The sequence below is a fragment of the Nelumbo nucifera genome, chromosome 5 (assembly GCF_055504915.1).
Source record: "Nelumbo nucifera cultivar China Antique chromosome 5, China Antique-T2T, whole genome shotgun sequence".
NCBI classification, from domain to species: domain Eukaryota; kingdom Viridiplantae; phylum Streptophyta; class Magnoliopsida; order Proteales; family Nelumbonaceae; genus Nelumbo; species Nelumbo nucifera.
In genome coordinates, this window is record NC_142653.1 from 51,187,446 (window position 1) to 51,259,534 (window position 72,089).

A 72,089-nucleotide genomic window follows, 5' to 3' on the forward strand; every position below is an offset into this window, starting at 1 on the left:
AGAAAGAATTTTCTCATAACAAATAGCTTCTTTGTCGGTGAGACGGTGAAAGTATTTCTCAATAACAAGTGATGAAGGCATAGGCATCATTTTGGTAATGCTGAAGGATACTTTTCCCAAAGTGAAAATTCACAAGAACCAGTTTTTACGGCAAATGAAAATTCAGGGGTATAATTGTCACTGACACCATATTACAGGGATCCCTCTAATATAAACTTGTTGACATTATGAATGAGGGTAACATGTCCTACCTACTATGTATTTTTCAATCTACAAGCATGATGTTGACAAAACATGATGGAAGGAGTCCTGGAGGGGATAGGAACAGAATACTGCTGTATCATCAGATATACATATATTCAAGTGATGATCCAAGCGGTCATGGTTTAATTAGCAAGAGTGAATCAAGTTAATGATTAATGACTTCTTCAACATTACCACCATTTCAGAAGTGAATGAAATATCCATGTCTTTCCATGCCACAAATGTCAAGCTCATATTAATAATTGCAACCTCTCCCGAAGTTTTTTATTGTTGTTTAAATTTTTTATAAAGTTTAATAATTGCAATCAATTCTTATGAACTTTTGACATAGTTGCAAATAGGTCGTTTGTGGTAAAATCTTTTAAAAAAGCATGAAAATGTCTAAAATATCTATGTAGTTACTTTTAATAAAAATGTTTATTTTCTAAATCTTTTAATTATATGAACTATTATTCTAAATCCTTTCAGTCTCTTTTCTGAAATTGATTTTCTTTTTAAATTTTCCCTTCCTATCAATCACTTGAAGGTAAAGATACAACTTTAAATTCTCCTTGCTTTTATTATTCATAAGGTTTGTACTGTTTTACCCACATAAACCAGCCTCGATAGTACTTACATGGGTATTTTAGACATTTTTATGCCTTTTTGAAACATTTTACCTGAGGGGGCCTACTTGCAACTATATCAAAAAGTTTATAGGAATTGACTACAATTACTAAACTTCAGATGGGTTTCAGCAACAGTGAGAAACTCTAAAGGAGGTTTCAACTTTCAACAATTTATCTTAATCAAAATGGTAAGGCATCATCCCCACTAATACACATTTGGCAGGATATTAATTGTCTGTCCCATCCTAGTGCATTCAACTTTTGTGGAAAGATTCCTTTGAAAATTCCACCTCTCTCATTCGACCATATTTTCAATTCACTTTCACTAGTTTCCAAACTTGTAGAATGGGATAGAAGACTTTCGCTATACTCCAAACTTGTAGAGTGGGATAGAACATCTTACAATGTCAAGGTATATATATCCATGTCAATATATATATATATATATACACCACAATCCTTGATTCCTAAAATCTATCCCCCAATCTATATCCACTCCCTCTCATTTAAAATATCCATATTAATTAATAAATAGTTAAATATTATTAATAATTAATCCAACTCATATTCAATGCATATCAAATAGTGTTATTACCAAAGGTTAATAGATACAATTGGTAAATTACCAAAAATTAATAAATATTATTATTAAGTAACTCATCATGACATTTTAAACTATTTTGGGTAAATACTGTTATACTCATGTTAATTAACAACATTTTATAGAAATTGAAAACTCTTTAACTAATTCCTATAAAATTGATAATTATATTTAACAATTATCAAAAAGTATACAAGTTTAATTATTTCTTTTATTATAATTAATAACCGAATGCAGCCGGGGGAATAAAATATTATCATGTTGGAAAATAAAATTATTAATTAATTTGTATTGGGGAAAAAGATAAATTAGTGTAACTTTGTTAGTAAACTACCTAATGTGCACTTAAAGATAGGACGAGGTGGTACTATGATGATCAATTTTATCTTTGTAGATGCTTTATTATTTCCTTCCTAAGGTTCTTCTCTTAACAGTTTATTTTCTTTTTGCATTTCACTCATTTGTGCACTTAAAGAGTCCACCTCCAGTTGTAGATTATTGATCTTTGCTTTTAAGTCCACTACATGATTTTAATTATTTGTTAGAAAATAGAAATTAATACACATTGTCACGCCATCATATTGCTCAATGCATAATTTGTGGTTGATATTCAATCCTTGTACTTCTAATTTGTTTAAACATTAGGCTTGGAATGAAGTAGGTAAATTTATATTGCGTAGTTAATAATTAGATTTTCATACATGATTTTATATCTCTAAAATTATGATTTCTAACTTATTTTCTATTATTTTTTATAGGTTAAACATTGATGTATTAAAACACCTTGAGATGAAATTCATTTTTCCATTATAAAATCCTTTATTGGAATTTTGCATTCAAGCTTCATCTTTTATTATGAATGGAATACGTTGTGTTTGTATTTGATATAGGAAAACAATGCCATCAACCATATATCACTAATTTTAGCTATGAATAGTTAAAGGCCATAGCTATGATTCATGTTTCTTTTTGCTGCATACTGTTTTGACCATATCTATAGGTTCTTATTTTAGCTACAGACAAACTAAGTCCGTAGTTATAGTTTTTCAAGTTTAGCTATAGATCTAAATGTTATAACTTCGGCACTTTGAAATCGTACCTATAGAGCAACATTTAGCTATGATTGTAAAAGAAATCATAGCTATAGGTCTACTTTCTTGTAATGCAATATCACTCAGACCATCATGCTCCAAACAAATTAAGCTACAACACTGGATCAACTATTGGTGTAGAGACAATGTGGCCAATCCAAAGTGACTAATTCTTAGTTTCTTACCCCAATTTATCTTAGTTACCTTTTTCTTTCAAGTTTCGAGTGAGGGTAGGATTACATTGGGTGACTCTGAAAATAACTAGCTAGTTAGAAAGGAAAGTCTTGTCAAATTCCTTTAGCTGCTTTCAGTTCCTTGTAAGTGACATGAGTTAGGGGAAAGTATTGCTTTAAAATTGTTTTTGATTTTTTTCTGAAGGTAAAAAACTATTTTTGTATATTCCTTATAGAATAAGCTTGAAAGCAAAAGTTATTTAAGTATTTTCCTAAAGCCATTTGGATATTTTCGGACAATGATGGCAGAAGTTGCTAGTGTATCTTTGAAGCTGCCTAGATGATCAAAAGATTATTATTAAGAGAGCGGTGGTGGAAGGCGATTGTTTGCACCAGGTAAACTTTTAAAGAACCTGTGACCAAGAAATCTTGTTTTGGCAGAAGGATATTAAAGATTTATACTTTGGTCAATGGACTAAACTCATTGCACCGGGATAAGTCTTTAGGATAATCACTCTATCTAGGGTCCTATCTTATCCTGATAATTACTCTTGCTTTCATTATATTGTACTATCATAATTGTAATCCTATCTTATCCTATCTCTCTAATTATTCTTGTCTCTATTCTTCTTTCTATATCTCAACTTGGTATCAGAGCCAATGGTCACCGATCAAGAAGCAAGTAATGTCGCCTCCAATATTGGAAGCATTGGAGTCATATTACACGGAAGCTCTTTAGTCCCTTCAATTCAGAATGTTCTGCATTATCTCTCAATCAAACTAGGGAGTGATAACTACATACTCTGACGAGCGCAGTTTCTTCCCATTCTCAAACATCATCATCTAATGGAGATGGTACAAGGTAAGAAGAAACCTCCTCCCCTAGAGATCGAAAAGCCAAATGGTACCAAAACCATATCAAATCCAGAATTCAAACAATGGTATGATCTTGATCAGCTTGTGCTAAGCTGGTTAATTTTGTCTCTTACTGAAGTTGTGATGGCACAAGTAGTTGGTCTTTCCGCTTTAGTAGAAGTTTGGCGAACACTTGCAAAGAGCTATTCAACCTACTCTGGGTCAAGGATTTTACAATTAAGAAGACAATTTCAAAATTAAAAGAAGGGATCTCTATCTATCTCCACCTACATTCAGTGTGCAAAATCAAACGCAGATAGTCTTTCTACTATTTCAAAGCTGGTAACCAAATTTGATGTAGTTCTTTTTATTCTTGCAGGTCTTGGTAGTGAATTTGAATCTATTGTTATTGCTCTTACAAATCGTCTTGATGCTGATAGTCTTGGTATTCAAGACATTATGGGATCATTACTCAACAATAAAAATTGGCTTGAGGAACAATCTCGTTCTTTGAATGATGGATCTGTTAATGCTAATTTTGCCAATACAAAAGATAAAAATTCTTCACAACAAGGAAAACCTAATCAATAGTTTCAAAACTTCTCTAATTCCAATAATGGCCATAATAAGGGTACGGGTCGAGGACCCTTCCCATCCAATCTTTAGTAGTTTTATCAGAACAATCAATAGCAATAGTTCTTTCCTTAGTTTTCCAATGGAAGTCACAGTAATAAAAATTTCGTTATTGTATGTCAAATATGCAACAAAGTTGGTCATAGTGCACTACAATGCTGCAAAGCCAAGTATGCATTTAGTTTTCAAAATGATAATTCAGCTAGTGATCCTTTTGCATTCTATGGAGGGTTACAAACTCCTCTCCATCAATCCAATGAAAATTCAATGTCCAACCCAACTTGGTATCCAAATTCAGGTGCTACTCATCATATGACTCCCAAAACTTGACAATTTATAGAATCGATCAGAGTACATGGGTTCTGATCAAGCTAAAGTCGGTAATAGGCAAGGTTCGCACATTCTTCATACTGGGGATTCTTTTCTCCAATTCAATCAGTTTGCTTTCAGATGAAGTGATATTTGTCATGTTCCTGCTATTGGAAAAAATCTATTATATGTTAGTAATTTCACCAGAGATAATGATGTGTCTTTTGAGTTTCACCTTGATGTTGTTCTGTAAATGATTATATGTGGACAATTCTTCTTCAAGGGATCAAAAGAGATAATCTATATTGTTTTCTGTCATCTACTATCATTTTGTCATCTGGACCATAGACTTTCATTGGAGATCGAACATAAATTCAAGGTTGGCACCTACGATTGGAACATGCAACTCTTCAAATCGTACGATAGGCTATCTCTCTCAATTTGGTCTTCCTTACTGTCTGGACAAGTCTTTTAGTTCAGTATGTGAGTCATGTCAAATGGGTAAAAATCTTAGGTTACCATTAAAGTCTTTTCTTTTTAGTCTAAGAGTCCTTTAAAGTTGAGTTTTTTCAGATCTATGGGGACCAGCCCCAATTAAATCAACTAATGTGCATTATTATTATGTTTTATCTTTTTATGATTACTCGAAATTTCTTTATTTCTCACATGAGTCGAAAGTCAGAAGTATTTGACGTTTTTCTAAAATTTAAGAGACATGTGGAAGTATTGTTTAATGCACTGATTTGATCCTTTCAATCTAACTGGGTGGAAAGTATCAAAAATTACCTAAGTACTTGGACTTGCATGGTATATCAACTATTGTGTCACTTGTCCTCACACTCATGAACAAAATGGAATGGTTGTCCTCTCTATTGGCCTCTTCAAAGCTCCCATTCTCCTTCTAGATAGATGAGCCAAAACTATAGTTTATTTCATTAACAAGCTTCCCTTTATACCTATTCGTGGATGATCTCCTTATGAGGTACATTTTCAACGACCACTAGATTATTCTATGCTTAAAAGTTTTGGATGTGCTTGCTACTCCTTTCTCTAACCATATAACAATCACAAATTTATGTTTTGATCACATCAATGCATTTTTCTTGGTTACAGTCATACTCACAAAGGGTACCGTTGCCTTCAACCTACCTCTAGTAAATAATTTATTGCAAGGCATGTTGTTTTTGATGAGTCTTTATTTCTAGGTTTTTCACCATCACCATCAGCTCTGGAGGTTCCCTCCAATGGGATGATTATTTTAGATCCTTTAAGAATGTCTCATTCTATAGAGATTTCTTCTCCTTCAACAGATGTCGATCTCCCAAGTCTTAAACCCATTACATCTTCTACTTCGCCCACATCTCAGCAATCTGCAACATTTGCTTCTCCTCCAATTCTCTATCGCAATATTTAAGAGATTTTGGATACTATGCCAATTGTTCCCACTCCAGCTTGCACACATACTATGGTCATGTGCTATGGATGGTACATTACCAGTGCATTCTAACCAAGTATCGAGATATCCTCTCTCCAACTCCATTATTTCTCTTCTCACCTCTCAAGAGAGAGAACCTCGATCTCATACTAAAGCCATGTAGTCACCACATTGGCATGATGCCATGCAAAAAGAGTACAATGCTCTCATTAATAATGGGGTGTGGGAAATTGGTCTCATACACTTCAAGCATAAAAGTTATAGGCACTAAGTGGGTGTTTAAAATGAAACAAAATTCAGATAGCACTTTCAACTGCTATAAAGCTCGGCTTGTAGCATAAGGATTCAATCAAATCCTAGGTCTTGACTATTTTGATACATTTAGTCTAGTCATCAAACCTATGGCTATTCGCACCATACTAGCTCTTGTTGTGTCTCACAAATGGCCTGTTCATCAACTATACATCAATAGTGCCTTCCTACATGAACTTTTGGATGAAAACATCTATGTCCGATGGCCTAAAGTGTTTGAAGACCCTTCTCACCCAACTCATGTCTGCAAACTTCACCAGGCTTTATGGTCTCAAACAGGCTCCAAGGGCATGGTATTCATGAATGAGTCACACTCTTTTGCATATGGGTTTTCGGAACTCTAATGTCGATCCTTCTTTATTTATTTTTTATCATGGTGGCAGTAAATTATTTATTCTCATTAATGTGGATGATATTCTTCCTACTGCAAACTCCACTACTACAATTAATGATTTCTTGCATTCTCTCTCCAACATCTTTCCACTCAAAGACTTGGGTACCTTGCACTATTTTCTTGGCATAGAAGCTCAATATATACAACTCTTCCAAATTGCATTTGTCTCAACAAAAGTATATTGCTGAATTGCTTCAATGAATACATCTAGATGGCGTTAAACCCATCTCCACTCCTATGGTAACATCAATGAAGTTATCCAAGTCTTTTGTTACACACCTATCGGATCCTACAAAATATCACAATGTCGTTGGAGCTTAGCAATATGTCACATTGGCAAGAGTGGATATTTCCTTTGCTATAAACAAGGTATGCCAGCTCTTACATTGCCTAACTGATGAACACTAGAGTGTGGTTAAATAGATACTTCAGTATCTGAAAGGTTCGATTGACTACGGTATCCAAGTTTGGTCATCCTCTGATAATGTTCTCACCAGTTATTCTGATGCCGACTGGGCAGGCTGCCCTAATGATCAGCGCTCTACCGGTGGATACTCAATTTACCTTGGAAATAATCTTATTTCATGGAGTTCCAAGAAGCAAGCCACTATTTTTCATCCCAGCATTGAATCTGAATTTCATGCTCTGGCCAATTCCATTATTGAAGTCCTATGGATCCAGTCTCTTCTTACTGATTTGGGGTACTCTGTACCAGTTCTTGTCGCTTGGTGTGACAACATTGGAGCTACTCACCTAATTGCCAACCTGATCTTTCATGTTCAAACCAAACATGTAAAAGTTGACTATCATTTTCTGCGGGATCTAGTAGAAAAGAAGCAACTTCCCATTCAATACATCTCTACTTCTAATCAGATTGCTGACATCTTCACAAAACCCTTGGCATCTGGTTGGTTTGATGTACTTCGGTCCAAGCTTCATGTTGCCCCGTTCATCTTGAGGGGGCATGTTAACAGTAGTAGATCAGGATTAGGATAGATCCTAGATTATTCTCAATGTAATTCTACTACTATCATAATTTCTACTACTATCTCTATAAATAGATACTAAGATTAGTCGACATTCGTTGAAACCTATAAATTCCTCTCTAATTATTCTTGTCTCTATTCTTCTTTCTATATCTCAACTAAAGTTAATCGAGTAGCTTACAAGGCTGGCCAGGGAAAGGTTATCCAATTGCGCCCGGTCTTTATGTCGATGAGATTCCTCTATGGTTTTCCAAATTATTGGCGTTTGGTAGGGAGAGATTCTTTCTTTTGTTAGTAGTCTTCTTTGCAGTCTCCTGTACGTCGCTGTTGTTTGGATCGTCAGTGGTTTTCTTTGCAGTCTTCTGTACGTCGATGTTGTTTGGATTGTTAGTTGTGGTATTTTGGTGGTTTTTAATTAAAAAAAAAAAAGTAGAAAAACAAGATTTCCACACACCTCTGAAACTAGTATTTCTGAGATATTAGAAAAGTAGGATTTCCCCACAGTGGTTATATATACCGTTTTCAAGTTCAGCGCTCCTAGCCAAATACACATACATGGAGACAGGATTCAGTCCTGCCTTCTCATGTATCCTATTGTTATTTTTTCAGTAAAAGTTGCTAGTTGGATATTTTGGTGACAATAATAGTAAAAAAAAAAATAGATAATTATCAAAGTTCTGACGTGCATCTAGATGTATGTTCTTCAGAATTGTTTGTCCCCGTTCAATAATTTGGGTTTCTTGTACGGTTAAGAGACAAATTTGCCAGGATACAATAGGACCCAATAATAGATGATAAAATTGAAGTCTCTCCAATTATTAATGTATTGCAAGAAATTAGTGATCTGACCTGAAACAAAAAAGTAAGGCTCAGTTTGCAAGGAGTACAAATAAAAATATATAGAGTACAAAATTTTGTATTTTGTTTTATTTTCTATGTATTTGTACTGTACATATTTGTATTTGTATTTCTTCCAATCTGAGCCTAAAGTGTGAAAGAATTTTTTTTTAATATAAGAAATAGAAAGAGATTTTTTTTTTTGGGGTAAATTGCTGAAATCTCCCTAAATGAAATCTCTTGTGAAGTTGGGTAATTGCAATCACCTCTTCTGAATTTTCTGATACAAATGCTATCGATCACCTCCTCCAAATACCCATGCGGTTAATATAGAAACCAGTTTCAGAAAAAAAAAAAAAAAAGCCAATATGAACTTTATGAACAACAAAAAGAAAAGAGAAGTTAAAGTTACAATTTTATCTTTGAGCAATTGATAGAAAGGCAAATCTAAAAATAAGTCAATTTCCAAAAAGATATTGGAAGGATTTGTGATAGCAATTGACAAATTGGCATGAAGAGAAAATTAAAAAAAAAAAACAACACTTTCATCAAAAGTAGCTGCATGGGTATTTTGGATTATATGATCTTAAGATCTACTTGCAATTGTGTTGAAAACTTCAAAGGAAGTGATTGTAATTACCAAACTTCAGGAAAGATTTCAGCAAGGACCAAAAACTTTTTAACAATAATTAACCCACAACTCTTTAATGAATTTAACCTCAACACTGCCGCTGGTCATTTTCTTTTTTCTGTTTAATAAAATAACTTTCTAAAATTGGATAAAATATATGTTACATGTAATATCTATTTTTCAATATTTAGATGCTTGATATTGAATGCCAAAACATGACATGATGGATGGAAGGATGAATACGTCCTGAAGGGAAATTAAATGAAGAACATATATAATACTGCTGTACCTGGAAGCATCATGAACCATGCCAATATACCTTTAGGTATTGATCAAGTTTCAATGACTTTCTTTCTATTACCTTCAATTCAGAAGTGAATGAAATATCCATATTTTTTCAAGTCACTAACGTCGAGCTCACGGTGTGGAATATTAATCATAATCCTGTTCTCAGGCTTTGAATCCCACTTACAACTATACGAGTGGCAGGAATTCTAACGTCATAGTCTGTCTCATCATGGTGCATTCAACCTTTTATTGCAGATACAGAGAGATTCCTTTGAAAAATTTTCCTTTCAATAAGTGGTCATTCTCATTCATTGATGGAAAATTTATTGGGGATTTGGCGTAGCTCATAAAACTTCACACGTCTCTCTCGTTCGACCATCTTCTGAATTCACTTTCCTCGCTAGCTTCCAAACTTGTAGAATGGGATTCAATTTCTTACAACGTGAAGATTACACTCGAGAGATACAATTAAATTCTATTTGCCATAGCAGAGTTAGAGATATTCTCTCACTCATGATCTTGCATATGGTGATTAGACATGAACAACCCTGATATATACGTGTGCAAAAGTAGAGAAAATACTTGATTCCCACCCAGTTGGAGGACATGTGTCTAATCAAAGTCGTTTTCCATACTAATTTTAGGGTTTAGGGCAACTACGATTTAGGGATTAATTTATGAAATACTTTATTCCTACCGAGAAGGGCATATCAAGCATTATTGCCTTGCTTCGAGGCAAAAAACAGTAAATTCCTTAGAAGGCACATTGCAAAAACACCACTTGTCCATGAAGTTTGGTTAACTAAATTATTCTCTTATTTTTCAAACTGAACCTGTACTACCGGTTTTTTACGAAGACGGTAACCAAAATTGATCCAAAGTCAATCGGTTTGATTAACTATCGATTTCATTCTCTGATTTTTCAATTTTGGATAATAAATAATATGTTATATGTATTATATATAATCATTTATAATATATAGATAATTTAAAATATATAAAAATATATATACAATATATCATATATATATTATACTGACCGATTCAGTTAACTACCGGCATTTTATATTGGTTAACTGAAACTGAACTAATTTGTTTAGTTGACCAAAATTTTTGATTTGGTTCAGCTTTTTGGTTTTTCAGTTTTTGATGATCATCTCTAATAAAGATAGCCACTCTAACCCGAGGGTGCAACTTAGGTGGGCTCAAGTATAACTTTTGTTAAAGTTTAAATGGGCATAGTCCAAAAGTGTTGAACTGACACAGTGTTAATTTATCAATTGGGTGACAAACTTGCACTCCTAACCCAATCCGAGTTAAGGGTTAGGTCGGGTTGAGGTCAACCTTGACCAAATCCAAGTTGTTCAATCCTAACACTAAAACTTTGGGTTGGGTTCAAGTTTGGCTTGAGCCCAACTTTTCTATTTCTTTTTTGCAAATATACTTAATTCCTAAACTTTCAAGGTTAATTCCTTTTGCCATTTTATAATCGGGAGGAGGGGGGAATTTAGACCTCAAACTTAAAAGAAAAGGGCGTATCGTAGGCAAAATTAGACAATGTTTGTAAAGTAATTGCCTCCACCATTTAAGATTGAATAAAATAATGAAAAATAGTGAGTTGGCATGCCCATATACTATCTGATATCTCTAGTGGGGCCCACTCTCAAACATTTATGAGTACACCACACTCCATTCAAACAGGTATCGTTTTTAAAGGAAAATATGGACACCCCTTCATCTTCTCCATCTTTGACGATGACCGAGATACAGATCGAGCACTAGGCTGTTCATAAGAAGGCCCAACCCGACCAAACCGATTAATCCAGACCAACCCAATCTAAGTCAGCTGGGTTTTTATCAGCATGGGTCGGTTTTGAGTTGTGCAAATTCCCAAACCGATGATTCGGGTCAGTTTTGGTTTTTACACAAGAAAATTGAAATCAACCCAAATCGAACTTAGTTCTTAGTTCAAACATGAAGTTCCAAAGCCCATTAGGCCACCTAGTTTTTAAATGGTTGCAAGAAACTTTGGATTATTGAATAATGATTAATGAACAACTTTTGTAATTAACTTTTCATTTAAATAAACTTTAGATTAGTGAATAGTGATTAATGAACAGCTTTTGTAATTAACTTTTCATTTAAATTTTATCATAGGAGATGGCTGAAATGATATTCAATTTATAACTGTTTTTAAAATTAGCAAGATTTTATCATAGAGATGAACTTAGAACCAAAACCGACCCAAACCGACCCAACCCGACTCAAACCAACTAGGTTGGTTTTGCTTAACACTGGGTCGGTTTCGGTTTCTATGTCAGGTAACCCGACTAAGTCGGGCCGGTTGAAAAAACTGCAACAAACCGATCCAACCCAACCCGTGAACAGCCCTATCGAGCACTCTCACTATAGCTCAGGTCTCTAAAGCCTTTTTGTCCCCTGGCTCTAGTTGTTCTCTAAAGACCCTTACAATCATTTGCTTCTACCTCCAACTAGGAGTTCGAGTACTTGTTCAACCTTGCCCTCTTCTTCATCACTATTAAACGCCATTGTTGTAGAAATGGAAGGGCCATCATCATCAAACCCAAGTCGCCGGTCTCGAAGCTTTGACTATGAAGGGCAACTTGTAGTTTGCCATTGTGGCCTAAAAGCTCCTAGATTGGTAGCTTGAATAGAGGTTCTATAGTTGTCTAAAATACAAGGTAATGTGTAAATAAGGTTTCTTTTTTTAATTTTGTTGACTTTTATTCTAAAGAAGTATTTTCTTTGTAGGAAAATGGGTGTGATTTCTTTAGGTGGCACAACACAGAAAAGTTATCAAAAAGGGCAATTGAGGTGATTAGGGAACTTCTTGGAAGGGAAAGGCCGTTGATGATGCAAGTTAAAGAACTGAAGAGAAAATGTTCATGTAAAGGTCTGGAGAGTAGTCATGCTAGACAAGTGCAAGATGATTGTATTATTAAAGAGCTAAGAGGAGTTAAGGGGGGAACTGATGGCTATGAAGGAAGTTGGTGTGCAAGATTAGTTGTTTTTCCATTAGAAGATGGATATGATAGGTTTCATGTATATGATATATGTTTTTGCCTTTTAATAATGAATGAATTGTAATAATCAATGGCATATGGTTGATGCATGGTAATGAAAGATTTTTTTGCCTCATATACATAGTGTGCAATATTAAAGAATACATCTGATTTCAAATGAGAATGCAATGACAGGAAACCTAATGCTTATACAAAACTAGACACCTAAACACTACTCAAAATATATTATTCCAGAGAGTAAGACAAAATAAAGTTAAATTAAGTCTAGTGAGTACTACAAAATACATTGTTCTAGTGTGCAATATTTCATTCATTAACAAAAAAAAAAAAGAAGAAAAACCCTTGGGTAAGGAACATTCATAGTTCTCCCATAGGCAATGGACTTCCACATATCATGTAGTTGATAGAACTCGGCTATTGCTTTGTCCATCCTTCCTTGGAATTGTTAACAATCTGCTATTGTCTGTAGTGATCTTATGAAGCCAAAAAGTAAGTTAAACTCAAATAATGTGAAATTAAGATGCTTAAATTCAAGATGCAAAAACGAGATTCAATATTGGTATAAACCCCCATTCCCTCCCTTCTTTGCCTTTGAGATGATTTGGGAGGTGCAGAAGAAGAGTCTCCCTCATTTCTTTACCTTGTTATTCTCACTCGGGGTTGGGCATCAATAGCAACATCTTATGTAGGTTGGTCTTCTTTCACATCAGCCCTAGGTACCTTAGGTGTAGTAACTCATTTTTTGTGGCTATCCCAAAACCATCTCCAACTTAGGCCTGTATATTTAACAAACATTAGAGCAATGAATTAAATATATGTACTATCTGACGCTGCTCCAACCCCAACATTGAATGTATTAAATGTTGCTACACATTTTCAGAAGTCATTGAATCAGTTCTCTCGAAGAACAGTGAAGTTAAGCTCTCTTCCAATGTTAGTTTCTTTACAATGTGAGTCGTTACATCTTCCAAAGTTAGTTAGTTCCAAAGTTAGTCGATTCTTCTCCCAAGGTAAGTTAATGATAGTCAAAGTCCAATTTAATTCGGTTCACCTTCAACCGACTCTATCTATTATAAATATCCCCCTTCTGTACTACTTCGATACATCTGAGAGAAACGACAAAATACATCTACTAAATCTTTCTCTCAAACTACTGAGTTTCTTTCTCTCCCTTCTATCATATATTTTTAGTATTTTCTGTTACAATCATCTTCAAACTATCAGTGGTGTCAGAGCTTTGTCCGATCAATTTTCTGGGCGTGATTTCTTCTAACCATTATGTGTGCTGATGCCAATCGCTCTACTCTTTCTCTTCCAATTTTCAATGGAGAAAACTATGACTTCTGGTCCATCAAAATGAAGACCTATTTTCGGTCACAAAATCTATGGAAAATTGTTGAGGAAGGTTTTTGCATTGCTGAAGATACTTTTGCTCTTTCAGCAAATCAAAAGAAGATCAATGAAGAGAATCAACAAAAGGATTGTCAAGCATTATTCTGCTTGCAGCAAGCAATGGTTGAGGAGATATTTCCTCGAATCATGGGCGCATCAACTGCAAAAGAAGCGTGGGACACACTGCAAGAGGAGTTTCAAGGAACTGTCAAGGTACGCACTGTTAAATTGCAAAAGTTTATAAGGGATTTTGAAAATCTTAAGATGAAGGATAATGAGACTGCAAAAGATTACTATTCTAGAATAAAAGAAATAGTAAGTCAAATGAGAGCCCGTGGGGAGACTATTTCTGGCAAGAAAATAGTCGAAAAAATTCTAATCTCTTGTACAGAGAGATATGATGCAATAATTTCGGTGATAGAAGAAACAAAGGATCTAGAAACACTATCACCAACTGAATTAATGGGCTCTCTCGAGACATATGAAAATAGGCGTGATAGGTAGAATGAAAATTCGGTTGAAGCTGCCTTTCAGTCTAAAGTTAATCTGTGGTCTCATAAACCAAAAGTTGATGGGAGAAAGTCACAAGGAAAACCAAAAGAAAATAATGACAAGTATTCTTCATGTGATATTTGTAAGAAGAGAAACCACTTGGAGAAAGATTGTTGGTTTAAAGGAAAACCACAATGCCAAAATTGTAAAAAATTCGGCCATGTTGAAAAAGCTTGTAGATTGAAGAAAACCCATCAAGCTAATTTTTCAGAACAGAAAAATGAGGAAAATAATATATTTTATGCTTGTCATTCTGCAAAAGAAGAAAAAAAGGATACTTGGTATCTTGACAGTGGGTGTAGTAACCACATTACTAAAAATGAAAGCATCTTTCATAGTCTTGATAAAATCAAAATAAAAGTCAAAATTGGTAATAGCGACTTCATGGAAGCAACCGGCAAAGGCACCATTGTTGTTGACACCAAACAAGGCAAGAAATACATAAATGATTTACTTTTGGTTTCCAACATTGATCAAAATCTACTCAGTGTGAGCCTAATGATTGAAAAATGTTACTCTTTACATTTTGAGGGAAACTCTTGCACAATCTATGACAAGCAAGACAAGTCTCTTGAAATTGCAAAAACAAAAATGACAAAAAACAGATGTTTTCCCATTCAATGGAGAGATGCAAGTTATTTACCAATGCAAGAACAAGTGGACGAGTCGTGGCTGTGGCATAGAAGATTCGGACACTTTAATTTCCATGGATTAATGATTCTACAGCAAAATAACATGATGTGTGACCTACCAGCTGTCAAGGAGTTCAACAATGTTTGTGAAGGGTGTATGCTCGGAAAACAACATCGACAACCCTTCCCATCCGGCAAGGCTTGGAGAGCAAAAGAGCCACTAGAGTTAATTCATACAGATGTTTGTGGTCCAATGCGTACTCCATCAAATAATCAAAACAGGTATTTCATTCTCTTCATTGATGATTATATTAGAATGACACGGGTTTATTTTTGCGAGAAAAATCGCAGGTTTTTGATATTTTTAAAAAATTCAAAGCCCATGTCGAGAAGCAAAGTGGTCACAACATCAAGACCATAAGAAGTGATAGAGGCAAAGAATATACTTCTAATGAATTCAACAAGTTCTGTGAAGATGAAGGCATGGAGCATCAACTCACAGTCGGGTACGCTCCAGAACAAAATGGAGTATCTGAAAGAAAAAACAGAACACTTATGGAGACAGCAAGAGCCATGCTCATGGAAAAGGGTCTTCCCAAAATTTTTTGGGCAGAGGCAGTAAGCACTGTTGTCTATCTGCTCAACAGATGTCCAACTAAAGTTGTGCCAGATAGGACACCAATTGAAGCTTGGAGTGGGCAAAAGCCATCAGCAAAGCATCTCAGAGTTTTTGGGTGCATATGCTACACACACGTCCCACACGAGAAAAGAGGCAAACTGGACGAGAAGAGTGAGAAAGGAATCTTCTTAGGCTATAGCACTAAATCAAAAGGCTATCGAGTCTATAGCTTAAGAAAAGAAAAACTCATAATCAATCGAGACATAAGTTTCGACGAGGATGCTGCATACAATTGGGAGACAAAAGAAGTTGAAAGGAAGACTATCAACTTGCCCCTATTACCAAGTCAAGGAATTGAAGAAGATCATGATCAAACCAGTTCGCCAACACAATCGGAACCGGAACAAGCTTCACAGTCTACTCCGGACTCACCACCAAGGCAAACTAAATCCTTAACAGAAATATATGAAACATGCAACTTGATGATCATAGAACCAGAAAGCTTTGAAGAAGCTTTTAAGGAAGAAAAATGGAGAAAAGCTATGAATGAAGAGATAAAAATGATCGAAAAAAATGAGATTTGGGAGCTTGTGGGTCATCCACAAGACAAAGACACTATTGGAGTTAAGTGGGTCAACAAGAAGATCAAGGACATATTTGCGCTGAGATATGAAAATACTGTCCTTAGACCGAGTAACTTCAATGCCCAAGAAATACCGAAGGTCTCCCAAGTCTTGGATTTCAAATTCAGAATTGAGAAATCCTTTTAGTTTCCTGGCCTTTTCAATGTCATTACCCATTACCACAATATCATCAACATAAGCAATCAAGAAGGTCATCAGAGTGTCATTTCTCTTCAAGAACAATGTATGATCAAACTGTGTTTGAATGTAGCCAAAGGAGACAAGAGCAGCCCGAAATATCTCAAACCAAGCTCGAGGAGATTGTTTGAGACCATAAATGGATTTGTGTAGTTTACACACCTTGCCTTTCATTTCTTTCCCATACACCCCTGGAGGTAGAGACATATAAGCTTCTTCATGCAGATCTCCATTAAAGAAAGCATTTTTAACATCAAACTAGTGTAGGGGCCAGTCAAAGGTAGCTGCTAGAGAAAGCAAAACCCTAACTGAAGTCATCTTAGGTACAGGAGCAAAGGCCTCAAGATAGTCAATGCCATACATTTGGGTGTTACCCTTGGCAACCAACCTAGCATTATACCTCTTAACCGAGCCATCAGAGTGATATTTAATGGTAAACACCCATTTACACCAGATTGGTTCCTTCTCTTCCGGCAAGTCCACAATATCCCAGGTATGGTTCTTATATAATGCTTCAAGTTCAATCATCAAAGCATCCCTCCATTCAGGTTAAGATAATGCTTTCGGTACAGACCTGGGTATCACATGTGAAGAAACAGAAGTAAGAAAGGAGTAGTAGGAAGGAGAGAGAATGTTGTAAGATAAATGTTTGGAGATGCAATGGGTTGTACACTTCTGCTTGCCCATGCGAAGAGCAATAGGAAGGTCAAGGTTGGGGATGGTCGAAGGTGGGTCGATAGAGGGCTGACCTGTTCCCTCAAGAACTATGGGAGTGGCAAGATGCTCTTCTGAAGGAGTGGAAACAACCTACATTTGTCTGAATCTCTACCTTTGGTAACACCTTTGAAGAGTAGGAGCAGAAGGAAGAGGAGGAGCAGGTATACCAGGGGTGGGTCCAGTGGAAGAGGTGGACACCCCATGATCAGACTCACAAGGGATGGGAAGAGGAACAGCTGGAGACATAGCAAAAGGTTCATCAGATTTCTCCCCTTTAGGAGGATTACTAAAGAAAGGAGTCAACTCTGCAAAGGTGACATCCCGAGATACAAAGCGGGTGCCACGAACTGGATCAAAACAAAAATAACCCTTTTGTGTAGAGGCATATCCCAGAAACACACACTTATGAGCCTTAGGTTCAAATTTATGCCTTTGGTGACTATGAATATGTACATAACAAGTACATCCAAATACACGGAGAGGGAGAGAAAAGAGATCCTCATCCGGGAAGAGAAGACTAAAGGGGGTTTTAAAGCCAAGGACCCTGGAGGGCATACGATTGATTAGGTAGGTATCAATATGAACAGCATCTCCCCAAAACTTTACAGGAACATGGGATGCAAATAAAAGGGATCTGGCAACGTCAACCACATGTTTGTTCTTTCTTTCCGCCACCCTGTTTTGTTGTGGAGTGTAGGAACAAGAACTTTGATGAATAACCCCAAAAGTTTCAAGATAAGTGGAGAGGGTTCTCTCAAAATATTCCGCTCTTCCTTAGCATTGTCAGAGCGGAATATTTTGATACGAGTATTAAACTGGGTGAGGATGAGTTCATGAAAATTTTTCACAATAGTTGGTACTTCATCCCAGGATTTCATGAGATAAATCCAAGTATAACGAGAATAATCATCAATAAAAAGGATAAAATACCTGTAGCCCCCCATGGTTGGCATGTGATATGGCCCCCACACATCAGAGTGAACAATATGGAAAGGAGAAAGAGATCTTTTATTACTGATTAAATAGGAATGTCTACAATGCTTTGCTAGCTCACATGACTCACAATGAAGACTAGATAAAGACACTTCTTTAAACATATCTAGGAATAGATGACTTAAAGCAGAAAAAGACAAATGACCAAACCGAAAATGACATAACCAAATTTTGTTAACAGACTCTGACACAATTGACTCTAAAGCAACTCCATGAGGTGGTTCCAAGGCTTGATCTGGTGTGTCCAGTAGGTATATTCCGTTCGCCTCATGGCCACTCCCAATCGTCCTCTAAGACTGCAGGTCCTGAAAAACAAAATGAGTGGGAAAGAAGCTTATGTTGCAGTTCATAGACTTTGTTAAGCTACTAACAGATAAAAGGTTTGTGTTAAGCTTAGGAACATGGAGAACAGAAGATAAGAACAGGGTGTCAGAGGTCTTTATATCTCCTTTACCAGAGATGGGGAAAAGTGACCCATTGGCAAGGGATATTTTCTCTTTCCCAGAGAGGAGATGATATGAACAAAAAATGTTAGATAGGATGGTCATATGGTCTGATGCACCGGAATCTATAATCCAAGAGATTTTATGATTACCTGAAACAGAAGCATGATTTGCTGAGGCATATGTACTTAAGTGAGCAAAAGATGATGAAGAGGATGCATTGTTGGAAGGGTGGGCTGAAGAAACTGTAGCTTCCAGGTGATTCAGGAGCCTCCCATACTTCTCAAAAACTAACTTCATTGCAGCTAACTGCTCAATGGTTGATTTTTCCTCACTCTCCTTACTTCCCCCTTCAGGTACTGTAGCAGCATTAGCAGTTTTGAGTTTTCCCAGTTGACTGCCCTTCTTAGGGTTATTCTTAAACCTCTTAGGGAGTAGTCCAGGGTGAAGTTTCTAGCAGGTGTCCTTGGTATGCCATGGTTTCTTGCAATATTCACACACCTGCTCCTTTTTTTCAGTAGGTCCCTTAGATTTCATTTCAGTAGGTGGACTCTACAACTGAACTTGTCGTCTACTTTCCTCACTACTTATCATGGCATATGCCTATGATAGAGTAACCTCATCTCTGGCCAAAATATTCTGTCTGATAATATCAAACTCAGGGTTGAGTCCAGTGAGAAACTCGAACACCCTATTTCTCTCTACTAGCTTTCTCTATATTTCAGCATCCTTTTTACTCTCCCATACCACAATTTCCATAGCATCAATTTCTTGCCATAGGTATTTTAGTATAGAGTAGTAGATTGCTACACTCTTCTCCCCCTGTCTCAGGTTTTTCACTTCACTTTTCAATTTGTACGCTCGGGCTACATTCAGTTTCTGTGAATAAGTCTCAGCTACACTGACCCATATCTCCTTAGCATAAGACATCAAGAGATAGTGTTGGCTTATATGATGTTGCATATAGTTAACTAACCATCCTATAACGGTATAGTTCTCTTGCATCCATCTCTCAAATTCAGGATCTGTCTCTTCGGGTTTCACTTTACTACCTATGAGATATCCGAGTTTTCCTCTACTACAAACATAAATTTTTATAGATTGTGCCCAGGCAAGATAGTTCGTTCCATCTAGCTTAATCGTGGTAACACTAGTCAAAACATAATCTACTGGAGCAGGTCCAGAAACCGGCACCTGCTTTAACTCACTTTCGTATGTCTCCATTAATCAAACAAAAATCAAAGAACTGAAATTTTAACTATGCAAATTTACTTGAAGTCAAACCAGAACCAGGGTGGTTGAAAACTAGGGTTTTGCTCCATCTAACAAATGGGAGGAAGAGAGAAGATGGTGCCGCACCAACCAGACTGACCCAAACTCTTCCTAACCTGAACCACCCTCCTTTAGAAGTCACAAGACACCTTCCAAGCATAGAGCGCCACACCCAAGCTTTATCTTTCCTGGTAACCTCGAAAATCTCTAGTTGGCTAGGGTTTCGGGCAACAGCAAAACAACATCACTTCTTGGCAAAATTCGGCCAGGACTTAAATCTCCAAACCCTTCTACCAACCAGGCAAGTGATTCGCTACACTACAGAGAACCTATCTCTGCATACACTCTCTTGATTTTAGAGTGTACAGGAACGAAGAAAAGGAAGAAAGAAGAACTGCACCCGCTCTGATACCAAGATGTAAATCAGTCCTCTAATATCAGGTTTAAAATTAGTGATTAACAGAACAAATCAGATCTGAATAGTGCAAGAGTTGTGTATGTCGAAGAGAAGAGGTAAGAGAAGAAGAAGTCGAATTATTCTTCCTTCTCCTCTAACCCTATTTTATTTATCTCTAAAAAATTAATGATGACAAGTATGCCCTTAAGTGGGCGGCCAGCTTGGAAATTACATAAAGAGAATAAAACAAGAACAAATAATAGGCCCATTAAGTGAGGCCCATCAACATAAAATAAAAGATAAAAAATAAAAGATATCACACAAGAGGCTGTTAGGGCCCATTCGGCCTTGTCTCTTTACACTATGGAATCCTTTTTTTTCATAGGCCTTCCCTCTTCTTTATAGGTGTTTGTGGTTCAAGTGCTTCAATAGTGAACTTGGGCCAAAACTTCATCCCAGTTACTAGCTACATGACATACCGGTATATCTTCATGAAAGCTTTCTTACTATACCAATGAACCACATAATTTTCTATTTTTTCCTTTCTATATCAAATGCCACATATGGCATGAGGACAGGGTATGCTAGTCAAGTCCAACCTCTTGCAGGTGTAGGTCTGCTTTACCATGTCAACAACTTTTTTATACACACCTGCTTGGACCTCATATCTTGACTCCCCATTCCAAACCAATCTAGTCTAGGCACTCTCTCCCTTATATTCCTCTATCATTTCCCATATCTTGGTCCCAAACCCTTATTTGAACTTGGAAGAAAAGTTTTTTTCTCTTCACTATCCTTGACATTATCTTCGCACTAAGATCCTCCAACATTAAAATAGTTGCCTTATGTTTGAACTTAATGATGCCTGAATTGAATGTCTCAAACATGTTGCTGTCAACATGGTCACACTAATGATGTTTGAAAATATGCCTTTGACTAACCCATAGGACCTATCTTCAACAAATCTTCTTAAGCACTAGGCTTCAACCTTAACTTCTCCACCTCAACCTGAAAGTCAACAAGTGTGGTGACCTTAGCACACATCCAAAATTGTCTCTGCAACTCCCTACACTTATATTTCCTCTACTTTACGAAGACATGCCATGTACACTTATTATAATTTACATGAGGTAGTAGATCTGCAAATGCCTTCACTAGTCCCTAAAAAATCCATAGTCGTAACATAAAGTTAGACTTATTCATCCAACATGTATGTAACTATATAGTACAGAGGTTAGTTACATACCTTTTGTTGGTTAGATATAAATTAATAATTAGCATTGGTTGCCTTTGTGATACCAAGATCATTTATCAGGTAAGCACAAAACCATTGCAAATTGTTAGTTCTCTCACTTCTCACAACTATCCATGTTATTGGCATCATCTAATCGTTTGTATCCCTTCCAATAGCTAACATGTGGGTCTTTTGGCAAACCCCATTTACATGGACTATAAATAGCAAACCTTAGGGAGAAGAAGCTATCCTTCTGATAACCACACCTACACACTTTAGAGCTCTTTCTCAAAATCTTACACAAAATAATTTGAGAAGTGCAAGCAATTATAAGCAATTGTAAACATCACCTTCAAGTTCAAGTTCAAGAGGGAAGAAGGAAGAGAAATAATTTATTAGTTTTCTACTTTACGCTTGGATTCAAACCTTCCCAGTAACTCAAGCCACTAAAAAATGGCCCTTCTTAGAGAAGCATTCTTAACAACTCACTAAACATAAAGCCTAGAATGTAGAAATCTACACAAGGGCTCTCATCTTCACCAAATTCAACCATTAACCAGAGGTTGTTCATGTAATAAAAAAGAATCAAATAGGGAGATTATTCTGGAGTCATTTGGGATGGGACACGGCAAAGTTTTAGATGTCTTCACCAACAAACAAAAATTTTCTGGCATTTTCAAGGCTCTAGAAATGTCTGGTTAAAAGAGTAGGGGTGTAATCGAGCCAAGTCGAACCAAACTTCGACATGTCGTGGCTCATTTCAATAAAAACAATACTAGGTTTGAGTTCAAATTCATTCAAACCATAGTTCGGTTAAATATTCGAAGAGATAGAAAATAAATATTTTTGTAAAGCACGCCCGGTGGGACTCGAACCCACAATCGCCTGATTAGAAGTCAGACGCCTTATCCATTAGGCCACGGGCGCCTACGTTTATGAATTCCGAAGCTTATTTTAAGAGGTATCTACAACTAGCTGAATAAAGAATAATATCGATGGGCCCTGCTAGTAACAGAACACCATTTGGGACGCAGCTCTCCTGAGTTTCCAAAAAAAAGAAAAAAATAATAGGGTAACACTGATCTCAAAAAATTACCCAAAATCGAAAAAAAAAAAAGAAAGACCCAAAAGAACATTTAAGTACAAAGTTATAGCCTCCAAAAAAAAAAAAACCCTAATTCCTGCTTGCAGGATGTGTGTAAACGTGTTCAATCTAAACAGTTTGCTTTATCAAAAACAATGCTTCACCAAGCATACAATCAAAGGACAATATCAAATTGCACAAGTCCTCATACTTGCTTTTGAGTTGTCAATAGATGTATGAATTTCAGCCTGTATTACTTCCTGTATCCAAATGATATCACCATCAAGTGTACAAGCCTAGGAACATATCAGACTGCACAAGTCTTCAATCCTTGCTTGCGAGATGTTAGTGAAAGGGTAAATGTGGAAGTTGCCATTGCTTTCGCAGGTTAGTGTTAATCGCCCCCCATTTACTAGCACCTGCATGCATAAATGAACAATGATGTCATATAAGTTAAAACAATAAGTCTCTTATTTTTTGATATCTAACATCACTCAAGGTACCTTGCATGATTCCTGTATACAAACCTGAGACACAATTCAGGCATTTTCCTCAAGTATACATGAGTAGAAAGAATAGTACAGCTAAATCCTTTTCTAGATGAGACTACCAGAAGCAATTATACATCACTAGAAGAAATTCCTTAAGTTTACTGAGTTCAGATTTTATTATCATCAATGCTGCTACCTGATATTATTGAAGTAATGACAAATTCTTTTCCAGAAGTAGGTTTGGTTCACTTATAGGGTATTCAGACCCCCATCAATCTCTACTTTGGATTAACAAGTAGAAGCAACTCCTATTTTGGTTGGAACTTTTAGGTAGGGGCATTAATAGACTGGTTTTGGATTGGACCCTGTCCAGACCAAAATCAATTTGGATGGATTGGATGGACCAACAAGACCTATTGAATTGGACCGGTCCAGACTTAATGGTCCAACGTATTTTTTGGATTGGATTGGACCTGCTCCATCTATAATGAATTTATATTGGATTGGGTTGAATTGAGCCAATATCTGGCCCATTAATAGAAGATAAGTGTCAATGGACCAGGTTTTGGGTTAGAGTCGATCTATACATTAAAGCAAATTTGAGTGGATTGGACGGTGCAGACATTGAATTAGACCGGTCCAAAATGGTCCAAAATATTCATTGGATTGCATTGGACCTGGTCCATTTGTAATGGACTCACATTGGACTGGATCAGATTGGATCAAATCCAGTCCAAATGGCACCCCTACTTGTAGGCCTTTCGGATCTAAACCCCCCTACAAGAGAGAGACCTGCAAAGAAAATCCTTGTATTATTGATTTCATGCTTTATATCATCCACATTGGTACCTACGTCATTGCAGTAATGACTAATGACTCCTTTTCTAGAAGTAGGATAGATCCACCAGTAGGTATAGCTAAAATCTCATTAGTCACTAGTTTTATTTTTATTATTTTTGTTTTGTTGCTACAAAATATTAAAATTAGTTCCTCTAATAAAAATGACTGTTTTGGGGTTGGAGTTGATAAAAGTTATCATCAAACAGAATAACCTATACCTCGCATTGCATTGCTTCCTCATTGCAGATCCACCCTTTGAAGGGGACACAATTAACATAGTGACACCAACTGCAGTATTTGTTTGCATTGACACCATGAAGAACTGCTACAAGACATCCTGTGAAACTGCAAGGAACAAAGAAAACTAATTAGAGCTCTAAGATATTAATTCCTTTGCCAAATAAAGAATGATTAGGAGATTAGCAGATTAGTTCTTGCAACAAACTCACATAAGAACAAACAGAACTAATGAAATACATCTGATCGCTGGCTTGTCCAGCTTGTGCTTGAGCTTCACAGAATTTTTTACATCATATTCAAATAGACCTTTTTTATTTTGAGCCATTTGTCTTAGCTGAGGATTGAATAGGAGCACAAAACCAAGAAGAAATCCCGCTTGGAAGCCTCCAATATTTGAAAAATTGTCCACATAAGGTAACAGACCAAGAGAAAAATTGATGGTTGCAACGAGAAAAAGTGACAACAATACTGCAAACTGTGTTAAAAGCGCAAAAGACAGTTAAACAGACACATAAAAAGGTAAACATAAAAACAAGAGCAAATAGGATCTTATTCATGTAAAGAAATGATATATCCAAGAGAAAAGAGGACCTTATCAATGTAAATTTTCCAGTTCATGATAAGCCCAGAAAGCATAGCACCAAGCAATCCAAACAGAGCACCTGAAGAGCCAATGGCTGGGCCATTCTGGACAAAAAGTGCTGATACCAAACCACCAAGGAAAGCAGATAGCATGTAGATTATCCCAATCCTAACTGACAAGCAGAAGCAAATAGAATTTTGTCCATTAGTTGAAACAACTGTAAGCCTACTAAATTTATTCTTCTTTTTGACCATTAGTTGAAACAACTGTAAGCCTACTAAATTTATTCTTCTTTTAAACTCACATGGGCCAAACATTTGCTCTAAGCGAATGCCTATCAAAATAACACATGACAGGTTAATGATAAGATGGATGAATCCTGCATGCAGCCATAAGCATGTCACAAGGCGCCATATTTGGTGCTGTTGAATCACAAATGTTCGCCGAAGAGCCCCCATTTCATACATCCTGCAAAAGGAAAGAAACCAAAACCTTAGAGCTGACAAAATTTTGGAACCACAACATATGAAACCAATGGGAAACAGAGTTTAAAAGCTTAAAACATATAGGAAATTGTATATTGAGTAAAATGTTTTATGTACAGAAGAAAATAGGTGAAAGTAAAGGCATATTGGTTTACACAACTCCAACCTTTTATAGTAAAAGGGTAGACAGTGCACGAGGCTCCTTCCAGTGTGGGGTCTGGGGAGGGACAGATGTATGCAGCCTTACCCCTGTGCACATACAGAGAGACTTTCCAAGATTTAGACCCCAATCACCCAGGTCACAATGGAACAACCCAACCATTGCGCAAAGACCCACCCTCAACCTTTATAGTGAAATAAATTTTATTAAATATTAGAAAATGACAAGAGAAGGTTAAAAGAAACCAAAGCCCATGCTGTCACTCTAGGATGCAAGAATACACCAAACTAGTACCAATCAAAAACAAACCACATACTCTTTCCAAAATCAGTAACCCATCCCCAACTCATATATAACCAAGGCCCCTAGTATGAGAACTAGACTCCAAGTACCATTCACTATTTTCCTTGTATTAATCTGCTTAACCTTCTTCAACTTCTTATAAGGACTAATCCTGAATATTCCCCCTTTCAAACAAGACTTAAGAAACTTTTTTTTGAGAAAAGGTATTGTATTAGATGTGAATATGGATGACTGTACATGGGGGTGAAACATTCCCAAGAGAACTTTAAGAGAGACATTTAGAAAAGAGGACATCAGTTGAGATATTGTGTGCCTTATCACGAGAAAATTTTTGCTAACATGTTGCGTATAATTTCATCTGTATGAGAGGATTTGCCTTCAAAATTTTGCTGTTCTTCTCCATCCAAACTGTCCAAAATTCTGTTACGGGTATCATATTCCAGATAATTTTACCATTAACTAAGAGGCCTTCAACTCTCCAGCTGTCTAGGAAGTTGAAGACCATATTTGGAAAGACCCAACATAGGTGCAGGTTAGCCAACACAACAGATGGTTCCAAATAATTCTGCTGACTGGGCAATGCAGAAAAAGATGATTTGCAGTCTCCTGAGAAGCATTGCATAAATACAGATGGGCAGTTGATGGGAACACCTCACTTACATAGCTTGTCTTTGGTGAGGCATTTGCCATGTGCTGCAGTCCAAACTACGAATGCTACTTTTGATGGCACTTTCCATGCCCAAACTAACTTATGAGGGAAGGTGGGTCTGTTCAAACTGAGGTGCTGCATCATAAATTTAACCGAGTAGGTTAACCTCCTATACCACTTCCAAATTCTTCTGTCCTCGTCACAGTTGACAGGCTGAAATTGCTGCAGATAGAGGAGCAGATCTAGATTTTCAATCTCCCGGTCAAATAGGTTTCTTCTAAAAAGTAGGGGACCAATGGCCAGAAGCTCCTTAATTAGAGATCTTAGCAACTGTTACCTCTTTGTTTGTGGCTGCATTAAATAGGCCAGGGTAGATTTCAGCCAGGGGCCTATCTCCACACCAAGAGTCCAACCAAAATCTTAGATGAAAGCTATTGCCCAGCTTGCTGACAATGCAATCTAGGAATTGAGCTTGAGCTTTCTGAAAGACTTTCTAAAGTGCAGTGGTGGTAGCATGGGTAGCTTGAATAGTATCCCATCCTCTATTAGAGAGGATGTATTTTCTTGCAATCAACTGTCTACTTTTGTTTGGCGGAGCATATCTTTACCAAATCAAGGAGGTGGATTTCCTTGTTATCCACCCTCTCCAGAGAAAATCTCTTTGGATTATTTACCAGACTACTTGCAACTTTGGAAGACATCTTAAACAAAGACTTGAAAAACTTGATAGCTCTTTGATTTTGTTTTTCTTTTAAAGCGTCTGATTGCATTATAAAAATTCTCAACTCCCCTCTAGTCTTTATCCTCAGATCTGTCAATTATAGCACCCCTTTGTAATTTGATGACCATTTTTTCACTATCCCCTCCCTCTGATACCTCTCTTTCTTTCTTTCTCCATTGTGGCCTAAACTGCTCTCTTCAATAAAACCAGTTTCCATTACCCTCTCTTGTTGACCCAACTCCTCCCCGCTGTCTTTCCAAATTTTCTCCTATCTCATTTCCTCGAGTTACACCTTCCTGTTCTTCTTTTTCTTTCCATTCTTTCCTTTCCAATTCTTCAAACACCTTCCTGGCATGCTCTCCTCCCCTAGGAAGAAAATACCTAGTAAATTACTTCAAATTCCTTTTCCGCAACACTTATGATTTCAACAGCCTGTTCCTCCTTGGGAATCAACTGAATTACTTGATGACTAAAATGCAATTATTCCGCAGGTAACAAATAGATTTACTAGATATGCCCCCATTAATGACTTGACCATAAAGAGCAAAGATCACAACAGCCAAAGTTCAATACTCCATGATAAAGAAAAAAGCGTTAGAATTTTGTCTTCAAGCTATCAAGCCTAAAACTCTATGGGTATAGCATTTCTAGTTGAAGCTACTGACAAGTCTCCAGAACTCAAAATCTTATGTTCATGGCAGTTCAAGCAGATTATAGTTAGCTTTCTGAAATAAGCAAACTGCTACAGCTAATTTTCTGATCATCCACATGAAAAATGGGAGGACTTTAACCTCATCTTTCAATTAGAAAACTAAAAAATGACAGTGCCTGTAATAGGCGGCAGATTATTTTCCTTTTGTCATCGATAAGTAATATTTTTCTCTTCTACTAGTCCAGCTTATCGAGCATGCTATTACAAGCTTCAGGAAAGCCCAACACCTGATCAAAGAAACCAGGATCACCATGATTGTTCTGTTATATACAAAACCTCTGACGAAATATTAGAAAAATATAAGTTTACGAGAAAGAACCGAAAGAGAAGTGCAATCTGAAGACATAAAGACCATTGATCTCGTAAATTCAACTCAATCATTGGTTTGCAACAGAATCCCTTCTAAAGTGTCAGCGGAACACTAGATTCCCGCTGGTTCAAAGAATCTTACAACAGGAAAATGAAAAGAAGCCTACAAAAAAATTGAATTAGATTGATCACTAGAAAGATCTTGTTCCAGTTGAGAAACGGCAAGCAAATGCAAAAGTGAAGCCCTTCTTTTAAGAAACCTAAATTGCGGTCAATAAAGAACAAGATTTGCAAGAAAACTAAATGCATTTCATCAAAACAAAATTGAAACCACAAAGATTTCTGCAACCATTCCAGAACAGAAATAAGAAAACTCGAATAGGAATGCAAGAATAAATGACTGACGTTGAGGAAGAAGGTCCAAGGAATGGATTTTCTTTAAGAGGTTGGAAAGAAAGCCTGCCGAGGGTTCTCAGAGCACAGTCGCCATGTGAATTCGTCGAGCAATTGTTGATGAACATGGTCGCAGCGAAGGCAACTACATGGAGCACCACAAAGAAGGAAATGACCCAGGTGTTCTCCTTCCCCCGGGAGCGGGAACCAAAAAATCGAATCTTCTGCTCTTGCAGGGATTCATCGGCCGCTGGTTCTTGAGACTTGATTTCGATGTGTGAGTAGTCTTTGAAGGTCTCTGCCATCGAATTCACAAGAAAAAGCAAGTAGGTTTTTCAGAGATGGCGATTAGCTTTGTCTCCTCTATTTTTTCTTTCTCTCTCCTCCGTCAAGAGGAGAAGAGAAGCAGGGAGACGAGATGAGACAGACGGAGTTGATTTTCCCGCAAAGAAACTGAAGCGACTGCGAGCTAGGAATAGATGGATTGGCATCATGGTATATATAAAAGAAACCGTTTGGCATTTTATTTGTACAGATGTGATGGCGGGAAATAGCAATGATCTTGGGCCGGACCGTGCCGGGATTTACATAGAAATAACTAATAACAGAATTTAGGCCTAACTGGACTCGGATTAGCTCCAAGACACCCTGAGACTTTAAAAGGGTGTTTCCTAAGTTGTAACGTAGATGAGAAATTACAGGGTGTAATGACCATCCAGCCCAGGGTCAGAATTCATGAATTAGACACAAATTACAGTTGGGGTAGGTGTCAGTTCGGAGTTGATGTCAATTCATGGATGGGTACAAGTGCATAGCGTGTGGATTTTTGAACTTTTAAATTTTAAATGTTTATAGAATTGTAGCAGAATTCAGAATTCTGCATTAAGCATATCCGTACTTCTCCGGTTTATTCATATGTGGTGTGAATGAGAGTGCACCACATCTCCACAGAGTAGTTGTTTTGAACTACGGACAAAGAAGTGTGAATTGAACCATACTATACCCCATAGATGTTCTACAAGGTGTAGTGTATTTCAGTCAACACCCCAAAAACTTGCATTCAAATCCAATTGGATTTAAAAACTTGGATTAGAATCTGAGTCCTAACGGACTCAGACCAGATCCGGATTTAACTTGACTCTACTCAAATTTTCTCAAAATACTAGAAAATTTTAAAATTTAATTATTTTTCATATATAATATAATATATAGAATATATTTTACAATTCTAAATATAATTATATAAAATTTATATATTAAAATTAATAAATATTATAATATAATCAAATTTAGATGGGGTCAAATCCGAATCCAATCTGATTACATAAATACATCATTCAAATTCGAGATAATTGGATTGAATGTTGGATTGGCCTCGAATTTTCGAGTATCGGTGATAGGCCTAAGAACAAGTATGGTGATCTATGTTGTTAATAATTAAAAAGCAATTTTTTTATTTTATAAAAATAAAAAATTACTAGGTTGCCATGAGTACTAATTTTATATAAAAATAATAATTAAGAAAATATACACATATTTAATTAAAAAGTACTAAAATATACACATTGAATTAAAAATGCACGTAACCTTAGATATTATATAACAATAAAGAAGTAATATTTTATTTTTTAATAATTTACATAATAAAAAATGTGGGATAAATTGGGTAAAACATACCATGCAAAAGCATAGGATCATTCTTGGTAAAAAACTCTACACTAACGTGAATCAATCCAGGAAAAAAAACTGTAGACGATCCACGAGATAGTGTGGATGGGTCCATACCAAAGCCAACCGAACACCTTAAGAGATTATGGTGCATTTCAAAAAGGAATAAAAAGAATAGGGTCACATCAGATCATTGTGTTTTAATATATATATATATATATTGGGATGTGCTGACCTGGCACATTGTGGCATTCTAGTGAGTTTGAGACGCACTTTGCTGCGTTCTCATTTTTTGAGATTTTTCCATTTTTATCAAAAAATTAAATGAGCATTGGGAGACCAAACGTCTCAAAACCTCTCAAGACCATACGTCTCAGCAACTCTTAAATCAAAACCCATCAACTCATTCTTCTCTTGTAGAACCTCTCAGAACCTCACACAATCCTCTCACTCCTTCTCAATCTTCTCTTATAGAACAGATTTCTTCCTCATAGTCATAACCACTCTTGCTCACAACAAAACCATCTCAGGTATTTAACAGTTTTTTTTTATTATTATTTTAGACACAGAGACGGTTTTTTTTTCTCTCAGGCACCATTTTCTCTTTGGGCTTAGCAGAGGTTTTAGCAGCTCCTCCAACTTCGAAACGCTTTGGTTCTACCCACTATAAAGTAATCGGGTTGACACATGACTCATTTTGATTGTTCGGGTGAAGAAGACAATTAAAATGGGTCTACAACGACCCGAATTCAGATTGTCATTAGAGACAATTTAGGAGGAAGTGGGGAAAAGTGGTGCCACTTGGCTAAACATTAGAAAAACTTTATGGTTGTTAGAAATAGTTAGTTATATGTGATTTCCTTATTGGTTTAATGGGTAACTATGTGGAACTAAAAAATAAAATATTCAAAAAAACAGAAAATTAGGAAGGGGGCTTTCCTACTATGAGAGCTATGCTGACATGGCAGGACCAGTTTTAATATATATAATTAAATATTAATCATTATTATTTTTGCTATTATTATTATTGTTGTTATTGTTTTAATCATTATTATTTTTGTTATTATTATTATTATACCCATGCATCACATGGGTCCATCAAACCCATATTGTGCGCAAGTGGGTTTATCTCCTAAATTATCTCTAACTCCTATTTATCTCTTAAATTATCTCTAATTTAATAGAGAGATTCTCTCCTAAACTATATCTAATTCCTATTTATCTTCTCCCACACTTCTTATCTATATATATCTAAAGAAAGTTTCAATTAAAAAAATTCAGAACTATTTAAATGTTATAACGAAATTATATACTAAATTTAAAATATTTATTCAAAACACAAAAAATTAATAGATTTAATAATATTCATATTATTAATAATTCAATATTTTTAAAAAAATCATCATGAAATTATGTAATAACAATAAAAATTATAATTTTATGAATAATTCAATTTAAATGTTATTCAAATAATAAGAATTTAACATTATTTAAATACTTCAATAACTAAAAGTCTTAAATAAAAAACATTAAAAATAGCTAAATAATATAACAAAATATTTAATATTACGTAATAACATTAAAATAAATAAAATTCAAATAATGAAATTTTTTAAATATTTTACATATTATTTAATTATTTAAGTAACAAAATATTTAACATGAAAAAATTTTAAATAGTTAAAATAGCGAAATTATGTAATAAATTTAATATTTTAATAGAATTCATAATAACGAACTATGGATAATAATTTAATAATTTATAAAATTAATTATATTCATATTATAATAGAATTAATAATATTCATATTATGTAATAATAGTACAATTATAATTTTATGGATTATTAAATTCAATAAATAATTAATATTTTAAAAACTTAAATAATAATATTATTTAAATAAGTAAATATTATTGAAAATAACTAATTTAACTTACATCAATTAATAATTATAGAAAATAACTATCAACAAAATTATATTTATTAGTAATAATATTACAATAATAGTGTATATTCATTATATATTTATATTTACTATAGTTAATATTTATTTTATTTTCAGTAATTATTTATTGTTTTTAATAAATATGCTTACAATAATTATTTTTATATGTATTTTTATTTTGTTATTTAATAGAAAATTATCAATAATTATTGGAGATTAAAAAACTATTGTTTAACTTTTAAAATTTAATTTACCGTATTTATTGTACTTTTGTTATATATTTATTTTTAGTAATTATATATTTTATAATTTATAGATTAATACTTATTAGAGATTAAACTATTATTTTAAGATTACACGATTTATTGACTAATTTAGTATATTTTTAGTATTTATTATATTTTTGTAATTATTGTATTTTTATTATATATCTATAATATTTTCATTATAAACTTATTTTCAATGATTGTGTACGTTTGCTATAAATTTTCAATAATTATTGGAGATTAAACCATTATTATTTATTAGAGATTAGATTATAAATTTAGTTAAAATTATGAGTGTTCAATGATTGGTTCAGCTCAGAGTTAGGCTGTTTTGCCAACCAAATCAATCAGGTCAAGTCTATAGTTTGTCACTCGAAACTGATTGACCATTAGCGAAAATCCACTAACTCGGGTTGTATCGATTTGGGTCTATTTTCGATTTAGTTTGTTTGTTTAAAAAAATTAAACTTAAAAATTAACTTTAAATTTCATAAATTACAATAATATTATTAAAAAATAAATTACAAAAATTAAATCTATGATATAAAATATTTTAGACTAACAAATATGGGAATTTTCCTACTTCCCTATATTACAAAGTTAAATTTAATTTCTTTCCTAGTTAATTTATGTGATAGTCATCACTTTATTTTAAACCCAATAATTATGAAAAATATTCTTTGGAACATTTGTGAAGTAGAGATAGGTTTAACCGGGCATGTGCAGGGTGCCTAACACCTTCCCACATTGTACCTTAGTCCCCGGATCCAAAGAATCTCATCATCATTGGGTAACGAGTCACCAAGAAAATAAAAACTTTTCTTAAAAATTTTGGTGGTGACTCCACACTCCAATCCATATCTATTCATCCATCCCCCCTCCAGGTTGGGTAGCCACAATGCTCAAAGTACAAATACAAATATATGGGGGGATGCAAAAGCATGTATTTTGTGTTATTTTATATGTATGTACATTGTACATATTTGTATTTGTACTCCTTACAAACTGAGCTAAATCCCTTACTCCTTTCACTCTCCTAATCATATCTCTTAAGGAAGATAATCAAATGATACTAAGGCCCTATTTGGTTTGTGGGAATAGGGGTTTGGAATTGGAATCGGAATGGGCTATTCCAATTCCAACTGTTTGTTTGGATGGAATTAGAATCTCATTCCCATTCTTTCTGGAATGGCATTCCCTCATTTGAGAAAATGGTCATTCCCTGCCCCTCCCTTGGGAATGAAATCCCATTCCTGCTGATATCAATTCCCATTCTCATTCTTGTCTGAACCAAATAGATTATGGGGATGGACCATTCCAATTCCAATTCTGGAGGATTTTGATTCTGATTCCAATTCCAATTCTAACTTGAACCAAATGGACCATAATTCTCAACTATCCCGTACCTTGCTACTTTCTCCTAATATACTAAAGGCCCATTTGGTTTGTGGGAGTAGGGGTCTAGAATTGGAATCAGAATGGGTCATTCCAATTCCAACTATTTGGTTGGTGAAATTGGAACCCCATTCCCTTTCCTACTGGAATGGCATTCCCTCATTTGAGAGAACCCCCCCCCCCCCCCCCTCCCCCTCCCTTGGGAATAAAATCACACTCCAGTTTATTTCAATTCAAGTTCGGATTCCTGTTTGAACCGAACAGGGGAATAGACCATTCCGATTCCAATTCTAAGGGATTTTGATTCCGATTCAGGTTCTGATCCCAATTGTGAACCAAACAAACCCTTGATAATTTGAAAATTAATTTTGGTAAGTTAATTTTGATAGATTTTATAATTAATTTTAATAAATTAGGTAAAACACTTTATACGCTACTTTCCTCGATAGAATAGTGTAGGAAAATGGCTTATTAACAAAACAATGACATTCAAAACCCATAACCCGACTCTTTTAACATATAATATCTGACTCCGTCTAAAAAGATCGGTCTAGGTCTGACCAATTCCAACTGAAAAAAAAAAAAACAAATCACAACCCTGGATAGGTTTAGGTCATTTATTACTTTTATTTATTAATAAAGATAAATTTTATAAATAATTATTAGGGTAATATATAAAAACCTCCTATAAAATTTCTGACAATCATAAAAATCTCCTTTATAGTTTTCATTTTAACAAAAACTTTCCCTAAATTTTTAAAAGACCCGACAAAAACCTCTCTTCCGTTAATGATCAAGACGGAAAACGTTAAACTGATGAATCAATTTTTTTTCAAATACCTATTTTACCCTCTTTCAAATTAGTTTGCATTTATTTTTGCTAAAATACCCCTGTCGACATTTTATCATCTTTTCCTCTCAAGTCGTCCTTTACCCTCTTTTCTTATCCCACTTTATTAAGTCTGAAGAGGAGTAGGAGGAACACAACACAAGGGTTTGAGGAACACAGCACAAGGGTTCAAGGAATTCTATTGTCTCTGTTTTTTCTTTCCGTTTTCTTCGTCTTTGGCGATTTCTTCCCTCTCTTTAATCAAGGAGAGGTAGTCGTTGACATTATACCGCCAATGCAGGTAATTTTTGAATTTTAGTTAGTGTTGCTCTGTTACAAAGCCAGTGAGGTAGCCATTGACATTATTTGATCAATGTTGCTCTATTTTCGGTATGCCTTAACACTGATTTTTGGCAAAATGAGGCGGGGATTCTTGCTTTGTAACAGAGAGCAAAATCCTTGAATGCCCTATTAGCCTTAGGGACAACAAACATATGTGAAAATTTCTGTTGAATAACCAAGGGAGAGAGGGGATTCAGCTTGTAAATATGGAAATGAATCGATTTAAGCAAATGGAAGTCAATGAATTGGAGTGAAGTTTGATGAAGTCAAACAATGAGTTACAATAGAGAAATAAAAACCAATTGAAGTTTAAAACAAAGAAGATGGAAGAAAATGAAGCAAAGAAAACCTATATACTATATAATAAACCCCACTCGAATCCAATAAAAATCCATTAAAATCAACTGAAATCATATGAACATTAACTGTTCAGATCACGTTGAACCCTTCGCTCAATGAAGAAACCGAACTCCTTAGATTTTCAAAGAATGAACAGAGATAGTAAGCTTCAAAACGGAAATATGAGAACACTCCAAGAAGTGGAATATTCCGAATAATACCGCTACTGCAACTTTAGGTTTTAAGTTCTAATTTGACAAAAAAATTAAAAAAAAAGGAAAAATGTAAAATGTTGCTCGTTTGAGGGCAAATATGGTACTTTACAGAATAATTAAACGACATAAGTATTGATGTTTTTTGTCTTGATCATCGATGGAAGGGAGGTTTTTGTTGGGTTTTTTAAAAATCAAAGAGAGACATTTGCTAAAATGAAATTATAGGGAAGGTTTTTATAATTGTCAGAAATTTGAGGAGGGTTTTGTATTTTACCCAATTATTAATACTTAATTACTGATAATAATTATTAATTGCTAAAAAGGTTGAAATACCCAATAATACCGCTGCCTCATTGTTGTTAATACGCCAATTAATAGTAGTAATTTTTTTAGTAGAATTAATAGTAGTAATTAGTAATTACACAAATCAGAAATTTGAGAGGTGATGGTGCACGATCTGGTCACTCCTATTTGGTAGTGGCTACGCTCCTATCTGGCGACGGACAAGGCACCTGCGAGGAAGAAGATGAAGGATTCCCGGGGAGCTCTCCCGGCGGGAACATTCCGATGCTTAAGTCAGAACTCGGTGGAAAGCTAAGAGAGAGAGAGAGTTGTAGAGAAATAAGAGCTAAGAGTGAGAATGTGCAATTACCTTCTCTCGTTGGGGGTTGGAGCCCTTATATATTGGTGTCCTGACAGATCAGGTACAACCGCCTCTGATTCTCTGCGGCAGCCGTTATTTGTCAGAGCTAAGGTGGTGGGCGCAAGTAACCGCTGCAGATTACGGCCCTGCCAAACAAGAGACACCCTTTAGGGTTGGCAGCCACGACGCCGCCTGGCGAGAGACGTGGGGGCAGTCTGCAGATTTGGCAAGTATGGTTGTCAGGCAGGAAATCCTTCTGTGATACGCCAAGTTGCTCTTGTGCCGAGCTACTTTGTACCGAACTACCTTGCACTGAGCTGCCTTGTACCGAGCTACTGATATTGTGCCGAGGGGCCTCTGCCCAAGGTAGGCTTTCGAAGTGGCTTACTTAAGCTTGGACAGGGGTGAATTTATTCTTAGGAAGCGGGCGAGCTTATCCCGAAGTGCCTTCAACTCGGGACATTCTCCCCTTGGGAGGATCTTAGCTCGGGGTGCTTCCTACTCGGGAGAATCTTAGCTCGAGGTAACGGAGTATCATCTTGCAGCGAGCTGCCACGCTGGATCTCAGTGGATTGGTCACGCTGAGTCATCACATGTTGAGTCATGTCCACGTGTCCCCCTATCATGAGGTTGGGCAGAATCTCCCTCCATCAATTACCCCCCACTCCACGTGCCAGGGGTCCTGACCCAGTGCGGGGAGTTCACAACGTGACGAGTGGATTTGGCCCAAAGTTCAAGCCGTCTAGTCAGACAGTTCACCGGTCGGACCAGTTCGCAGTTTGGCTCAATCGAAGATAACCCGGGTCGCGTACAGTTCACGCGCGGACGTCACGCGATCTATAGACTCTACGGATGCTAAAAAACGCGCTAAACTAATTTCACCTCGAGGGTTGTGCAACCGGTTTTCTTGAGAGCCATTAGATCGTCTTGATCTCGACCGTTGATTTCCGGACATAGCGGCTATAAATAGGGGGACCCCAGTCAATTTCTCCGCCATAAGTTCACAAACTTTCGTCTTGAGGTCGCAGCTAAGCTCTTCAGCTCGGGTTTTCCAGTCCGCCATTCTTCCCAGTTCGGTCATTTTCCCTTGGTGAATCTCCTTAGCCTCTCCTTTTCAGTTCGTTTCCAGTCTTTTCAGTTTCGTATTAAGCTTCTTTCCTTTAGTTCGTTTTTCAGTTCGTAGCTAAGTCAAATCGTAGCTTCGACGGTCTCTTAGATGAGCCCGAGGTGGGTACTTCGGCTCAAGTAGGTGCCTTCGAAGCACAGTCCACCTACGAGGTGCGGGGGACCTCGGATACCCCGGCGTCTACCTCTCATCGAGGCCGAATACCGGATAAGTTCGGCCTTTCTACTATGATCGTAGATAGACTTAGGGCCCTTATAGCTCGGTATAACCTTCCTCGGGAGTATACCTACCATCTTCCTGTGGACAACTTCCCTTGGGAGCACGGTCGTGACAAGATCGTGATTTTCGGGGAATAGCTTGCGGCCAGACTCTGCCTTCCTCTGCACCCCCTAATTATTGAAGTGTTAAACCACTTCGATGTTACCATAGATCAACTCCACCCAAACTTTGTTCGGAATGTGGTCAGTACAATTTCCCTTTGCTTCGTCTACGCCTTGCCCCTCGACCTTGACATGTTTTCCTCCATCCTTTCCATAAAGAAGAATGCCTCTAGCATTCTCCCCGAGCACAGGCAGACCTACTACCTGTCCCCTCGCTCGGGCTTCAAGCTGTTACACAATCTTCCCAATAAAATCCCGGCCTGGAAACGGGATTATTTTGTAGTTCGCAACTCTGCGGGGTGGCCCTTCCCCACTCACTGGAGGGTGGCCATTCAGGACTCCGGCATTAGGCTGGACCGGGATACAAGGGAGACACTTCAGTCTTGGGAGGAGCTCGGCTTCGACTACAAGGACTACCTCGCCGAGAACATGCTTATTCAGGCCGGTCTGAGTCCTGGTAGGTCGCCTTGCTTTAAAGTTGTATCTTTCTTCGGTAGCCAGTATTTACTTCTTGGTAGCATCACTGACGTCGAGCTCTGTTGCAGGATCTATGGAGCGACTTAGCACAGAGAAGCTCTTCGGAAAGATGAAGGGTAGAAAGAAGCGAGTTGCTAAGAGAGCTCGCATTGAATCTCCACGGGCTCCTACTCCTGAGCCCAAGCAGCCTACTGATGCTCCTCCGGTGATTAACTTGGAGGAAATGGAGAACCCCCCTCCTCAGGAGCCCGAGACAACTACGGAGCCCGCTCCCGCGCCCGAGACAGCCGTCACTACCTTAGGGAGCGAAGGAACAACTCGGAGCATCTTGAACCCGAAGTACAACCTTTGAAAGAGCAAAGGGGCTATGTGTACCGAGGAGGTCTCTGAATGGGCCGAGCTATCGCCTGCTCAGCTCGGAGCTCGAGCGGCCACCCACTCCATGGTGGTAAGTCTCGTTATACTTCAACTTCTACAATTGTTGCTTTATTGGTGCTAACTGGCACTCTTGGCAGGTCAACTCCGCCGTGCACGCCCTGACCCTCCAATCCGAGAGGCACTTGAAGCGAGCTCTGGCTGCCGAAGACTCAGCTCGCGCTGCTCATACCGATCTGAAGCTAGCTCGTGGTCAGATCCACTGACTGGAGAGCGATGCCATAGCTCAGAAGAACTACATTCAGGTGCTGATGCCGGAGAAAGAGAAGTGGCTGCGCAAGGAGGAGGAGTTGCTGCGCAAGGTGGAAAACCTCGAAGCCGACATCAATGAGCGAACTGAAATCCTCCTTAAGGCTATGGATGAGGCCAAGGTCAAGGCCATCCAAGACTACGTCAAATCAGAGGAGTTTGACAGGGTGATGGTGGAGGCCTACCGCAAAGGCTTCAAGTTCAGTAGGTGGCTGATAAAGTGCGAGTTCCCGCAGCTCGATGTAAGTGCCATCACCACCTCACGAATCACAGGGGAGATAGCCCGCGAAGCCGCCGAAGACCCGGACTCTGAGGAGGAGGGTGATGACGTTGAAGAGGCTACCGCCACCGACCAGGCTGGCACTTCTGCGGAGGCTTCGAGCAAGAAAGATAAACCCCTTGCGTAGTTTAGGCAGTCCTTGTACTTTGAGCCTGCGAGCTCAGTTTTTCTTCTCTTTTGTAATGAACTCTATATACTTTTTGTAATGAAATATATCTTTGTAACAAAAGTACACTTTTTTTTTTAAGTGGTGGGCAATTTACCTTATTTGCCGGAGTGATTATTTTACCCCGAGCTATTAAACTATCGAGCTAAATACCTGAAGTGGAGGTTTCTCAACTATCGTCACCCCGAACTGTCTCCCAGTACTTAGTAGGGGTAATTTTATGATGTACACCAAGGTGAGTGACATAGTAGGGTATATGCCCGACCTATCTGCACCTGGGTTACTTAAGTTGACGTCGGTTGTCCCTAGCGGGTTCAACCTGTTGTATGCCGGGGTAGGCTATGCATTGTAGGGTTCATACCCGAGCTAGTTGCGTCTCGGGCATTAAAATTACTTCGCCTATGCCGATGGGGCGACTAGGTCTTATACGGTAACGAGGTCTTTCGTTAGCTTGGCATTTTAGCCCTTAGGCTAGGGAGCGACTTATAGTCCACTCTCCTAGAGTTCGTCCATGCCAAAGAGGCGACTAGGTCTTATAGTGCCAAGGTCTTTTCGTTAGCTCGGCATTTTAGCCCTTAGGCTCAGAGAGCGACTTGTGGTCCACTCAGTTCGGTAATTACAGATAATATTGCCTTAGGTTGACAATATTCCATGCTTGAGGTATCTGCTTCCCTTCTAAGGTTTCGAGTTCGTACGTTCCTTCCCCGAGCACCCGCTTCACTCGGTAGGGTCCTTCTCAATTTGGCCCGAGCTTACCAACACCGGGCTAAGGTACCATGACTTTACGAAGGACCAGGTCTCCGGCGTGGAGGTTCCGCTTATTGACCTTGGCGTTATAGTACCGAGCTACTCTCTGCTGGTAGGCCACGGTCCTAATGTATGTGAGGTCTCGTACCTCATCATGTAGGTCGAAGTTGATGCGCAGCTCGTCCTTATTTGCTTCGTCACCGTATGCTTCCAAGCGTAGCATGGGGACCTCAATCTCGGTAGGGATCACTGCCTCGGTGCCGTAAGTGAGGTTGAAGGGGGGCTCGCCTATTGCGGTCTTCACCATGGTTCAATAAGCCCATAGTACACTGGGCAGCTCGTCTGCCCACAGTCCCTTGGCTTGGTCCAGGCGTGCCTTCAGTCCGTAGAGAATGGCTCTATTTGTGACTTCTACTTGGCCATTCGCTTAAGGGTGCGCCACCGAGGTAAAATTTTGTTGTATTCCCATATCTTTGCACCAGTTCTGGAATTTAATGTCCTCGAACTGCTTGTCGTTATCAGAGATGAGTACTCAGGGTAGCCCGAAGCGGCACACTACATTCTTCTAGAAGAAGTTCTGCACATTTCGCGTTGTGATCGTTGTGAGAGGTTCAACTTCCACCCACTTAGTGAAATAATCAACTGCTACCACTAAGAACCTCCTCTGTCCTATCGCCAGTGGAAATGGTCTGAGTATATCGATCCCCCATTGTGCAAAGGGCCATGGGCTAGTGAGGTACTTGAGGTCGACAACAGGCTGGTGGTAGATGTTGGCGTACTTCTGACATTTGTCACACTTTCTAACGAACTCAATCACATCTACCTTCAACGTTGGCCAACAATATCCCTGTCGTAGTGCTTTCTGTGCGAGGGCCCTACCCCCCAAGTGTCTGCCGCACAGGCCCTTATGAGTGTCGCGGAGCATGAGCTCAGCTTCGAAAGGTCGCAAGCAACGCAAATAAGGGAGCGTGTAGGATATTCGGTACAGCCGTTCGTCTATTATGATGTATTTGGCTACTTGACGCTCTACCCTTCTGGCAGCATTACAATCTGCAGGGAGGGTCTCATGTAGCAGGTAGCTCGTGAGCGGATCAATCCAGCTTGACTCTGCTTGTACGATAGGAGCGACCTCCTCTGCCCCCCCCCCCAAGCGAGAATGCTAGGCCGAGGCAGGTTCTCTATGTACACGGTTCTCATGGTGTTATCGCTTGTGCTAGGTAGTCGGGACAAGGCATCGGCCTCAGCATTCTTTGATATCGGGATTTGTTTGATGAAGTATGACTGGAAGTTGAGCAGAGCCTCCTGACTTTGGCTAAGTAGGCGACCATGGTTGGTTCGCGAGCTTCATACTCACCTGTGACCTGGCGGACGACGAGCTAGGAGTCGCTGCAGATAACGATGTCTTTGGCTTTTACTTCATTTGCTAGGGTCAGCCCGGCTATTAACGCTCGTACTCCGCTTCATTGTTGGATGCAGCGAACTCAAAACGTGGCGCGTATTCCAGTTTCACACCGCTTAGCCCGTACAGAATGATTCCAGCCCCACTACCCTACTGGTTTGACGAGCCATCCACATGAAGGATCTAGGGCTCCTCACCCCAATTCGGGTTTGATCTAATTAGGAGAGAAGCCACGCTAGTTGTTCCCCCACGGTGTTTGGGCTCATTTGGCCTGGGGACTTCGGTGCTGAAAGTGCACTCCGCAAAAAAATCGGCTAAGGCTTGGGTCTTGATAGCAATTTGCGGCTTGTACTGGATGTCGTACTCGCTGAGTTCGATGGCCCACTTCGTCAACCTACCGGAGACCTCGGGCTTGAGCAAGACTTGCCTCAGAGGCTGATTGGTGAAGACAATGATAGTATGAGCTTGAAAGTATGGGCAAACCTTCCGAGCTGCAAAAACTAGTGCGTATGCCAACTTTTCGATCTCTAGATACCTCGTCTCTGCTTTCTACAAGACTTTGCTAACATAGTAGATGGATCGTTGAACTCGATCTACCTCTCTTATCAGTACCAAGCTGACTACCTCATCACTCACGGAGAGGTATAGCTCCAAAATGTCTCCCTCCTCGGGTCGGGTCAAGACTGGGATACTAGCGAGGTACTTTTTGAGCTCGTTAAAAGCGAGCTGGCACTCTTGGGTCCATTCGAAATCCTTGCTTCTTTTAATTGCCTTGAAGAAAGGCAGGCAGCGATCTGCCGATTTGGACATGAAGCGGCTCAGAGCGGCTATGTGGCCATTCAACCTCTAAACCTCCTTCAATTTTCGGAGTGGTCTCATATCTAAGATGGCCTTAATTTTTTCAGGGTTGGCCTCAATGCCACGTTGGTTGACGATGTAACCTAGGAATGTACCCGAGGTGACACCGAAAACACACTTGTTCGGGTTTAACTTTATGTTAAATTTGCGCAAGATTTCAAAGATAGAATGTAAATCTTTTATTAAATCATTTGAAAACTGAGTTTTGACGACCATGTCATCTACATAGCATTCCACTTTTCTGCCGATCAACGGCTCAAACAATTTGTTTACAAGTCTCTAACATGTAGCCCCGACATTTTTTAGTCCAAAGGGCATGACCTTGTAGTAGTATAGGCCTAGCTCGGTTATGAAGGCTGTTTTTTCCTCATCGGTGGGGTCCATCCTAATTTGATTATAGCCTGAGTAGGCATCCAAGAAGCTCAGCAACTCATGCCCTGAGGTCACATCCACCAAACGGTCGATCTTGGGAAGTGGGAAGCAGTCCTTTGGGCAAGCTCGGTTCAGGTCGGTATAATCGATGCACATGCGCCATTTACCGTTAGCCTCTTTTACTAGAACGGGGTTGGCTACCCAGCTCGAGTAATGGACTTCCCTGATAAAATTGGCCGCGAGGAGCTTCCTGACCTCCTTGTCAACTGCTCTCCAACACTCCAGGGCTAGGTTACGTTTCTTCTGTCTAACGGGCCTAACTACAGGATCAGTGTTCAGTTTGTGAGTGATGATTCTAGGGTCTATACCGGGCATCTTTGCCACGGACCATGCAAAAACATCTAAATTTTTAAGTAAAAAACTTACCAGCTGAGATCGTAGAGGCTCCTCGACTGAAGTGCCGATCTGGAGAGTCTGAGATGGGTCCTCTGTTGAAGTAGGCACGGGAACAGTTTCTTCTATGGGCGCAGCTCGCTCTTCATAATGCTCCGTAGGTCGCTCCAGCTCAAGGTTGTTTGCCACCTTGGCTTTTCCTTTGAGGGCGGAAATGTAGCACTTGCGAGACTTGAGTTGATTGCCTCGCGCTACCCCAACTCCGAAGTCCGTGGGGAACTTCATCGTCAAATAACAGGTGGAGACCACCGCACGTAGAGCATGGGTGATGGGCTGACTTATTATGGTGTTGTACGGGGAGGGAGTTGTGACCACTAAAAAGTTGTGGTTGAGACTCACTATGCTGGGCCAGGTGCCGACTTCTGTAGGTATGGTGATTCTTTCCAAGGGCTTGACTTCCTCTCCGCTGAAACCTACCAAGGGAGTGCTTGCGGGCTTGAGATCACTCTCCTAAAGCTAAAGCTTGTCAAATGCGGCTTTGAAGAGAATGTCCGCCGAGCTGCCGGAGTCGACAATGATGCGTTTTACCTCGAAATCATTGATTCTTATCTTCACGACGAGCGCGTCGTCGTGGGGGTAGTGGACTTTGTGTGCGTCATCTTCAGTGAAGAATATCGGTTCCTCTATCCTTGGCCGCTTCGGGGGATTCTGCTCTTCTCTTCCGATCTCGCGAGCCGAGGTACGAGCTGCGGCCGAAGTGCAACCCGCGATGATCGATCCGCTAGTGATCATTTGGATGGTTCCCCGAACTGGCCTCTCTTCGGGGGGCTGCCTCTGTAGCTACTTGCCTTGCCTATTATTGGACTTGGGAGCATCTCTACCTTGCTCCCCCTGCCGTCCTGTTTTATTATCAATTTGTACAAAATTTCTTAAATACCCGCAACGGATGAGCTCTTCTATCTCATCGCGAAGGTTCTTACAATTTTTGGTACTATGACCGTGATCTTTATAAAAATGATAATAAAATTTTTTATTTCTAACATTTGGGTCTCCTCTCAGCCTCGGTGGCCACTTCACGTACGGGGTGTCCTTGATCGGAAAGACTGGTCCGCGAGCTGGATCTTTCTTCTTCTTGCTGTCCCCGTGGGCTGAGGACTCAGCTTCTCTTTTCCTCTTTTCAGGCAGATTTTCATTCTTCTGGTTTATCTCCTCCTCCGTTCCGATGAACTGGTCTGCGAGCTTGAGGAATTCGGTTACATCTTTAGGTCGGTTGACAACCACGTGCCACTTGAATTCTTTGTGTGTTATGCCTCTTTTGGATGTTGTGAGCCTTACTGCGGGATCCAAGTTAGGTATCTATAGACAGGCATCATTAAACCACTTGATGTAGCTACGGATAAACTCCCCTTCCCTCTGGACTATGCCAATGAGGCTTTCTTGGGTTCTTGGACATCTTTTGTTGGTGACGAAGTGGAAGGTAAAAACCTGCACGAATTGTGCCCAGCTTTTGATTGACCCAGGCGCGAGGTTCCTATACCATGTGCGAGCTACCCCCCTAAACGTGGTAGAGAAAGCTACGCACATGTAGGACTCACTTGCTCCGGTTAAGTGCATCGTGATTGAAAAGCATCTACATGATCATTCGGATCGAATAATCCATCATACTTGTCTAGGGGAGGTACCTTGAAATCCTTTGGCATTGGGACAGCCATGAGTACGAGAGATAAGGGAGATGGCACAAAGAGGAGCGGGGTGGCCTTCACTGCTCCCGAGCTCGCATCTTCCTTTAGCTCGGGCAGGTTCTGGGCTGCAGCTCGGCGAGCTTTGCGGCGTCTTCATTTCTTTGTTGACTCCACGTTGGTGCTACTGGCCTCTGTGTTGTCAGGCATAGTTCTTGCGGGGAGTTGCTCGGACTACTCGCAATGACTGTGGATTGAAGGACCTTGTCTAGAGTCGGCAGCCAGGACTTCGAACCAGTTTTCTACAAATGCGATCTCAAACTCTGGAAGCCGAGGTGATGCAGGTCTGGCAGGCTGAAGGTCTCCCGACCTATTCACATGCTGCGAGGTGGGAGGAGTGGCCTATTTCTCCCTCCCGCGGGATGAGACCTGACTCCCAAGAGGGTTATGGATTTGGGAGGTCTCTCCCTGACGAAGGGGGTGTTCATTCTTGCGGCGAGGCTTGGCTAGTTGTGCGGCCGAATGCTGAGGCGGAGCCGACTGCTGGTTCTGAGGCAGTGGTGGAAACTGCTGTTGGTACTGGTGCTGACAGACTTGGTGCAACACTTGCTGCTGATACAGCTGAAATTGTTGAAACTGTTGCATTTGAGCCTGCATAGTTCGCATGCAGTGCACCAGGTCTTCAAACTGGTTTTGGTCGGTCACCGGAGGAACAATGGAGGGTTCGGTGAAGGTTGCTCCCACCGTGGAGGGGAGTAGAGCACTCACGGGTGCCATTATCTGAGGCACATTCAGAGTGGGAACTCCATCCGCAAAGAGGGGGATGGTGAACTGTCCAATGCACACTGCTGGGACTTGAAGTTGCTCCCCGATGGTGTTCATTTCTGCGCTGCGTCCGGCGTTGCTGGAGGAAGCCATGGAAACTAAAGTTTGCAATGTTTGGTGGAAGAAGGCTTTTTAAAGCATTCCCACAGACGACGCTAATTGATGGTGTGCGATCTGGCACTCCTAGCTGGTAGTGGCTACGCTCCTAGCTGGTGACGGACAAGGCACCTACGAGGAAGAAGATGAAGGATTCCCGGGGAGTTCTCCCAGTGGGAACACTCCGATGCTTAAGTCATAACTCGGTGGAGAGCTAAGAGAGAGAGAGAGAGAGAGAGTTGTAGAGAAATAAGAGCTAAGAGTGAGGATGTGCAATTACCTTCTCTCGTTGGGGATCGGAGCCCTTATATATTGGTGTCCTGACAAATCAGGTACAGCCGCCTCTGATTCTCTCCGGTAGCCGTTATTTGCCAGAGCTGAGGTGGTGGGCCCAGGTAACCGCTGCAGAGTACGGCCCTGCCAGACAAGAGACACCCTTCAGGATTGGCAGTCACGACGCCGCCTGGAGAGAGACGTGGGGGCAGTCTGCAGATTTGGCGGGTACGGTTGTCAGGCAGAAAATCCTTTTGTGATACGCCAAGTTGCTCTTATGCCAAGCTACTTTGTACCGAACTACCTTGCACCGAGCTGCCTTGTACCGAGCTACTGATATTGTGCCGAGGGGTCTCTGCCCGAGGTAGGCTTTCGAAGTGGCTTACTTAAGCTTGGATAGGGGCGAATTTATTCTTAGGAAGCGGGCAAGCTTATCCCGAAGTGCCTTCAGCTCGGGACATTCTCCCCTTGGGAGGATCTTAGCTCGGGGTAACAAACTGGTCACGCTAAGTCGTCACATGCTGAGTCATATCCACGTGTCTCCTGTCATGAGGTCGGGCCGAATCTCCCTCCATCAAGGTTTTTTTTTTTTGTATTTTACCCAAATTATTAATACTTAACTACTGATAATAATTATTAATTGCTAAAAAGGTTGAAATACCCAATAATACCGCAGCCTCATTGTTGTTAATACGCCAATTAATCGTAGTAATTTGTTTAGTAAAATTAATAGTAGTAATTAGTAATTACCTCATTGGTGTTAATTATTGTCCAATGACTCAAAGGCCCTTAATGACCCCATAAATATCATAATAATTAATAGACAATAATTATTACACACTAATTAGTATTATTTAATGGATACTAATTACAACCACTTAAGAAATATTTAGTTATTACTAATTGATAGTACTGCTTGATCCAGTTCTGGTTTCCTACTGAAAAATATCTCGGATGCAAGTGCATTGATGTTGGCAGATAAGATTTAATTTGCAAGCAGAGTATCCAGGGGTTTGGACTCAGGCTAGGCACAAGTTAGCTGAGATGAGAGCAATGAAAAAGTACAGAGAAAGAGAGAAAGAGAGCTTATGTGCATGATTTCTCGTGTATCTTTTGAAGGTGTGGAAATATCTTTATACAGGCACTGGGGTCTAAGTGGCGTGTCCAAAATATCCGGGAACGATAAGGCTTATCTCATTATCTTAGGTAATGTTGTACCAGTATTGTGATGATCCTCATCCAGCTCCTCGCGAAGCAAACAGAACTGGGCTCATCACTGCCAAGAGTGACGTGTCGCTGAGTGATTCGGAAGCAATAAGTAAGACAACTGAATAAAAGACAATAAAGGACAGTGTGCCATGTAGGTTAGCACCTTGAAAGTCAGTTAGCTACTCAAGTCGCTAGTTGCCTAGCTTGGTTGTTGGAGTCCTCAACTTGAGTCTTCAAAGCGATATGCTTCGTTCTAGGTCGAGGTCCGATTCATAGAGGGGGGCTTAGGCCAGTTTAGTCGGACAAGGTGTTATAAAATGGTTTAGACTTTTCATGTGGTGCAATGTAACAGGAGGATTAAATTATCTTTCATCAATTGCCCTCCATTCTCGAGATTGAGATGTTTAGCTTGAGTGAAAGGAGTAGATTGATTGAAGATGATTTTGGCTTGACACTCTAAATTTTTATATTGGGTCACGGATTCAAATTAAGTCAAATGGTCTCGTTGGAACTGTTTGACAAGTCGCGTCTTAGACACATGTAGACTCGATGTGGGGTTTAAACACCGTGGATTTTAAAAACATGTTAAATTGATTTTTAGGCCTCAGAATATGAACCATTGCATCCCCTAGAGCTATCAGATCAAATCGATTTGGTCCATTAGTAGGCTGTGTTCCCCGTTAATAAATAAGGGCCTCTCGGAGTCCCATTTGCACTTGCATGCTGTGATTGAAGTGAGGTTAGAGAGTTTGGCACGATTAGTGTTCTTGGTGAGGTAGGCAAGGTTGGTCATTTAGCCCTTCTCCGTGAGTTTTTTTTTTTTTTTTTGTTCCTTTCCTTCTTTTTCTCTTTATATTATGTTGGGTAATGAGTCTGAGGGAGAGGGGCAAAGGGTTGTGCATGCCGAGGAGGAGTCATCGGCACAAGAATGGAAAGGTCCCCATGGAGGGGTCTTGACCTCTCACAAGAAAACCAAGTAGGAGTTCAGTCCAACGATGTTGTTTAACCAGGCTGTCCTGGACCTCGTAGCCCGATTTAGGATTCCTCATATGTACAGGTAAATCCTTCCCGTTAATGACCAACTCCCCAGGGACCATGAGGGAGGAGGTATATGCCTTTGAGTAGGTATTGGAGGTTGGGCTTAGGTTCCCCCTTCACCCCTTCATCATCGAGGTCTTAAACTATTACGACATCTTCCTAATTCAACTCCATCCAAACTCTATTATGTCCTCAGTTGGCACCATTTCCTTTTTTTTCACTACCACAACTTCCCCTTAACCCTTAAGAACTTCGTCAGCTTTTGTCACTTAAAGAAGAATCTTGGTGAAAAGTTTAACTTTTAACTATCCTATTAACCTAGTTGTAAGTTGTTAGGAAGATTCCCTTCCAAGATGCCCGTCTAGAAGAGTATGTATTTCTTCTTTTTTTCCAATAACGAATGACCCTTCACTTCAGAGTGGAGGGTGGCAATTAAGGACATTGGAGATGTGACCTTGAATGAATGCCTGTAAGAGAGGATGACTGAGCTAGTCAGTATGAAATTGCATATCAATGATTTTATAGCGAAGGAGGTGCTAATTCGAGTTGGGCTGAGTCCTCTGGGTAGGTCTTTATACGATACTGATGAAGGGGAATTTGGCCCGACCTCGCAATTACCCAACACGTGGCAGAAACAAACAAACAGTAGAGCGCCCGAAGCAAGCACCGAAAGCAAAGTCCAAGCTCATTACTGAGCTCGAACTCCAGACCGCCCTACTAGGAGCCCGAGCTCCCCACCAAGGGCCCGAACTCCCTACCCAGAGTCCGAGCTCCCTACTGGGAGTCCGAGCTCCCTATTAAGAGCCCGAGCTCCCTATTAAGAGCCCGAGCTCCCCACCAAGAGCCCGAGCTCCCTACCAAGAGCCCGAGCTCCCTATTAGGAACCCGAGCTCCCTACTGAGAACCCGAGCTCCCTACAAGGAGCACAAACTGTATTGGGCCCCAAGCCTCGCAAAGCTGTGACCCGAGCTGGCCCGTGGCGGCTTAGAACACTCCCCAAACCGAACTCAAGACATCTCGCTCACTCCAACACTTAGCATCCGAAACACCAGGCTGATCAAACGTACCTGACGCCAAGGACGACGCACCTGACTAATTTGGGATCTGACGCCTGACAGCCGCAGAGACCGCACTTCAAACGGCCTCCTGCTACCGCCACCTGCCACCGTCGTTACCAGCCGCAGAGACGGCTCCAACAAAGGAACAGTGGCGGTTCTGACCGGCTAGAGGAAATGACATCCGAACTGGCAGGAGTTCAGAAGTAATCATGCCCGATCTGACAGAAGCCTGGAAGTGAGTGCGCGAGGTGGTTATAAAAGGCTCCTACCCCCCAGAAACGAGGTATGCTAACTTTCGCGCTATCTGGTCTATCTTGCCTTTGAAAGACTCTAACTTGAGCTTCGGAGCCCTTACGCCGGGTTCTCCCCGGAGCTTCTCTTCTCCCTCCGTTTCAGGTCCCTGCCACCCGGTTCAGAGGCAAGATCATTGATAGCAAAGACCGGTCGGATTGCGCACCATCAATTGGCGCCGTCTATGGGAAATGCTTCGAAAGGCCTCCCTCCAAAACTCTCATACCCCTTCCTTCTCCTTTGAAAAACTCAATACTCATGGCCTCATCCAGCAACGCCGGACGCGGCACAGAAACAAACACCACCGGGGAATAGCCCCAAGTTCCCGTGGTGTGTGTTGGGCAGTTCACCATCCCCCTCTCGGTGGATGGAATCCCCAATCTGAATACGCCACAAGCAGTGGCGCCTGTAAACCTACCTGCCACAAACATCCCCTTCCCTCTCCCCATCGAGACTACCTTCACTGAACCAACCACCGTCCCCCTGGCAGCTAGCCAAAATCGGTTGGACGACCTAATGCAGTGCATGCGGGCAATGCAAGCCCAGATGCAGCAATTCCAGCAACACCAGCTTCACCAGCACCAAGTGTTGCACAACCTCTCCCAATACCACTATCAACAGCAGTTCCCCCAACTGACACCGAACCAACCACTACTGCCACCTCGCCACCCTGCTCCGAAGCCGGTCAAGGCCTCTCCATAGGATGGGCGCCTCCACCAAAGAAAGGCCTCTAGGCCCCAGAATCCCCCAAACAGCCAAGCCTCGTCCCCAGGCCGGAGAGAAAGAAAAGTCATCCCCGCCTCGTAGCTCGCAGGCAGATCGGGAACCTCGCCATCGGCACCTCGAGGCTCCAAACTGGAATCCCCACTGGTGGAGAACCGATTCGGCGCACTGGCAGCAACGGACGACCAGCACTCCGGGCCCATCGAGCTCGACAACACGGAGGCCAGCAGCGCTAGTACAAGGCCCACTCAGCAGCGAAGGCGCCGTCAAGGTCGATGAATCGCCACCCACGTCCTGTCAGAGCTCAGAGGCAAAGGCGAGACGAGCTCGGACGAGGTAGGAGTTGCCCCGATTCTCTCAGTTCCTTCCCCCCTCGCATCAGAACTCCTGGCAGTCCCCTTGCCCAGAGATTTCAAGCTCCTGCCTCTAGACAAGTATGACAGGTCCTTCGACCCCAACGACCACGTGGACGCTTTCCAGTCCCAAATGCACCTCGCCAGAGCCAGCGAGTCGTGCATGTGCGTGGCTTTCACCACCACCCTTAAGGGGGTAGCCCGCACTTGGTACAGGAACCTGGCCCCCGGCTCGATAAAGTGTTGGGCTCAGTTCGTGCAGGTCTTCACTGCACACTTCGTCACCAGCAAATGGTGCCCCAGAGCAGAGGAAAGCATCTTCGGGGTAGTCCAAAGGGAAGGAGAACCCATACGGGGCTACATCAAATGATTCAATGAAGCATGCTTACAGATACCGCGGTTAGACCCCGTGGTGCAGCTCGCCGCAGCAAAAAGAGGGGTGACGCATAAGGAATTCAAATGGCACATGGTAGCTAACCAGCCCGCGACCGTGGCCGAGTTCCTCAAGCTCGCGGACAAGTTCATGAGGACTGAGGAGGAAATCAACCAAAGAACCGAGGGCGGAAACGAGAAAAGAAAGAGGGATGGCGAGCCCTCTAACTCAGCCGACCGAAAAAACCCGGCCCGGGACCCAAAACCGAACCAGTCGTTCCGAGCTCCCCTGCCAGTTCGGATGGATTACACGCCACTGAACACGAGGCGGACCGAGATCCTAATGACGATTAAGGACGCCCCATACGTGAAATGGCCACCTCGCCTAAAGGGAAATCCGAACGAAAGAAACAAGAATTTGTATTGTAGTTTCCATAGGGACCATGGTCACAGTACCGAGCAGTGCAATAACCTCCGAGACGAGATAGAGGGGCTCATCCGCCGCGGATACTTAAGAAACTTTGTACAGCACAACAATAACAACAATAAAGCGGATCAGCCAGGCGAGCACGAAATGGACGCCCCCAAAACTAGCAGCAGGCCTGCCGAACTGATGCAGCGACAGCCGCCGGCAGAAAGGCCAATTCGGGGAACCATCCATGTAATTGTGGGAGGTTCGGTGGTGGCGGGGTGTACATCAGCGGCAGCCTGGACTTCAGTTCGCGAAGCGGTCCTCGAGGAGCGGAACCCTCTGAAAAGGCCAAAGACTGAGAAGCCAATCCTCTTCACAGAAGACGACGCGCGAGGAGTTCGCTACCCTCACGATGACGCGCTTGTCATTAAACTAAGGATCAGCGACTTCGAGGTTAGGCGCGTACTTGTAAACTCAGGCAGCTCGGCGGACATCCTCTTCAAACCGGCGTTTGATCGGCTACAGCTGCCGAGGAGCGAACTAAGGTCCGCAAGCACTCCCCTGGTGGGCTTTAGCGGAGAGGAAGTCAGGCCCCTTGGAAAAATAACGGTGCCTGTGGAAGTCGGCACGTGGCCTTGTGCGGTCAGTCTTAACCACGACTTCTTGGTGGTCGCGACCCCCTCCCCATACAATGCCATAATAGGGCGGCCAATCACGCATATTCTGCGGGCGGTGGTCTCCACCTACCATTTGGCCATGAAGTTTCCTATGGACTTCGGTGTGGGGTTAGCGCGGGGCGACCAGCTCGAGTCCCGCAAGTGCTACGTTGCCGCCCTAAAGGGAAAGACCAAGGCGGCCGGCGACCTCGATCTAGAGCGGCCCGCGGAACAAGGCGAAGAACGAGCCTCGCCCACAGAAGAAACAGTCGCGATCCCAACCTCACCTACGAACCCAGCTCGCGCACTCCAGATCGGTGCTTCCGTCAAAGAACCCCTACGGACTGAACTGGTAAGTTTTTTACTCCAAAATTTAGATATTTTTGCATGGTCCGTGGCCGATATGCCCGGTATTGACCCTGGTCTAATAACTCACAAACTCAACACTGACCCTTTAGTCAGACCCGTTAGACAGAAGAAACGGAACTTAGCCCCAGAGCGTTGGAAAGCGGTCGACGAGGAAGTCGAGAAGCTCCTCGCGGCAGACTTCATAAGGGAAGTCCATTACTCGAGCTGGGTGGCCAACCCTGTGCTGGTGAAAAAGGCGAACGGCAAGTGGCGCATGTGCGTCGACTACACCGACTTGAACCGAGCTTGCCCGAAAGACTACTTCCCCCTCCCTAGGATCGACCGCCTAGTGGACGCGACCTCGGGACATGAATTGCTAAGCTTCCTGGATGCCTACTCAGGCTACAACCAAATCCGGATGGACCAGTCTGACGAGGAAAAAACCAGCTTCATAACCGAGTTCGGTCTATACTGTTACAAGGTCATGCCCTTCGGGTTAAAAAATGCCAGGGCGACCTTCCAAAGACTTGTAAATAGGCTATTTCGGCCCCTGATCGGCATAAAGATAGAGTGCTATGTAGACGACATGGTCGTCAAAACACGATTTTCACGAGAAATAATAAAAGACTTGGACTCTATCTTCCAAATCCTGCATCAGTTTAGCATGAAGTTGAACCCCAACAAATGTGTCTTTGGCGTCACCTCGGGCAAATTCCTAGGCTACGTTGTCAATCGGTGCGGCATCAAGGCCAACCCGGACAAGATAAAAGCCATCCTAGATATGAGACCGCCTCGGAAAGTAAAAGAAGTTCAAAGGCTAAACGGCCGCATAGCCGCTCTAAGCCGCTTCATGTCCAAGTCGGCAGATCGCTGCCTACCCTTCTTCAAAGCAATCAAAGGCAAAGGGTTCGAATGGACCCAAGACTGCCAGCTCGCGTTTGACGAGCTAAAAAGTTACCTCACCAGTGTGCCAACCTTAGCTCGGCCCGAGGAAGGCGAAATCTTAGAACTGTACCTCTCGGCTAGCGACGAGGTGGTCAGTTCAGTACTAGTAAAGGAGACAGACCGGGTCCAACGACCCATATATTATGTTAGTAAAATCTTGAAGGGAGCAGGGACAAGGTACCCGCAGATAGAAAAGCTAGCGTACGCACTGGTGATAGCAGCACGAAAACTCCGCCCGTACTTCCAGGCTCACGCCGTCATCGTCCTGACCGACAAACCTCTGAGACAAGTACTACTCAAACCCGAGGTTTCCGGCCGACTGGCGAAGTGGGCCATCGAACTCAGCGAGTACGATCTCCAGTACAAGCCAAGAACTGCCATTAAGGCCCAAGCCTTGGCAGATTTTATCACCGAGTGCACGTTTAGCCCCGAAGCCCGTGAACCGGTCGAGCCCGAGATCTCCAGTTCGGGCGAACTCGAAGCTCCCAAACCAAACAAGTCCGAACCCCGTGAAGTAGCAGCCAGTATGGCATCCCTCCTGGTTAGACCAAGCGCGAACTGGGAGGAGGAGCCCTGGATCCTTCACGTAGATGGCTCCTCGAACCAACAAGGTAGCGGGGCTGGAATAGTGCTACGTGGCCCAAGCGGAACAAAACTGGAATACGCACTACGCTTTGAGTTCGCGGCATCTAACAACGAGGCGGAGTACGAGGCGCTGATAGCCGGGCTAAACCTGACGCACAAGGTTGGAGCAAAGCACATGGTTATCTGTAGTGATTCCCAGCTCGTAGTCAACCAAGTTACAGGCGAATACGAAGCGCGCGAACTCACAATGATTGCATATTTGGCAAAAGTAAAGGAAGCTCTGCTCAACTTCCGGTCACACTTCATCAAGCAAATCCCGAGGTCAGAGAACGCTGAGGCCAACGTCCTGTCCCGACTAGCAAGCACGAGCCACAACGCTAGGAGAACCGTGTACGTAGAGGACTTACCTCGGCCCAGCATTCTCGGTGGGGCAGAAGAGGTCGCTCCCGTCACTGAAGCAAAGCCGAGCTGGATTGACCCACTCGTGAGCTTCCTGCTAGACGGAACCCTCCCCACGGACCGCAATGCAGCCAAGAGGGTGCAGCGCCAGACAGCCAAATACGTCATGATAGACGAACGGTTATATCGACGATCCTACACGCTCCCCTACCTGCGATGCTTGCGCCCGGCCGAAGCCGAGTTGGTACTCCGCGACACCCATGATGGCTTGTGCGGCGGACACCTGGGGGGCAGAGCCCTCGCCCAAAAAGCACTTCGACAAGGATACTACTGGCCAACGATGAAGACAGAGGTAATCGAGCTCGTCAGAAAATGCGACAAGTGTCAGAAGCATGCCAGTATCCACCATCAGCCTGCTGCCGACCTCAAATACCTCACCAGCCCATGGCCCTTCGCCCAATGGGGCATCGACCTCCTGGGGCCATTCCCACCAGTGACAGGTGGGAGAAAATTCCTAGTGGTGGCAGTAGATTACTTTACAAAGTGGATAGAAGCTGAACCCCTGGCAATAGTTACAGCCCAAAACATACAAAACTTCTTTTGGAAGAACATTGTATGTCGCTTCGGGCTACCTCGAGTACTGATCTCCAACAACGGCAAACAGTTCGAAGATATCAAGTTCCAAGAATGGTGCCAAAGTATGGGAATTAGTCAGAACTTCACATCGGTCGCACACCCGCAGGCAAATGACCAAACAGAAGTAATGAACAAAGCCATCCTCTGCGGACTGAAAGCGCGATTGGACCGAGCCAAAGGTTTGTGGGCAGACGAACTACCCAAGTGTTCTATGGGCACACCGAACCACGGAAAAAACCGCCACAAGTGAGACCCCCTTTAACCTCACCTACGGCACCGAGGCAGTGATCCCGGCGGAAATTGAAGTGCCTACGTTGCGACTAGAAGCGTACGACGAACAGACAAACGAGGGCGAGTTACGCACCAACCTCGACCTACTGGACGAAGTGAGAGACCTCGCGCACATCCGAACTGCGGCCTACCAACAAAAGGTAGCTCGGTATTATAACGCGCGAGTAAAGAAGAGGAACTTCCGCGTCGGCGACCTGGTTCTCCGTAAGGTCATGGTGCCCGAACCCGGCGTAGGGAAACTTGGACCAAACTGGGAAGGACCCTACAGAGTAAAGAAAGCACTCGGTGGGGGAGCATACGAGCTCGGAACCCTAGAAGGAAAACAAGTACCCCGAGCATGGAACGTTGTCAACTTAAGAAGGTACTACCTATAGACCACCAAGACAAGTACCCCGAAGCCTAGGTAGAAAACGAACTGGACCGAAATGGTCAGGTCGGTAAAAAACGCAGCTCAAAGACAACCAGAAACAAAAAGCCATTTCATGTCAGAAAACGAACTGAAGGACCGAAATGGTCAGTTTGGCAAAAAACGTAGCTCGAAGACAGGACAACCAGCACTTGAACAAAAAGCCATTTCATTTCAGAATAGATGTGTACATTCAAAAAAAAAAAAAAGCCATTTCTATTTCAGATAGATGTGTACATTTCATTTTACAAGCCAGGGGCTACTTCATCGTTATCAGAAGCCACTTCGACAACACCCAAAGGACCTGCCTCCCCCTCGGCGTCTGCAGCATTAGCCATTTCTTGAGTAATGCGCAAAGTGGATATAGCGCTAGTATCGAGCTCGGGGTACGTATTCCGGATCATCCACTGGCTTAGCTTGAAACCCCTCCTGTAGGAGTCTACCATCAGATCAGCGAAATCTGGCGAAGCAATGTAATCGCTAACAGCTTTCTAATTCACGTCTTCGTTGCCTTGAGAGAAGATCTGAGTCCTCTCCCTGATATCCGCCTGAAGATACTCGACCTGGTGCTGTAGGTCCAGCTTCAACTCCGCCATATTCTTCACCACCACTCCCATGGCCTCAGCATCTCTCTGAGACCTCGCTTGCCTAGACCGCGCGAGGCGAGCAGCAGCCTCGGTAGCACGAGCAGCCTCCTCGGCAGCTCGCGCTTGCCTCGAGTATCTCTCCACCTGGTTCGCCAAGGCGTGAACAGAAGAGTTCACCTATCAAAGGAAAACGGGATCAAAGGAACAAATAGAAGAATGAAAGCCGAAGAACTCTAAAGAAGGGAGCACTTACCACCATAGCATGAGTAACGGCACGGCAGGCCACTTGGTGCAGAGGGAGCTCGGTCCACGCCGCAACTTCCTCGGGAAACATCGCCTCCTTACTCCATTGAAGAGCATGAACAGGCGACAGCACGCTCCTGAAGCCTCCCGGGGCCTCCGAGCCCGACGGCCCAGCTCGCGTATGGGCAGACTCGGAGTAAGCAGGAGCCCCAGTGTGTGTGGTTTCGGCATAAGGAGCCCCCGCCGGCTCCTGCGTAGGCGGAACCATCTCGGGCTCCTCCTCCGGATAGTCCGGCACCTCGGGCTCCGCACCCTGGGACGGTTCGGCGCGAGCTCGCTTAGCCATCCATTTCCTCCTTTTCATGCCTTGGAACAAGTGCCCACCTCGGGTCCCTCGAGAGTCCATCGTACCTGCGAAAAAGAGTTCGGCAATAGTAAGACACGTAAAAGAAGAGCAAGACAGGATCGCTAGGGGAAGAACCTACCCGAACTCAGGCCCACAGCAATAAGCTTGGCCACCGTCAGATACCGTTGACACTCCAGCCCGAGCCGCGCCCATTGCCGGAGGCCCTTCGCCGTCTCCTTATCAAGTGTGACGCCGGAGTCGGGAGCGGCCATCCCCCAGCCGGTCTGAAACGGCCAGCCCAGCGCACTTCGCACCCCGAAATAGTCCTGCTTCCACGCCGGGACCTTATTAGGGAGTCCGTGTAAGAGCTTGAAGCCTGGGCGAGGGGACAGGTAGTATGCCCGCCTACGCCCAGGAAGGGGACCCGCTTGCTTTTTCAGCATTAAAATGGAGGAGAAAATCTCCAGATCCAAAGGAAAGTTCTCGTCACAAAACAAAGAGATCGTCCCCACTAAGTTCCTAATGGAGTTCGGGTGAAGCTGGCCGATCGTCACACCGAAGTGGTTTAGAACCTCGACGAGAAGAGGGTGAAAGGGAAGTCGCAGCCCCGCAGTGAGCTGTTCCCGGAAAATCACGATCTCATCAGGACCGTGTTCCCAAGGGAAGCTACCCGTAGGGATGAAGTAGGCGTGCTCCCCGAGCAAGTCGTAATAGTCTATGAGGGATTGAAGTCCCTCAGGCGTCATAGTCGAAGGACCAAACTGATCTAAAACCCGGCCGTGACGGGAGGTGGACGCCGACCTACCCGAAGCACCTCATTCTGTAGGTTCAACCCATTCCTCAGGACCTACATCGGGCTCACTTGAACTACCAGGGGACGCAAACCGATTGGTAGAACCTACATCAGACCCGCTTGAACAGCCTGAACCCTCCGAACTAGACATCAGAGAATAGAACGGGATTCCAAAAGCACTCACCCGGGAAGAAGACTGGAGAAGACCGCGAAAGCTCGAACAGGCAAGGAACCTGGGACGCGAGCTGAAGAGCCTGAACGCGAACTGGAACTTAGGCGCGAGCTCAAGAGGTACAAAAGTAGCACGGACGGCCCCCCCCGTGCGCTATTTATATCCACTGCGGCTGGAAAGCGACGGCCCAGATCGAAGCCAATCAAATGGCCCACAGCCGCGCTAAACCGCACGTCTTCCAAAGCCAATCAGCGCACGTCTTGTCAGAGGACAGGTGTCAGCACGCGTCTTCCCGAAACTGATGGGGTGTCGGCGCACGTCTCCTCGCAATAAAAGCGTCTGCAGCGCAACTCTCGAACGACTGCCGTCACGTCTCCCAAACGCGCGCCCTTTTTTGAAAATCGAATTAAAGCAAGCGCGCTCAGCACGGACCAAAACCCTCCTGCTACCTTACAAACTCCCCGCGCCAAGATGGGACCCTTGTCGCAGGGAGTGGGGGACAATTGATGAAGGTGAATTTGGCCCGACCTCGCAATTACCCGACACGTGGCAGAAACAAGCAAACAGTAGAGCGCCCGAAGCAAGCACCGAAAGCAAAGTCCAAGCTCATTACTGAGCTCAAACTCCAGACCGCCCAACTAGGAGCCCGAGCTCCCCACCAAGGGCCCGAGCTCCCTACCCAGAGTCCGAGCTCCCTACTGGTAGTCCGAGCTCCCTATTAAGAGCCCGAGCTCCTTATTAAGAGCCCGAGCTCCCCACCAAGAGCCCGAGCTCCCTACTGGTAGTCCGAGCTCCCTATTAAGAGCCCGAGCTCCTTATTAAGAGCCCGAGCTCCCCACCAAGAGCCCGAGCTCCCTACCAAGAGCCCGAGCTCCCTAATGGGAACCCGAGCTCCCTACTGAGAACCCGAGCTCCCTGCAAGGAGCACAAATTGTATTGGGCCCCAAGCCTCGCAAAGCTGTGACCCGAGCTGGCCCGTGGCGGCTTAGAACACTCCCCAAACCGAACTCAAGACATCTCGCTCACTCCAACACTTAGCCTCTGAAACACCAGGCTGATCAAACGTACCTGACGCCAAGGACGTCCGTATCCAAGGACGACGCACCTGACTGATTTGGGATCTGACGCCTGACAGCCGCACTTCAAACGGCCTCCTGCTACTGCCACCTGCCACCGTCGTTACCAGCCGCAGAGACGGCTCCGACAAAGGAACAGTGGCGGTTCTGACCGGCCAGAGGAAATGACATCCGAACTGGCAGGAGTTCAGAAGTAATCATGTCCGATCTGACAGAAGCCTGGAAGTGAGTGCATGAGGTGGTTATAAAAGGCTCCTACCCTCCAGAAACGAGGTATGCTAACTTTCGCGCTATCTGGTCTATCTTGCCTTTGAAAGACTCTAACTTGAGCTTCGGAGCCCGACGCTGGGTTCTCCCCGGAGCTTCTCTTCTCCCTCCGTTTCGGGTCCCTGCCACCCGGTTCAGAGGCAAGATCATTGACAGCAAAGACCGGCCGGATTGCGCACCATCAGATACTTAGGCATTTTCTTTTCCATTTTCTCTTCTATCTTTTGTAAAGGAGATGGCTAGAGGTAACACAACTGTCGTCCTAGGCACCTTGAAATGAAAGAAGATGAAAGTTAGTGGCACTTTCTGGTAGGAGTGTAAACGGATCGAATTCAAATTAGATCAGGCAATATCTGAATTCAAATCCGATGTTCAAATTCGAGTTGATATCCGACGGATATTGAAACTCAATATCCGAATTTTAATTCGATTAAATATTTTAATATTCGATTTGATTCGAATTTGATTAATTAATTATTTTAAATAATTAATAAATATATAAAATAAATATTTTATTGATATAAAGTAAATAAATTATTTATATAACTTAATTACTATATATATTTATATATTATATAAAAATTAAATAATTGATCGAATTCGGATAAATCGAATTAGGTCATATTCGAATTCGAATCCGATTAACTATTCGATAAAAATAGAATATCTGAATTCGACCGATTAGATATTTAAATTATCCAAATTGAATTTGATTATATCAAATATCAAATTCGAAATTGAATTTTCGAATACCGCTGACACCCTTACTTCCCGGACTGTAGAGAAAGAACATCCAAGAGTAGGGGAGTGGAGATCTTCGCTCTAGAGCTCATGCGGTTGTATATCAACCTCTTGGATGAGCCCGCAAACGATATGCTAGTGGACCCAACAGGCGGTGAACTCTAGTCGACGAGCAGCATACCTCCTTGCTCTCGAGCACTGAAGAGGTGGGGACGTCAGCACTCAGCACCTAGCAATGGTGCGGTCGAGACACAAGCTCCAAATTGAGCCTGGACTGGTCTGTTACAACATTCCATAGGATTCGGGACCCAAGGGTGGCGCTTGAGCTCGGTCGAAGAATCCTTCTTTCTAATGATTTGAGGAATCTAACGAGGCCACACCGATACTCGCGGGAATTAAGATAATATGTCAATTAAGAAATTAATTAAGTAAATTAAATTAATTAAGGAAAAATTATTAATTAAATTAAATAAACAAAGCTAATCAATCCAAGTAAGTAAATTAGGCCAATTAAGCAAGATTTTAAAAACTGATCCAAACGGAATCACTTGGGCTAAAATATAATTAAAATAAAAATGACACAAAACCCTTTTATCGGGATAAATAATTTAGCAGTTCAACTGTTCAAGACAGTAGTTTGTTGATCAAGTCAATGTTATTTTTTGAAAAATTTTGGGGCAAGTATAAAATGGAATTGGAGAATTGACCGACTCCTAGGTTGAATGATTTGATTGCCAAAAATTTTTAACTTGGTCAAAAAACTACTGATCTATATGGTTGAACCACTAAATTGTTCGATCCAGTAAATAGTTAATCATTTTTTATTTTAATTATATTTTATTTTTAATTTTTTAAAAGGTCATGGGCTGATCTGTTTGGACCAAATGATCAAACCATTGACCAGAAACCAGTGGCCAAAGTAATTCTGTTTGGGTTGATTTTCAAACCTTGCTTAATTTGTTTAATTTCCTTATTTAGATCAATTATCTTTTTCTATATGATTTAATTAATTTTGTTTCCTTAATTAATTTAATTATCTTAAGGTGTGCAAAGTGGCATTTTTCAAACTTGAGTAGGATGTCGTTTCAAACGCTATCTGTTTTTTGCCTACAAATGGCTTTTTTTTATCAAAGTCTGACGTTGAAAATGACCTTTTTTTTATTCTTTAAGGTCAGATTTATCCTTTTTGTGCAAATTACAAGGGTTATTAGAGCCAAAGATCTGACAAAATTATTATTGGAGATTACAATTATTTATTGATTAACTTAATATATTTTCAGTATTTATTGTATTTTTATTATAAATTTATTTTCAATAATTATATATTTTTGCAATAATTTTTCAATAATAATTAAAAATTAAATTATTTTTATTTATTAGAGATTAAAATATTAATTTAACTGAAATTAATTATTGTTATTTTTGTTTTATAAAAAAATATCAAAAGTAAAATATAAAACATAAATATTATTAATTATTTGGATAAATCTCTTAAACTATCCCTACTGTTTAGCGTAATGACATGCAATATCCCTAATATTTAGTTATTGTCTTGCATTTTCCTTAAGTTTTTTAACAATTGACTAGCTCTACCCTTGCCATTTATATTCGTTAATGTTCTGTCAAAATTCATTCACACTTGACAGCATGTGATGTATGAATTGTTTTCAAAACCCAATTTTGCCCTTCGTCCCTCTTCTTTTTCTTCACCATCCCTCTCAGGCGGCAGCTACAGTGAACCACTCACTGTCGTCTTCTGTATCGGACCACTTTCACCAGTGACTTCTTCAATTTTCAAAATAAAACAGATAAAAGGGATGAGATCTAAACAGCAAGCCTAGATCCCAGAAGGAATCCAGATCTGAGTATCTCTCAAATTCGGCAAGCCCAGATCCCAGAAGGAACCTAGATCTAAGATTTAAGAAATACTCATTTCTGAGTTCCGGTTGTCATCCGGTTGTCATCCCAGAAGGAACCCAACTGATGAACAGTCAGCCATGAAAAGAGCCTAACGTCCGGAGGCTCAACTTCGTTTTCTCTTCCTTACTAATCACTTCGTTGTAGAGTTTAAAATGAAGCATTTTGAATCTCTCTTCTCTCGTTCTTCCTCTTCTCATCTCCATTGTTGTTGGCATTCAATATCCGAGGAACCCCCACCTTGCAATAAATGTCAGAAAGCCGCTGCCGTCGTAGTAGAAGATATTTCCTATAATGTATTCTGCCTCAACTCTTTTCCTCTTAGTAGTCTCAAGTGAACACTTCTATAGATCGGATTTGGTTTTACCAAGACAATTTCTATTAGTGGATGTTGCATGGAAGGTACATGCATGTAGATACGTCGGTTTCTGGTGGGGGAACAAAACAGGGATTGAGAGATGAGGGAAGAAAACATCGCCAACTCTGATCTGACGACCTCCACTTCGCAGTGGAGAGAACTCTCTAGTGGCTCCATTAATAGCCATCTGATAGGGACGGTCAAATAAGTTTCCATGATGGTGGAAGGGACGGTGAAGTAAGGTCCTTCACTACCAAGTTTGCTTTTGATTCCTGTGATGTAAACATGTTTAATTGTCTCATGTCCAGGTGCTCACCACGGCCCCAAGTTGGGTAAGGAATTCAATGTCCCATGATGGCAAAATAAGGAGAAGCAGATTTTCAGAAGTTATTTCTTCCGACCATGGTGGAAGGAGTGCTACGTGCAATTCCAGGCCCAACGTGACTCCAAATGTCAGCCCGTCTGGAGCACATTGGAAGCCTGAAGACTATCCCTATCGGATGACCTTAAATGGTTATGTGAACTATGAATCTTTTGATTCAGATGATGGGAGGTTTCGCCAATTATCCAATGATAACTCGTCCATTTTCAGCTGTTCAGATGAAGCTTCCTGCAGCACTGAGAGCACAAGAGACTCTACTAGTACAGAGGATTTCTCTGATTACTTTTTTGGAGATGCATGTCAAGAATGGAGTAGTCCTTTGGGAGTTTCGTCGGACTCCGATGGGAGGGTGGCTTGAACATCATTTTTCTACCACCATTTTGATGATGCCTTGTCGGCGGAGCAGAACAGGGAGGCTGATCGTCGTCTTATCTTCAGTGGACCTGCAGCCGAGTAGTCCCAGACACATAAGCTTAGACCTGGAGCTAAATCTCACATGCGAGCCCCTCAGGAGCCAAGTAGACCTGGAGCTAAATCCCACTCTGCAACCCAGCAATTTAAATTGACAAATATACAATTTCCACATGATGCGTGAGATCAGCGGTGTTCGAGGCTACGATATGCAAATATGGCTTACTCCATTAAACGGTGAAAAGAGATTGTAAACCCCCATTTGCGAGTATTTATTTTTAAGCAATTATTGGAAAAAATCACTTTTTTTAAGCTAGGGCCAAATTAATAAATACTGTTATGCATTTGGAAAATAAGCCCAAATAAGCACTTTTTAAGGGAATAAGCCTGTTTCAAAATTTTGGTTTTTTTTTTTTCAAGTGTTTTTTGGAACTTCTTAATTATCATGTAATTTTCAAAATACTTATATTAGCTCATTTGAAAGAAGTCCTTTTTCACCAAACACTCATAATAATAAGCACTTATTAGGATAAACATTTATTAATAAAAACTTTTGTATCCAATAAGTACTCTCAAACCGTGGGCTTAGAGTTCTGAAAATTTATTTAAAATCAGATAATTAAATGTTATGAAGACTGAATCTTGCTGATCTTTATTTTTGTGAATTGTGATTGCCTAAAATAAACAGCAGAATAGTAGGGCCCAGGATTCCTATTCAGTTTGCTGATTTTCACTGAAGCCACTATTCCTATTGGACTTAAAATAAAAGAGATTCTTGATGAATATGCTACTGCTTCAAGTCAATGCCCAACTTTGCCAAATCTACATTTATGTTTTCAAAAAGTATGACTATGAGATGAGGAAAATTCTGGCTAGAATTATGAAAGCTCCGCTTGAGGTTAACCCTAAAGCCTACTTAGGGGCTCCTATAATAAATGGAAGAGTTTCAATAGATACCTTTAAAGACCTCTGAGAGAAAATAATAGGTAATTTGGCTAATTGGAAGAAGAACACTCTCTTTATGGCGGGCAGAATCACCTTGATTAATTCTAAGATTACTATGATTCCTCATTTCATTATGAGGTCTTTCAAAGTTTCCAAAAATGTGATTAATGATCTTGATAGGTGTCAAAGGAATTTCTTGTTGACCAACTCGGAGGATAGAAAGCCAATTCACTTCTTGAGTTGGGTATGTACACCTAAGAGCCAAGGAAGTATGGGCCTCAAAAACATTGTTTGGGTGAATGAAATTAATTGAGCCCCTATTTGATTTCACTTTTAAAAAGTACTTATTTCAACAAGTACTTTTTTTAAGACATGAGACCACACATTAAGTGTTTTTTAAGTACTTATAGGTGTTTGATAAAAAAGGGGGTAAGAAGTACTTCTTGTTAAAAAAGTACTTCTTAAAAAAGTGACATGGATGTGGCTTTTTCTCTAGCTAGAGGTGTAAATCCGGTTGTCGCCCGCGGCCCGACACAAATTTGACTAGCCCGGCCCGACACGATGGTATATGTTGTGTTGGGCCGGAGGTTCATAGTCAACGGGCTGGCATGGCACAACACGACTGTGCCACCTGCGGCCCACGGGCCTACACGGCAGAACTCGCAGGGCCCGTAGCGGGCTACTCTCGGCTCGTCGAAAACTAGCTGTTGGGGACCCCCAATGGCTAGTTTCAGCTTTTTGGAGGCTTTCCCCAATAGCTATAAACAACTATATGGGGGGTATTTATGTATTTTGCTTATGAAGGGGAGAAAATGACACAAATGCCCCCCAACAGCTATATAACAACTAGTTTAGGGGGACTTTTTGGGTAAAGTTATAAATAATTTTACAATGACCAAAATACCCCTTCTAACATCTAAAAAACAACTAGTTTTTAGGGTATTTTGGGTAATTGAATTATTTTCAATTCCTATATATAGCCCTATCCTCCACCATTCTCATCACACCAATTCAACAATTCTCTTAATCTCTTCTCTCTCTCTCATACATTCTCTGCAATCTGAGCGAAATCTAATAGTTTGATTGGTTGATTCTCCAATTCACAACTTTATTGAAGTTTCAACAAGAATAAGCCTTGCTCAACCAACTCAAGTATCTCAAGTTAGCAATTTGGGAGTCTTGGATGTTGAAAGGCTTTAATCATTGAAATCAAGATGTGATTCTGAAGTGATAATCTGATAAGTCCAATTAAATTAATTTTATTTTTTTAGAATTTAAAAAAAATGTCTCTCTCTTCCCAAAACCAATTTTCCAACATGTTCGTTGTTGACGATATTCAGTCGTATCATGATAGTGTTAGCATTGATGCTATTGGTATTAATGGAACTTTCACCCCTGGTAATGATATTAGAGAAAAGAAAAAGAGGGCCTCTAATTTGAGTAGCCCGGTTTGAAAAATATTGAAAGTAGAGGATGTTGAGGGGAAGGGAAAAAGAGTAGTTTGTCAAAAATGTAGAAAATACTTTATCTATTGTAGCAAGGGTGGTACTAGCCATTTAAGTAGACATTTGCTCATACATGAGAAGGAAGAAAAAGAAGAAGGGAGAGAAACAACACAAACACAAATTGGGAAGAGGTTTTTGGTACATTTAAATATTCACAAGAAAAAATGAGACAAGAATCGGTAAAATACATTATACATGTAGAACAACCTTTTTTGTTAGTTGAAGATACTAAATTTGAAAAATGGTTATGTCATTTTGTAAATGCACAATATAAAAAAGTTTTTACGAATACTATTAGATTAGATTCTTTAAAATTTTTTATTCATATAAACAAAATTTAATTTATTTGTTATCAAATATTAATTCTAAAGTTGTAATTATTTCTGATGTTTGAACTTCTAAATTTAACATAAGTTATATTTGTGTTATTGGCCATTTAATTGATAAAAATTTGCTTTTAAATAAAAGAATTTTAAGTTTTATTAGGCTTGAATGGCCGCATACTGACCCAGCTATTGCTGCAAGCATTTTAAATACTTTACATGCTTATGGAATTGATAATAAATTATTTTCTATTAGTTATGATAATGCCAACAATAATGATTTTGCAATAAATATTTTAAAATCTCAATTAAAACCATGTTTAAATCGTAAATTATTTTATATCAGATGTGCATGTCACATCTTAAATTTATGTATTCAAGATGCTTTAAATATTATTTCTACTCATGTTTCTAAAATTAGAAATTATATATATATATATATATATATATATATATATATATATATATATATATATTAAAACTTCAGGGGAAAGAAAACAAAAATTTAAATATTTATGTTGAAATTTTGGTATAAAATATAAACATTTTATATTAAATGTTAAACATGGATGTAATTATACCTATGCTATATTAGAAAGTTGTATTTCTCATAATCAAATTCGTATTGATATTTTATAATGCAAAAATGTCTAATGATATTATATTTGAGGAAGACTAGGAAATGGTAGATTGTATAAGAGATATTTTTAAAACATTTTTATGATGCAACTAATGAATTATCAGGTATTTATGATCCAACTATTTGTAATTTACCTTATCAATTAATGGTGATTAGTGATTGCTTTTTCAAAATATAGAAATAATCCACAATGTAAATGTATTGTTGAAATAATAGAAAATAAATTTAAAAAATATTGGGAGAACATTTCTCCCCTTTATTGCTTAGCTACAATACTAGATCGTAGGATTAAGAAACATGGTTTAGATATTTTACTTGAAACATATTGTGAAAATATGAATACTGAAATTGGAAATAAAAAGAAGAAATTAAAAATTTATTATTTGAAATGTACAGTTTATATGAATCTGAAGCAGTAGGAAATGATCATACAACTTGTACAACATCTTTTACTTCTGGTCTTGAGCCCAGTAGTAGAAGAGAAAAACTTTTTTATTTAATAAGTACAAGGCAGAAATCTGCTACTTCTACAACATGTTCATTTATTGAACTTAATTTTTATTTACAAGCAAAATTTTCTAGTTTAGGTGAGGGAACAAATAGTTTTGATATTTTAGCTTGGTGGAGTGAACATTCAAAAAATTATTCAGTTCCTACCGCCATGGCACGTGATCTACTAACCCCTCTGATGCTTACAATTCCATCGGAGTCTTGTTTTAGTGTAGATATTGAGGTGTTGAAGGACAAGAGAAACTGCATGAACAATGAAAATATAGAGATTTGCATATGCTTTAAGGATTGACTAGATGTAGAAGATAGATTACAAGCCAAACGAGGGCATGATACTATACCAAATATTTCACTTGAAGTAGATTATGAAAGTCATGATTCATGAACAATAGTTGACTAGTTGTATAGAATTTTTTTATTTTTTCAACTTATTGTAAATTTTGTTTTAATTTTATTTAATTTATTTGCTATTTTTTAACAATGTAATTTTGTATTTTCAATTTGTAACTATATTATATTTTTATATTTTATTAATTTATTCCATTTTCATATTTCATCTATCCAAGTATCCAACCATTGTATGCTTTGTAAGTTGTATCATTAAAATTTAAATGAAATAAAATTCCTATTTTTCTTCCAATTTATTATTCCATCATTCTTATTTGGTTAAGTATTTTTTTCATTTATGTGTTAGATTTCTCATTTCTCATTTCTTAATTTTTCAAATAGTTCCCAAATCTCAAAGGAAAGTAAAAATTTTTAGTTTTACACTTTTACTTAGAAAAGAAATAAAAAATTTCAAAAAAAAAAAACAAAAAAAATGTCAAAATATCAGTCTAGCCCGGTTCGGCCCAAGCCCAAGGCCCGTTCTGTGGCCTAGCCAAGCACAGCCCAAGCCCACGACCCGGGCCGCCGCCGTGCCAGGCTGACCCGAAACTTTTCACCGGGGAGGGCGGCACGGCCCGTGATGGCCCGTAGGCCACCACGACACGACCTGCACTTTACACGGGCTATGTCGTGCCGGCTCGACACGACCCACTTTACATCTCTATCTCCAACACTTTTTGAAGAAGTGCTTCATTCGAATGGGATGAACCTGTCCCCGATTTATTAATGACAAAATTACCCTCATTTGAGTTTATCATCTTCTTCTTCCCTTCAAAACCCTACAACAACAGGCAGCGGCATCGTTTGATTGCAGGTCCACTGGCGACATTTGACGGTGAGCAAAAAACGGTTGGAGGACTTGCCGTTTTGCTCTTACCTTTATGTTTCTTAGTATTCCATCGATTTGTGTTTTTTTTTTGCATTTTTCTGAAGTCTAAAACTCTCTTTTTCTCTCTGGTCATAGATCTGTGTTTGTGTAACTTCAACGGCGATATCCCACCGTCTAGTCGCTGGTGACCAGAAGGTGAGGTCACCCAAACTCCTCCCCTCCATGTTTGGTTTTTTCTTGGGTTTTTGGATGGTTATTTATCTGGTTTTACTTTTTTTTTGTTGACAAACCCAAAATTCTTTTGGGCGTTTTTTTGTTAGAAATCATGAAAACAATTTGCATGAGTTGGATGAATATTTGTCCATAAATTTGCTGAAGTTGAATGAATATTTGTATGAATATATTATTCAATTATGATTGATTTTTTTTATTTGATATGAATATGTGTGTGAATAAATTCTTCAAGTGTGAATATTTGTGATCTTTTTCATGAATTTTAGTTGGTGTTGTTTTTAATACTATCCTATTTTATTTTTTGAATAATTCGAATTTAGTCATCCTATTTTTTTTTTAAATTTGATATTGGTGGTGTTTTTTTATTTTCTTGAATAATCTGAATTTTCTATTATTGATTTATATGTATAGTTAAAACTATAGTTAATATTATCCTTTTTTTTTGAAAAATCTGAATTTAGTCATCCTATTTTATTTTTATAATTTGATATTGGTGGTGTTTTTTGTTTATTTTCTTCGATAATCTGAATTTCCTATTATTGATTTATATGTATAGTTAAAATTATCATATTTTAATTTTTTGTGAAACTTGCGCATTGAAAAAACATTTTGGAAATATTTTGTGAAATACTGTTCCTTGAAATTATTATTATTTATCAATGTTATTATTATTATTATTATTATTATTATTATGGTAAATCTCTTAAACTACCCCTACTGTTTAGCTATTGTCTTGCAGTATCCTTAAATTTTCTAACAATTGTCATTATCGTTAACTACTAACGGAAGGAAACAAAATGTCAATTTTGCCCTTTATTATTTATCATTTTCAAAATAAAACCCAACTAATAAAATCCCCTAGCTTCCAAGTTTTTTCAAAGCTTTACTTGATACCAACTGTCACCAGGGCTATTCAACGAGACCCCGATTTTCTACTGGAGCGGTCCAGGTATATGCTTGATCCAAACCAATTTTTTTAATCAAATAGCAACTTTCACATTCGTGCTCTCTCTCTCTCTTTGTGAAAAACTTCTACCCTTATATTGTCTGTTGTTGATTTTCAACATACCCAACATCCTTGTTTTGCATCAGAAGTCAATATTAATAACGATTTTTAGTGATAAAGTTTGCTACAGTTGAGAGTAACGGTGTGGATTTCAATACCGGTGATGGCGTACAACTACATAAGAGGGGGATCGTTCTCAGTGAAAATTCAGAAAATTCAACAGTGGTATGGAATTCAATATCAATGACGGCCCGCAATCGCCTTATCCCTGTTTATTGCGAGCATGGCTTGGCTGCAAGAAGAAATGATTTTGAGGAATGACTCCTTCAGTGGGTCTTCGACGGGGAAGCGGACTAACTTGGATAAGATCACGATACTCGGTGTTGTATCCATTGTTGTCGGTCATGCGAGTACGACTACTCCGGCACCCAGGCATGCAAGGCTCTCAAGGAAGAAGGATACAAAATGATTCTCATCAACTCTAACCCAGCTACAATCATGACCAATCGTGACATAGTGGATAAGACCTACCTTGCCCCCTGCATGTTCCTGCTATTGGTCGATGTACGCAACCAAAACATTGATCACTTGCTTCGTTTTCAATCAAAGAATTTACGTCTTCATTCCTTTTCTTTTTTCATTTTCTCTTGCTTTGCTTTGATCAGAGATTGCAGACAAATGATGTTTGGGAAAGAGAATAAAGGCATAGCTTTTACCAATGCGATTAAATAACTTGTTCAGAACTTCAGATATATCCCATCTTGTAGGAATCAAAAGACCGATCTCTTTGTGCATTTGGGTTCTGCTGATTATCCTTGTACGGGATCCACTGCTGGATGGATCTCCAATGCAGTAACATGGTCAGTGTTTTGAGGCCCAAAACCAGTAGATCGGTAGTGCCAATTAGCAGGTTCCAACTCAATCCTATATAATTAGATGAATCAGAATTAATATTGTATGCCTTTGAAGTATAGAAGAAAACCACCAAGAGGTGTATGGTATTTTTATTTTAAAAAAACAACATTAGGTAACTTAGACAAAAAGAAAAACAATTCACGTTGGCGAACATATAGGCCCCATTCCCTTAACACGAAGTAATTTATCCTGGTAACCTGGGTAACCTGGGTAAATGTTTATTGTGAAACATTTGGTAGTATGTAAGTGTATTTATTTATGTTTTTTCTTTTTTAGATAAATAAGATAATGACTATTTTAACCATAAAAATTTATTATTAAAATGAATAATCTTGTTTCATTTAAGTATTGACAAAAATTATTTACTCACCTAGGAGATGGATATCACTTACCTGGTCTTTAGAAAAAACAAATAGACTGATAGTGTTGTTTGTTATCATTAACAATTCTACTTGAAATGTTTAGTGTCGGTCAATACAAATTTTCGAGAAATGTATCATGTCACATCATATAAAATAGTCATTCAACCATTATTATAGGTGTTCGATTTGGGTAGGTTGAACCTGAGCTCATACCAACTCAGCCTACAATTTATATTGGATTGGGCCTGGGACCAAAACTTCAGGCTTTTGTTTTTTAATTTTTTGAGTTGGGCTTAGGACCAGCCTTAAGTAGCCTAAACTTGACCCAAGCCTGGGCCAACCTTATCCTATCCCATGCCCGAACCTATTATATATGTCATATATAAACATATATTTTGCATGCATGCATTCATATATACATAATTTTTTTTAATAAATCATACGTATATGTACACATGCATCTATGTACACATACATTATCAATTTTTGGTGTGGGCTGATTGACTAACCCAAGCCAGACTAGAGCCCAAATGTAACCTAAGTGCATCAAATTTAAGTGCAGATTAGGCTTGAATTGGATAGTTTGAGCTTGACCTCAAACTCAAGGCAGGCTTGAACTTTAGGTCCAATTCTTAGGGTTAGGCCTAGTTTGAGCTAGAAGTGGTGCGATTCGCCTCACTTAGACCCCTAACATTTTTTTTTGATAAGTGACTTAGATCCCTGACATGATATTGATTATTGGTGTTTTTTTTTATGTTTTCAAAAACACTATAGGTGGAAATAGGGGTGGCCATGAGCCGAGCCTTTCACAAGCCCAATATATAGGCTTAGGCTTGTTTGATAATTGAGCTGAGCTTGAGCCCAATGAAGCTTAACTCGTGAGGCCCGTGAGCCTAGTATTAAAAATCATTTTTATTACATATATATACATATATATGTATAATAGTAAATAATTTTTATAATCATTTTTATTATACATTTTTATTTTTTATGTATAATAGAAAATGATTTTTATAATTATTTTTAGTATATATAGTATTAAATAATTTTTTTGTCTAAAAAATAAAAAAAAATAATTTTATACATATAATTTTTATTTTTCAAAAAAAAAGCTTGGTGTATAGTCAACTTCAAGCTGAGCCAAACTCGAACTTGCAAACTATGAACTAAGCCTACCTCGATCTCAAGTCTCTAATTCGAATCGAGCTCAAGCCTGACATTATTCCTATGAGTCGAGCTTGAATAATCAAGTATTCAGCTCGGCTAGGCTCGAATCCACCCCTTAGGTAAAAATGAGAATTTTTATTTACCGACTCAAAAAATTTGTGGTAGAAAAAAATCTTTTCATAAATTTATAATCAGTCGATGGTCTTGGGAGTAGGTCTGCCGATTAGGTTTAGTAAGTTGGTGTCCACTTGCTCCTATCCCGAGTTGCCATTGAAATACAGCCACACCAGAATTGTCTTTCAATTTATATATATAATTAAAAATATTATATATAAATGGATGATAGGGAT

General features: G+C 40.2%; 1 protein-coding gene and 1 non-coding gene across 2 annotated transcripts; both read right to left on the reverse strand.

Annotated features, from left to right (window-relative positions):
* Window positions 1–22,387: 22,387 nt before the first annotated feature.
* On the reverse strand, window positions 22,388–22,460 carry TRNAR-UCU (transfer RNA arginine (anticodon UCU)). The gene has a single exon. It is a non-coding gene; the product is annotated as a tRNA-Arg (tRNA).
* A 187-nt stretch (window positions 22,461–22,647) lies between these two features.
* KOM (Rhomboid-related intramembrane serine protease family protein) lies at window positions 22,648–29,056 on the reverse strand. Its single transcript, XM_010257936.3, has 6 exons — window positions 28,516–29,056; window positions 25,076–25,239; window positions 24,780–24,943; window positions 24,398–24,663; window positions 24,167–24,293; window positions 22,648–23,036 (listed from the first exon to the last, which is right to left on the reverse strand). The coding sequence occupies exons 1-6, from the start codon at window positions 28,806–28,808 to the stop codon at window positions 22,914–22,916; spliced, it is 1,137 nt and encodes a 378-aa protein (XP_010256238.1). The 5' UTR covers window positions 28,809–29,056; the 3' UTR covers window positions 22,648–22,913.
* Window positions 29,057–72,089: the final 43,033 nt, after the last annotated feature.

What these genes read in the sequence shown, in the direction of transcription:
- KOM (XM_010257936.3), bottom strand. Translation starts at nt 28,808, where the DNA reads ATGGCAGAGACCTTCAAAGACTACTCACACATCGAAATCAAGTCTCAA. An exon ending in CTTGGACCTTCTTCCTCAAC is followed by an intron (nt 25,240 to 28,515) that starts GTCAGTCATTTA and finishes TTCCTTTTGCAG; the next exon opens with GATGTATGAAATGGGGGCTC. An exon ending in AGGAAGCAATGCAATGCGAG is followed by an intron (nt 23,037 to 24,166) that starts GTATAGGTTATT and finishes TTATGCATGCAG; the next exon opens with GTGCTAGTAAATGGGGGGCG.